Source organism: Pinus tabuliformis, chromosome X, assembly GCF_031772625.1.
Source record: "Pinus tabuliformis cultivar Carrire ecotype Pingquan chromosome X, CPIR1, whole genome shotgun sequence".
Classification (NCBI taxonomy): domain Eukaryota; kingdom Viridiplantae; phylum Streptophyta; class Pinopsida; order Pinales; family Pinaceae; genus Pinus; species Pinus tabuliformis.
The window spans coordinates 526,931,666-527,003,754 of NC_142308.1; the positions used below are offsets into that span (position 1 = coordinate 526,931,666).

General features: G+C 37.4%; 1 protein-coding gene across 1 annotated transcript; it reads left to right on the top strand.

Moving 5' to 3' along the window:
• Nucleotides 1–13,624: 13,624 nt before the first annotated feature.
• LOC149141023 (putative phospholipid hydroperoxide glutathione peroxidase) lies at nucleotides 13,625–56,687 on the top strand. Its single transcript, XM_089446599.1, has 6 exons — nucleotides 13,625–13,991; nucleotides 14,161–14,237; nucleotides 54,317–54,378; nucleotides 55,661–55,779; nucleotides 55,884–56,054; nucleotides 56,198–56,687. Exons 1-6 carry the CDS (start codon nucleotides 13,710–13,712, stop codon nucleotides 56,225–56,227), a joined length of 741 nt encoding a protein of 246 aa, XP_089302725.1. The 5' UTR covers nucleotides 13,625–13,709; the 3' UTR covers nucleotides 56,228–56,687.
• The last annotated feature ends 15,402 nt before the right edge of the window (nucleotides 56,688–72,089 follow it).

Below are 72,089 nucleotides of genomic sequence, written 5' to 3' on the forward strand. Positions count from 1 at the left end.
ACTTGTTATTTTGGAGTACAAACCTCAAGCACATTTTTGTATTCTAATGAGGATCTTAGCATAGAAAACTAATATTCAAAATTCAGATTGCTAATGCATCCTATCTTACTTAGATTGCACCCTATCCATACTTTACAAGTGAAAAGTACCTTCTTGAGAAGAAGATCATCTCAGTCATAGTAGAGATTTTTTACTTCTTCATTCTTAGGCTTCCATGACTCAGGTTCTTTCACTTGTTCAGTGGTACGTGCTTCTTCTCTATTCCTCTTGTCCTTACCACGATTAGGAAAATACCTTCTATAGTGTCCAAGTTCATAACATCCATAACACCTTAACTTATCCATGTTCTTCCTTTTCTTTGGAGGATTGAACTTTCCAAATTTCTTCTTGTCATTGCAGCATATGCTTGATTCTGCTCACTTGGTCTGACATCAATCTTTGCCTTCAGTCTGGTTTCTTCGATCTTACCGAGTGACCATAGATCTTGAAATGGAGTAGTCTCTTTCTTCCCATACAGACTTGAAGTAAAGTTACCCCATTCTCCCGGTAGTGCATTTAGTACCACTGTGGTCATCTCTCTATCATACATAGCTTCTCCTAGTTCTTGTAGTTGATCTCAAATTTCTGATATCCTCATGAAGTATGAGGCTATTCCATCTCCATTGGATATCTTCAGTTTGTAGAGTTCTTGCCTTAAGGAGATTACTTCTCCTACGGTACTTACAGAAAATAACTCTACCAGTTTGTCATATATAGCTTTTTCAGTCTCTAATTTTGATACATATGGGATTAGAGAGTCTTTTATATATCTTATAAGAATCCTTTGGGCTCTCACTTCTCCCTTCATGTATTTAGCATGATCTTGAGTATCTTCTTTTGGAGGCTGGGTTAATGATCCCTTAATGTGATCGATGACCTCATTCTCAATATGATTTAGGTAAGTCCTTTTTTTCCATGCAAGGAAATTTACAGCCCTAACCAATTTATTGCTTTCCTTGCAAAAATACATTTTGATATTATCATATAAGTCATATAATTACATGTAAGACTATTGCTTGCTTCCTCCTTAATATCAATGATGATAGAGGGCCTTATTATTGAGTGATTGATAAGAGAGAGCTTGATTAACGATCCTTCTTGAGTTGAAGAGATTTCACTCCTTTGACGATGTGATGATATCTGAAGTGTTTCTAGGGTTCTGGTCTTTCTTCCTACTTCCTTCTTTGATCTAGGGTTTCTATGATATAGACCTCGACCTTGATGATAACCTTCAACTTGCTTCGATGCCTTCTTTGAAGATCGATTCTTGTGTGTCAACTTGCTTTGAATGCCCCTTCTTGTCTTCATCACCTAAGCTTTGATACCATGTCGCGAAATCTAGGGAATTCAAAGTTAACAATTTCTCTGCTTGATAATTGCTTGTGATGTACTTTTATTTGTTTATCTTATAATATTTTCTTCGTTAACTTATTAATATGTTATTTTATCAGGATAATTACCATAATGCATAAAAGACAAGTGACACAGTATGTAGGCTACTCCAGTCAGGGCCAAAACCTCTCACCTATTGAGAGGAAAACTCAATAAAAAATTCGTCTTCTAGATCTTCAATTGATAAGTACCAAGACCATGACATAGACTCTTGACTCTCGTATCCTCTCAGGAACCTTGTCACTAACCTTAATTCTCTACCTCTTTTCTTTCCTCACCTTTCTTCTTGACCTTGAACTGCTTAACCTCGGCTCTTTCTAGAGCAACTCGATCTCTATCTTTTCTACTCCACCTTCACAACTTCCCTAAAGAATCTCAATCTCTAGGTCTTCTATAGAGAAGCTCGGTATCTACTTTGATCACCCAGAAGATACCTTCCTTCGGTATCCCAGAATAAAATTCACTTCGTGGGTCCCAGAAGAATCCTTATTCGTATGCCCAGAAGAATCCTATCTACTACCTCCTTCACTGATCCAGAAGATTCCTTTTTCCCTGCCCCAAAAGATCACTCCTTTGCTGCCCCATAAGAGTGACTTTCGTAACCCTAGAGGAAATCCTTTAACTGCCTTTACTTCACACTTTCTTCTGCACTTTTCATCATACTTCTCTTAGACCGCAATCAGATCAAATTTCTTTCCTTGAATGGAGGTCGAGTTCTCCTATATATACACCTCCTCACTAGGTCTTTAGGCTAACTTGTTCTAGCAGTTTCTTCATTGTTTGTAGGCCAACTTGAAGAGGTTAAGCGACAAGTTATTTGAGGATACTTTGCATATACAATATTGACCTTTTACAAAGTGTATTGTGTCTTCATTTACATGACCATGACTCTAATATTTTATGTCTAAATGATAAATAAATCCTAAAGACTCTTAATGGGAGTCTTGACTTAAAAACAAAATCCCTTGCTCATGAAACCCATGAAGCAAGTCAATATAATAATTTTTCTTATTTACATCTCATTACATAAAATCATAATTACATGTCATTATGAAGACCGAACCTAATTACACTTTTTAACAATAACATCTTTCCACTCTTGATGTCTGACAACATCTTTAAAGGTGGATGGTTATGCTTCAATTAACTTTGTCATATAGGTTGCATATCTTGAATATCTTTTGGGATTATTACTTTCCCTAAGCTTGCCCTTGGTTGCTCCCTGTCCCTCTGCATCCAGAAGAGTAGACTTTAACCAATTAGGTCTCTTTCTACTCTCAAGTATGATGATTTTTTGCACAGGTTCACTGGGACCTTCTTCTTCATTATTTGAATCCTCTTCCCCCCTAGTGCATTCTTGTCTGAATATCAAAATTTATTCATCATTAGATTCAATCAAGGGTTCCTTTGATTTCTTGAATGCAATACTTTCATCAAATATCACATCTCCACTTACTTCTATTCGGTCTACATTTGGTTTCTTCCCAATGAATGCTTCTTCGGGAGTCACGTTGTCTAGAGATCTATGAGGACTTCGATTTTGAATATAGACAACAATTTTTGTTGCTTCTCCCCACAAAAACTTCGACAAGTCTTGATCATGTAACATAAATCTTACACTTTTCTCAATTGATCGATGCTTTTGTTCAACAACTCCATTTTGCTCCAGATTATATGGGATTAGCAGCTCCCTCTTAATCCCAACCTCCTTATAAAAAGCTATGAGTTACTTAGATGTGTATTCCCCTCCATTGTATATCTTAGTACTGTTATCCTTCTTTTTGTAAGGTTCTCTACTTCAGCCTTGCATTCTTGAAATTCGTCAAATACTTCATTCTTGGACTTCAACAAATAGATCCAAGTTTTCCTTGAGTGGTCATCAATGAATGTTACATAGTATATATGGTCTTCTAGAGACTTTGTAGACATAGGACCACAAAAATCAAAATGAATGAGATCCAAGATTTCTTTTGACCTTGAAGCACTGCTTCCAAACGATCTCTTTACATTTTTCCCTAATGCACATCCCTTGCACACTCCTTCATGATCTTCTTTGAGTTTAGGGATGCCATTCACCATTGAGTTCAAAGTTGGTAGGATTTTGTAGTGGAGGTGTCCAGACCTTCGATGCCAAATTTCACATGGACTTACTTCAATGTGAACCAATGCTTGAGAGAGAGGAGTCAGCAACCTGTAAAGTCCTCCTTCACAAATCCCAATGACTTTTACATTGTTGATGCTAGAGTCTTTGTCCCATACTACAACATTTCCATCTGTGGAAGTGAATCTATCTCCCTTATATTATAAACATGAAATATAAAGTAGATTCTTTTGAAAACCTGGTACACACAATATGTTGTTGAGATGAATATTTCGTCCATTATCTAGCTCTAGTGAGGTTGATTTGATTCCTCTTATAGGATAGCTCTTCTTGTCACCAATTTCAACTAAGTAGGAAGATTTTCCGCTTGATAAGGTATTTAGTTTCTTGTGCTTACCTGTCATATGTTTGGATGCTCCACTATCAATTACCCATATGTTTTCATCTTCAAACGTACTTGTAAGTGCCAAGAATAACCCTTCGTGTTTTGTAGTGGAAGTCTTGGTCATATGATTCTTCATAGATAATAGGAGATTCCAAAAAGCTTTGATGCCTTGCCATCATAGAGAACTGCTTTAATTTCTTCTTCAATGATGTAGTGATCTTTAACATGCCCTTAATCAACCTTAGCTCTGATACCATGTTGAGAAATCTAAAGGCCTGCAACTAAGATGATTTCTCTTCAACTTTATATTTGCTTGTGATGTATTTTTATTTTTCTTACTTGTTAGCTTCTTATCTTATTATTATGTTGTTCTTATCACCAAACAACTACCAAAACAAGAAGATCAACAATACACAAGAACACAAGATATAGGTTGCAAGCAAGGGCCAAAACCTCTCCACTTGAGAGGAAAACCCATAAATCTTTTCTCTTCTTATAGATTATTCAAATGATGAATTCTAATACCTTTAGACTAAAACCAATACCCTTCCAATTTCAAGTTTGACCTCCTTGATAATGTGCTTCCTTTGCCCAAATCAAACCCAGTCAAATCTCTTCCACCTACACAACTTCGACCCCCAACTATAAAATTTCGGCCGCCACTGTAGGTCTGAAATTTTTGGCCCCTACAATACTTGCTTCCTCCACATGTGTGAGCAGTTCCAGGGCTTCCAAGGCTTCCTCTGACCTTCGTTTGAGTTTCTACTTCTTTTTTTGCTTGTAGGTGACCTAATAGACCTTCCTTCGACCTTCTTTTTGCAATTTCCTCAACTTCGATCTTGCAACATCAAAACCCTAGCCTTCCTTCTTCACACATATGAGAGAGAGAGAAACAACCCAAACCTTCGTCCTTTGTCCTTCTTCCTTATTCGCTAGCCTTCTTCTGCTTCTCCTTTGCTTAGATGATGAGATGATGAGATGATGAGAGTGTCTGTAGGAGGCCAAGTTCCCTCATATATATAGGCTCCCAAGGAGGATGACATGCCTTAATGAGGTCGACTTCTTAGCTACCAGGCCGAATTGGCCATGGAGGGTCTTTTGACTCTTTTAAATACAAAAATAATTATTTTTACATGTTATAATGTGACCAATGGGGTCTTCGTCATATGACAATGACTCTATTGACTTGTTGACCCTAGGACAAACCCTAGAAGCACTCAACGAGTGCTTGACCTCTAAATAAAATGACCTTGAGCATGAAACCCATCCTACGAAAATAACAATAATATTTTTTTCTTTCATTTTACAATATACATGAATCAATAATACATTTCATATTTATGAATATCAAACCTAGTTACACATTTCATATTTATGAAGATCGAACCTAGTTACACATTTCATGTTTATGAAGATTGAACCTAGTTACACATTTCAACAATAAAGGTAATCTCCATAAGGCATAAGTCTGTTTTTGTTGTGTCTAATGTAGTGGGTTTGAGTTTTAGGGGAAACTTTAACAACTAAAACGAATGCTTGCTCACTTCATTTGTATGAGCTAGAAGGTGCACACTAACAAAGTCTTGTGGATGAGTGCTAAGTGACAAACTATAGTCCCTTACCCTAGCCCTTCCCTTTGACTCCACCCTTGGAGGAAATGAAACAACTAGATTTGCTACTTGATCTTGAACCTCTAACCAATTGATTTGTTGATGAACCATTTTCATACTAAGCTATTCTAGGGAGTGTGTTCCAAATCCAATTCGAGATTGAGTTGGATGGTGAAAGTATCCATTGAATAAAAAATTTCTTTTGGACAAAAACCTATGAATTCAATTTTACTATGCTCAATATCGATCACATAGGAGTAGTTAGTCACTATATATCCAACACTTTTGTTGTAGCTCATAAGGAAGGATGCTAGACGCATTGACTTACAAGAAAGTCTTAGTTCAATGGATGATTGCCACATAGATCTAAATGCAATTTACTTCGATTGAAACCATTGGAAGGCTAACTAGGTTGACATGAGAGCCCATCCTTGTTTTTGGGTTTAGTAGTCGCATTTGCAACTGAATAGTATACTGTAATAATATTCTGTTATGTAAAAAATAGTTAATTTTAGGTTTATTATTTAATTTAGGTTTAGTTAGGTGAAAGGGCACGATCATAAGATCATGCCCTTTCCCAAAGGGTGTCCATGGCAGTATTTAAGCCAGGAGCCCCATTGTAATCAGACATCATCTGTCTATTCATTTATTAATAAAGTATTTTTATATATATTTTTGTTATCCGGAAGTTTTACACTTCATTTGGTATCAGAGCCATCGAATCCTCCTTGTGCTGGGTTCACCCACGTGGGAAACTCCAACAGTTCATTTGTTGTCCACTTCATTCTCTATTATTCTCCCTACTCGTTGAACCATACACCACGCCACCCTGCTGGCTGTCAGCCTGTCGACCTTCCAATACCATCATCCCCCGTTCCACTACATCGTGCCACTGCGTCAAAACTCCCTGCCGTTTTTCTTGCCGCTGTACCTGCTATTCCTTCGCTGTGTTAACCCCTGTGCCCATCCCTGCTGCATTACCTGTGGCCCCCCATCGCTTCCACTTCTGTCCACAGCCCCGCACCGGTTTTCCGCCGCTCTCCGCCATCGAATCTTTTCTGGACCCATTATCATCGTTCCACTCATCGTTCTGCTTGTCGGCCATCCACTGTATGCCATCCTCTGCACGCCGTCCGCAACCATTCCCTAACCCGCGATTCCCGTCTTCTGTTATTAAAATCGTGCTGCTCGTCCTCCTGGCCACCGCTTCACATATTCGCTCGTTCTAGCCGCAGGCCAAACAATACAATCGCCAATCCATCGATCTGTAGCCAAGGTTAAAGGCTGCGGTAATATTCGATATTTTTTGAATAGTCAAGGGGTCACGTCGATTCAGTTCAAAAGTTAATGATATATATAAAAAAAAAAAATTTATAACGTGATTTAGTTATATATATCATATTTTAATTATATATATTATATATATAATTTAATTAAAAGTTATATAATTTATAACTTTAATTTATATATATATATATATATATATATATAATAATAATTATAAATTATAAATTATAATTATTATAATTAAAAAAAAAATAAAATTATTAATTAAATTAAATTATTAAATTAATTTAATTTAATTTAATAACAAAAAATTTATTATTAATTAAATTAAATTAAATTATTAAATTAATTTAATTTAATTATTAAAAAAAAAAGGAAGGAAAAATATTTTAGCTGGCAAATAAATACACGCCTCCGCAAACCCGCTCAATTTCGACAATGACAATGGCGGATTTCCAGAAAAGGTTGTTGGATGCAGAGCAAAAGATAAATAACAACCACGACGAGGTCAGTAAAAGATTAAATGAAGTCGAGAGCAAGCTTGGGGAGCAAGCGGACAAAATCAAAAATCTTGAAGATATGACAAATCGAATAGAGATAAAGATGGAAAGTCAACATGTCCAAACAGGAGTAAACTTCAGAGAAGTCTTAACAATGCTGAAAAGTCTGTGTAAAAAGTCGAATTGTACACCTGAAGAGCTATTAAAAGAAGGTGAAGAGAATCAAGAACACATCTCGTCAGAGTCAACTAAGTCCACAGACTCTCATGACAAGGTTGAATCCCCAAAAAAATCAGCGACACACCACCAAGAAGCAAGTAACACTGCCTTTACAAACAAGCAACTTTGGGATACCCTTACTAATCAACACCCTCTTTTTGCTCAACCATTAGCCACATACCAGAAGAGGGTAAAGGTTGAGATGCCTAAATTCGATGGGAACGAAAAAAACAATGTTGCATGGATAAATAAAGCAGAAGAATACTTTGAGATATATGACATCACTGACGATGACGAAAAGCTCAGACATGCATCCATGAAAATGGAGGGAGAAGCATATAACTGGTATATGTGGTGGAAAAAGACAACACACGTCATTAGCTGGAGGAGATTTAAAGATGCATTCTTCAAAAGATTCCAAGGTATGAAGGAAGAAGAGTTCTTTTCAAAACTCATCAAATTACGACAAAAAGGAAGTGTGGATGAATACACTCAAGAATGGGAGACCTTAGTAACTCAAGTGCCTGGGTTATCGGAATCTCGTTTAATTCAGTCATACATCTCGGGACTTAAAACCCATTTACAAGTAGAACTTGAGATGCATGACATTTCATCAATAGAAGTAGCAAGACGAAAAGCAAAAACAGCCGAAAAGAAATTCGAACAAATATTTTGGTCAAAAGCCGAAAAAACATATGCAAGACGAAGAACACCTCAGTATGCAGACACAAAAAATACAAGATATGTTCCACCACATCGTCGTGAAGATGAAAAATCTAATTTGGAAGCGCAAAGGATAAAGGAGGGTAAATGCAAGCGCTGTGGTGAAAAGTGGGATCCCAAACATAGGTGTGTTAAAGGAAAGGAACCAAAGAACCTATATAATTGTGAAGCAACCAATGATTCAAACAGTGAAGAGTCTGATATTGAAGAAACAGAAGATGCGCCAGAATTCTCACCAGAACTAGATGACGAAAGTATGCCGCAAGTGTCATTATCAGATATGACAGGTATATCACAACCTCAGACTCTAAAATTAAAAGGACACATAAAGAAGAACAACGTGGTGGTTCTCATTGACTCTGGTAGCACACACAATTTTTTGGATGCAACCATGGCCAAGAGACTCAATATTTTTTCATTTCCTTTACCAAACATGAAGGTAATGGTAGCGGACGGTAAGAGGATTGAAAAGGTGGGGAAATGCCATAAGGTTAAATTACAAATTCAAGACTTCAGTTTAGAGTCTTCATTTTTCACAGTACCATTAGGAGGAGTAGATGTAGTTTTAGGTGTCCAATGGTTGCGAACTTTAGGTACTTATGCCGCTAACCACCAAGTACAATTTATAAAATTCAAATGGGGAGGTCAAAAGTACAAATTACATGGGTTCCAAGCACCAGAAAATCAAATTGTATCATCATCTCAGATGATGAAGATGATTCGAAAGGGAGCACCTGCTTATGTAGTACAATGTCATCAGTTAGAAATGCTATCTGCAAATATGACTAGTGAAGAGTCACCAGAGATACAAGATTTAATTAAGAAACATGAAGAAGTATTTCAAGATCTACCTCTAAAGATGCCGCCTAATAGGGAAATTGAGCATACAATAGAAGTCAAGGCAGGATCAGACCCGGTTAACATCAAGCCATACCGATATCCACATCACCAAAAAACAGAAATCGAGAGATTAATCCAAGACCTCTTAAGGTGTGGAATCATCTCGAAAAGTAAAAGTCCTTACGCTGCTCCAGTGGTGTTGGTAAGGAAGAAAGATGGGTCATTCAGGCTATGTATTGACTATAGGGGATTAAACAAAATAACAATTAAAAATAAGTTTCCAATTCCCTTTATCGACGAAATGTTGGATGAGTTACATGGCGCAAGGTATTTCTCAAAATTGGATCTAAGATCAGGTTACTATCAAATTAGAATAAGATTAGAAGACATACCAAAAACCGCATTCCGAACACACGAAGGTCATTATGAATTTAAAGTAATGCCATTTGGATTAACCAATGCACCAACAACGTTTCAAGCAACTATGAATGAATTATTTCGCCCACATCTCAGAAAGTTTGTATTAGTATTCTTTGATGATATTCTAATTTACAGTAAAACTTGGAAGGAGCACTTGCAACATTTGGATAAGGTTCTTACACTACTTAAAGAACACCAATTTTACGCAAAAAAGTCCAAATGTACCTTCGGAAAGGAAGAAGTAGAATACCTTGGACACATTATATCCCATGAAGGTGTAAAGGTGGACCCTAACAAAATAAAAGCCATAAAAGAATGGACCAAACCCGTTAATATATCCAAGCTAAGAGGGTTCTTAGGTTTGACAGGATATTACCGAAGGTTTATTAAAAACTATGCACATATAACTGCACCTCTAACAAATCTTTTAAAGAAGAATTCGTTTCTATGGGATGAGGAAGCAGGAAGGTGTTTTGAAAAATTAAAAGAAATTATGTCTAATGCTCCCGTATTAGCAACACCAGATTTTTCTAAACCATTTATCATTGAGTGTGATGCTTCTGGATTCGGTATAGGTGCAGTACTAATGCAACAAGGACATCCCATAGCTTTTGAAAGTAGGAAGCTCAATAAAAGAGAGCGCCTCAAATCCACATACAACAAAGAAATGCTCGCTATCATGCACGCACTAGCTAAGTGGAGGCAATATCTTTTGGGAAGTAAGTTTTCTATTCGAACAGACCATAACAGTCTCCAACATCTCCTTCAACAAAAAACGCTTTCCGAAGAACAACAAAAATGGATTGAAAAAATTGCCGCTTTTGACTTGGAAATACTACATAAAAGAGGTAAAGACAATGCAGTAGCCGATGCCTTATCCAGGAAAGATGAAGAACCAACACTACTTGCAATGTCGGTTGTTGTTCCTGAGTGGCTTAACGAAATTCGAAGTGAGTATGCCAAGGATCCAGAAGTAACAGCAATAATCAATAACCTTCCCAATAACTCAAAATTTGAGTGGAAGAATGATATCCTATGGTATAAAGGGAGAATATATCTAAGTACAAATTCCAAGTTTAAGTTTAAAATACTCAAAGAATTACATGACTCACCATCAGCTGGACACGTAGGATTCTTTAAGACTTACTACAATGCACGTCAATCCTTCTTTTGGAAGGGAATGAATCGTGATATTCAGAAGTATGTAGCAGAATGTGATACATGTCAAAGGAATAAAAGCGAAAATATTACGACACCAGGATTAATTCACCCCTTAAACATTCCAAATCAGAAGTGGGAGGAAATCTCGATGGACTTTATTGAAGGATTACCAGTATCTGAAGGCAAGGACAAGATTTTCGTAGTAGTCGACAGACTCACCAAATATGCTCACTTTATGGCAATAAAGAAGTCATACTCAGCAAAAGAAATCGCTGAAATATTTTGCAAAAATATATATAAGTTGCACGGTTTTCCAAAAGTCATTGTAAGTGATAGAGATGCCAAGTTCAAAGGTAATTTCTGGAAGGAATTGTTCAACCATGTAGGAACTTACTTAAATATGAGTTCCGCTTATCACCCGCAAACAGATGGACAAACAAAAGTTGTCAATAAATGTTTGGAGGCCTACCTACGTTGCTACGCTACAGAAAAACAAAATAAATGGGCTCAATGGTTACACCTTGCTGAATGGTGGTATAACTCCACCTATCATACATCAGCGAAAATGACGCCATTTCAAGCCCTATATGGATATGAACCCCCGAAATGGAAAGATCTAGCTATGGTCCAAACAAATCTACCTGCTGTTAAAGATCAACTAGAAGAAACCCAGAAAATCGTCCAAATATTAAAAGAAAATCTAAATAATGCAAGGAATCATATGAAACAATAAGCAGACCGTAACAGAACCGAAAGAGAGTTTGAAGTTGGAGAATGGGTATTTGTTAAGCTCCAACCATACAAACAATTATCCTTAAAACAGAAAGGAAAAAACAAATTGGCACCAAAGTTTTATGGACCTTATCAGATCAACAAAAAGATTAGCCAAGTTGCATATGGTTTAAGCCTTCCAGAGACAAGTCGTGTTCACAACGTCTTCCACGTATCTTGCCTTAAAAGGGCCCTAGGTAACAATCAAACAGCGCAAACAACACTTCCATCCCTAGATGATGAGGGAAGAGTCATTTTAGAACCAGAAGGTATTTTGTCTACTAGAGAAAGAAAGCTTCGTTATCGTACTATCAAGGAATATCTGATCAAGTGGAAGGACTTGCCCGAAGAAGAAGCTTCTTGGGAGAATGAAGCATTTTGTCAACAACATCCGTCGTTACGTATGCTTTGAGGACAAAGCATTCTTTCGAGAGGAAGGCAATGTTATGTAAAAAATAGTTAATTTTAGGTTTATTATTTAATTTAGGTTTAGTTAGGTGAAAGGGCACGATCATAAGATCATGCCCTTTCCCAAAGGGTGTCCATGGCAGTATTTAAGCCAGGAGCCCCATTGTAATCAGACATCATCTGTCTATTCATTTATTAATAAAGTATTTTTATATATATTTCTGTTATCCGGAAGTTTTACACTTCATATTCACAACGAAGTGCAACCCTGAGCAACTATTTTATAGGAGGGTTTCAAGGGCAACATAGTTTTGTATTCACAACTCAATGGAAGAGGTTGCCTAGTGAATTTTCCAATAAAGCATCAAGGGATCTTACTCGTGGACAAAAGCATTTTCCAAAGGTTAATATCCTTAGGAAACAACATGTACTCAATCTCTAAATCCCTAATGATGTTCACTATCTCATGTACTAGGTGAGAGTTCTTCATCTTATGCTTATTAAAAGTGAAATTGATACAAGAATGGATTATTGCAATAATATAACAATGACTTTGAAATGAAGAATTTTTGTAGCAAGGAACATTACCTACATGCCCTCCACTAAGCGTCAACCACTAACATCAAAAGGATGCCTTTTATGCGGTCTCACTTAAACACACAAGTGAGATCTCTTCATCCTATGTCTACTAAAATTGAAATTGAATATGGAATGAATTATTGCAACAACGAAGCCATGACACTGAAATGAAGAATTATTGCAACATGGAAAATTACCTGCATGCCCTCTATTAAGTGTTGGTTGCCAACATGAAAAGGATGCATCACGAATAATAAAGAAGAAGAAAATCCCACTCCTACTGGGTTGTTAATGTTCGAATGAAGTTGCTTCTTATTGCTACTAGGTCATTGATGTTTGGAATTCAATAAACAAAGTGAGCAAGATCACAAAGCTCTCATGTTTAGTCAGTGCATCGACCTTCTATGTGGTATCACTTGAAACCCACCATTGCAATTGATGATATAGTATATAAACTAAAGTTTGAAAAACACAAAGATAATAGAGAGAAAGCATTGAGGTGGTGATAATGGGGCCAAGAAAATAAAGTTAAGAGCTTATACTACAATGTGGAAACTGACCTATACCAAAACATACAAACTAGTAGGTACAATGTTAGAGTTTGTAAAAATAATTACTTAATTACTTAATTTATAAAATTAAGATAGCTATAATGTATGCAACTTAAACCATCAAAACTAAAAAATTATTATTATATTAAATTATAATAAATATATTAACACTTGCTCCATATCAAATCAAAATGATTTTAAGCTTAAAAAAATCCAAAATGTGTTTTAATTATTTATTATTTTAAATAAACAATGTTATTGGTTAATTGAATGAAAAGTTCGAGAAAATACTAATGAATTAATATCGAGTCAATGCCGTTTAAGTCAACCAAACACTATGCTACCGGAGGTGGGGAGGGGACTGATAACAAATGACACTACTGGACCCTTGCATGTGAAACAGTGTTGCATTTTAAAAATGAAGGTAGACTTTTACGGTTGAAATTTTTGGAAGAAAATTGTGATTTTTTTTTTTAAGCTTTCACTCCACCCACTAAAAAAGCTTGATGGGATGGCTTAAACCAAATTTACTTACACGATCTTTATCGTTTTAAAATTTTATAATTTGGGTGGTCTCTCTATTTTGTTACAAGACATCTGGAAATTTCGTCGATTGTATATCCATGCCATTTTTCGGCTAATGTGGCTTACTTTGAACCTGTTACTGTGTATACTAAGTCATATTCATCTCACACTCGGTTTGCCAAATCCACACTAGAACTCATGGCATCCCCTTTCGCAGCATCTATAGCCTGCAACTCGTCAATTGCCTCGTTTTTCAACACCAATCCCATTAGATCAAACTCCCCGTCTTATGGATTCCCCGTCCAGGCACGCCTCGTGGTTCAAACCGCCCATGGGTTGCGAAAATCCGAACTGTTTGGCGATGTTTTTTCACTTAAATCACTGAATGTTGCAAGGATTCAGTTGGAGCCTGTCAGAGCGCCAGGCCATGCGTTTGCGGCAGCAGTGACGGAGAAAAGCATCCATGATTTTACCGTCAAGGTCCGTATTTTTCCAATTGCGAATCTTTCATTGCTGTTTTTTTCTTATTGAAAATGGAGATTTAGTGTCACTGCACAAACATTGTTATCATAAGATAAGTTAAACACTTTACTTTCAACGAATTTCTGCTGGAAATGGCGCTGGACTTACATGAGGAGGGTTAGTGCAGGATATTGACGAGAAAGAGGTGCCTCTTAGCAAGTACAAGGGGAAGGTTCTGTTGGTAGTCAACGTTGCTTCTAAATGGTATCCCTTCCAACATTAAATTAGGGGCCACTTTGCCCTGTAGATTGTTTTTTTTAGTTAATGAGTTTGTTAGTCAAATTGTTATTTTTGGACAAGATGTCTCCTATTCTCACTGTGCAAAGCTGCCCTTCTCCTCCCCATTTAAGGAATATTACATTGCAATGTAGCACGCTGACAACACACTACACAATAGAAAGATCGCTGCACGTAATGGTATTCTAGCAAAGTCGATGGACACTTGTACCAAATGGTAGAATAGTATGTATTCTTGCAAAGTAGTTTTTGAGTGTGACTTTTTGGAGTGTTTTGGTGGTTTTTTGTTGGAATCCGGCCAAAATTTTTGTGGCTAAATCTTGATTTGTGTAGTTTAAACTTGTTTTTTGATTCCATATATGGATTTAGCACCCTCAAAAACCCTGGGACACTTCCATTGTGAAGAGTTCACCTCTCAAACTTGTCTTTTCAATGAATCCCGCCGGATTTTAGACAAATTATAGACAAATTATATTGGTTGACAAATTAGATCAGAAAATGAACTGTAAAACTTTCTAAAAAATCGCACATAAAACCACTCTCTTGAGAAATCCAGTTTGCATGTAATCCTGCCAGATTTTAGACAAATTATATAGGTTGACAAATTAGATCGAAAAATAAACCTGAAAACTTTCTAAAAAGTCGCACTTCAAGACCACTCGCTTGAGAAATCCCGTTTGCATGGGTGAGGTGGACCAGGAGGGGTGAAATATGTTTCTGGGTATTTGAACCTTAGTAGAGGTACAAAACGCCCTCATTTACTATCTAACCTAGCGTCCAGTGACAGCACTGGTAGATGGTTTAAACTTAAATAAGGAGAAACCTCAGCATTCGCATATTTTCATCGCCATCCGTTAATTGAATCTGTTACGGTTTTCATTTTTCTTTGAGAAAACATGAATAGTTTGTAGATCCAAGGAGAATAGCCCACCGACAGAGCTAAGAAACAAACATATCTGCAAGAAGGCTTTAAATTCAGTTCTAGACCTCTGCGAATGGGTACGTCCAACATCTTCTGTTTACCCACGATAACTGCATGTTTATGTGTAAAGGTTTTCATATAAAGAGATTGATTTAGTTAACATGCCTAAGTGGATGCATGATTTCTGTCGTCCTTGCATGCATTCCTTCAATTTTGCTTCCACTACTCATATTTAATGATTCTATAATTGTAAAAGCTTCTAGGTCTTCCCGACAAGTCCAGATACTTCTTGATGGTTCCAAAAAGAATCACGCAACAATGCTAAAAGGCAGACTGTGTTGTGCAGTGAATCCTGTACCCAGCTGATGGAAATCTTGTCCAGCACCCAACAGAATTGACCTCTCCCTTTCCCTCATTTTTTGGACAAGCACAAAAACGGTCTTGCAGGATCTGGAATGTCCAAGGTCTTAAGTTCCAACTTTACTTGAACAATCCTTGTTAAATTTTCATGACATGGTAAACGGGGCTGCACTCCTAAAACAAAACCCTAATCTAGGAAGTTGAAAAATTGATTAGCTTATGAAAACAACACATATGGAATACTAGATCTGCAAACAGATAAGTCTGAGAATATTAACAGCGAATTCAATTTGCAGCTTTCATTCACACACCACCTTATGTTAGCCTGAAGGAAGAAATTACAATGCAAGTCACTCAAGTCTCTATCTGTCTAGCCATTCCAGTGAACTACCCATTTTCTCCTTTATAGACTAGGAGAACTAGGGTTACAATGAAGGTGGTTGCCTCCAACGGTGCGCCTCCCTAAATTGTTGATTTTTGGTAGCTTGGGAGGTACTCCTAGCCCTAGGGCTCGGGGTTTGGAGGTTGGAACACCGCAAAAGTGCTTTGTGGGCTTGGAACCCAAGGTGTGGGCTTTCAACCCAAATTGGTGGGTGTGGAACCACAAAGTATCTCAATTATTTGACACATGGAAGTGTTAGAGGACCTTTAGAGGAGAAAGGGGCAGCGAAAATCATCGAAATCCGAGCACTAGAACCTGAGATATTAATTTTTCTTTGTTGCTGTTGGGTTTGCACGAGGAAAGATGAGGTTGGCTAGCCTTAGAGAGGCCTTATGACAGGTTGGCAAGCCCATAGAAGGCCGTTCGTTGGAGCCTTATGTTTTGTATAAATATAAGGTGAGTTGGGAGGCATTTCTCAAAATCCCAAGTGCAACATTTCATTGCAAATCAACTTCTGAGGCAGCGACAGTTCTAGAAGAAGGAGGTCGAGTGAGTTTGGAGGACTGTTTGTGGTCTTTTTGTGTGTCTTGGCAGGTCCGAATGGGAACAGAGGAAGGCCACAACCTGAAGTGACAAACCTGGGTGTGTCTTGTGAAGTGTTAAGGGCTGGTTTTCCCTATGTTGAAGAGCTGCAGGGTAGCTGTAGGAGTACAGTACAAGTGTCCGCAACCTTGTTTGGGCAGCTCAAAGGAGGGCTGAGACCCTGTTTTGTGAAGCAGTGCAACTCAGACATGAGAAGAGGGAAGGACACAGCTGTTAGGAGACAATTTGTAGGGGTTAGAAAGGGTTGATGTGGACTATTATCATGCCCTAACTAATCAGCCTAACCTACAACATAGTGACACCAAATTTGAGGTTTGTTGTTGTTGGTTTTATGTTGAATTGTTGCTAGGTGGATGGGAGTCCATTTGGATAGTGGTATTGGGCACCTTAAGGTTGGTGGAGGGCAACAAGTAGGTGCTCAAGAGTAGCCCTAGATCAACTTGCCAAGAAGGAGTTTGACAACTAAAGAAGGGTGAAGTTTGAAAGCCTAAGTGGCAACTTGATGGACTAAGGTGACTACAAGAAGAGGCAGATTAGAGCTCAAGGTTTGGCCAGCCAGAGTAGCTTTTTGTAGCCTGAGTTCATTGTTGGAGAAGTGACATGGGATGATGATAGGTGGCAACTCTCCTGCCCTATGTTAGTCTTCGTTGGAGCAATGCAGGTAGACTATAGTGGGAGGACAAGTCCCAAAAGAGCTGAGGAGCAGCAGTGGGCATAAGTCTCAAAGTGTTGTTGCCTTGAAGGACGAAGGAGCAACTAGTGAGCGTGAAGACCCTGTGTGTTGATGATAGATGGACTTATGATCAGCTAGAGGGCAAATTGTGGAGACCGAGTTCAGTGGCCTAAAGGAGTTGGTGCATTGATAGAGGCAGTGTTGCAGAATGGAAGCGAAGGACCTGCAGTGTACAGGATACGACAAAGAAGAAGCTTTGATCGCGCCCTACATCAGCTATACCATCAGTCTATCTTGTATCTTGTATTCTTGTACTAGTGGATATTTGAGGGTCATTATCCCTGGTGCGGGAGCCCTAGACTGCTAGAATGTTGTATTATTCAGTTGGATTTATATAACAAAGATTGGGTTATTGTACTTATCGTGTAAAAAGTTGTGTATATTTTGTGCACTTGTAGATTTACTGCTGTTTATATTTTGCCGTGCAAAGTAAACTTGTTGTGATACTTTGTTTGGTAGCTTTAGTGATTTAAGATTCTATCCTAGACCTAGTATCGTGGAAAAACAACATAAATGAGGTAAAAGCTTAAGCCTAGGTGTCCAGGATAATATGCCTGACCCGTGTGGATAAGATTGCCACATGCACAAGCAGTGTGCCTAACCCCCTACTGTATCTGGAAAAGCACCCATCTTCCTAAATCTGGAACTTCTTCTAAGTTGAAGAAAAACAAATCTAAATACGATGTTGATTCGAAAGATAACAAAGACTGCTGAAGATGGTCCATGCATGTGCCTTAACCACAAAAACTTTATTAACTGCTGCACCTCCATTAACTACACTTCCACACAAACAACAATTAATCTAGCACTGATTTCAGGGTTGGAAATCAAATCTGCTGAAGACTGTTATGCTAAATTTGCTCCTCACTGCTGAAGGAGAATATATTTTGAGCAATGGGTAAAACTAGCACTCTCTCTTGCAATGAAGGTGTTCTCCACCAGACCAATCCTTTTCCTCAACTTCTCAAACTTCCCCTTAGCTAGGGGCTTGGTCAAAATGTTTGCCTCCTGAAAATCTGAAGGAATGTAATCAAGGGTTGTTGCTGTCTTGTGCTCTTATTGTCTGAGGAAATGGTACTGGAAATCGATGTGCTTGGAGCAATTACGAAACACTGGATTGTTAGAGATTTTGTTGCAACTTTGATTGTCATAGTAAACAAATATAGGCTCCAACATCCAATTGGTCAACTCTCTGATTAGCTTGCAAAGCCATGTGGCCTCACAACTAGTAGAAGAGGCTGCAATATACTCTACCTCTACTGAACTGAGTGCAATTGATGCCTGCTTCCTACTGTTGGAAATTGCACTTGTGCCCAAATTGAAACAAGAACTTGCATTATGCACTTAGTTAGAATCAGAAAAAGCATGCAACACCAACTCATCATCTCCCACATACTTCAAGCCACAATTAACTGTGCCCTTCAAGTATCCACATGGTTAGCAATTTTCCAATGAGTCTGCTTGAGTTCAACCATGAACATGTTCCAAGTATTCACTGCAAAACATATGTTAGGCCTGTTATTCACAAGATATATCAGGGAACCAATCAACTACCAATACAAAGAAGGATCTACCAAATATGAAGCTAAATCAACATAAAAATTCAGATTTGGAACCATACGAGTCGCCAAGGGTTTGCAATCCAACATTCAAAATCTCTTCAGTATCTCTACTATGTATTTCTCATGTTCAAGGAAGACCTAACTTATACCTTGACAAACCACTAGACATAGAAATTAATGCATAAGGCATATGTTCTTCATATCAAATTCACTATCTAGTTTGTTCTTGCACTGTTTCACCATACATGAACTTCTCAAAGTTGCCTGTAAGGATCATATCATCTACACACAGGACCAAGACAAGCAAATTAGATTTATTGTATAAATAATGAAGGTTATGATGTACAACACTCTTGGTGAAACCCAAACTCAGTAGGTAATCATCAACCCTTGAGTACTATGCATGTGTTGCTTGCTTCAACCCAAAAGGACCTTTTCAATCTCTTAGTTGATTAAGGTATGCTTCGCCTTCAATACTTTTACCTTTCTTTTGGTTGCATCAACCTTTGGGGCAAAGCTTTTTGGCCCAACCTCAAGGATGAGGATGAGAAGGTGCCATTCTCCATGAATAATGACCACCAATGCAAAGAATGGAGATGGAATAATGGTAAAGATGGAAAGTGGTAAGTATGGAATAGAGTCATGGGCATGCTATTATGATTAGAGCCTCCCCAATAATGTCCTTCCTAAAACCTTAAGGCCTTAGAGAAGTTCCCACTAGACTAGAGTCAAAGACTAACCTCCCATGTGAAGTAAGGGAACAAGAATACAATCAAAGATCGGTCAATCTTCAAGTTCACCCCTTGATCCATATTATTATGCCTGAAACATTAAGTGAAAGCACATGATTACAAAATGGTTAAAGAACATGTTGATGGATGACCCACCTTCAAGAAGAAATGTCAGGTGGGAGATAGAAATCTGACCAAAGCGAGAAGGGAGCATCCTGACATTGTGTCATGTGCTAATCATATAGGGTTGCTGGGTAGTTGGTTGTCCAAGGAGGAGAAAAGTTTTTTCCTGTGGGTTACCCAATTTTTGGTGGGTAACATTTGGCTCCAACTCGTAGACATGTGCTCATCGTAGAGCGCATGATCTATGTGCTTGAATGAGGAGTGCGTGAGAACTCCAACAATCCCCGGGGCTTTGTATAGATGTTATCTCTGCACTCACAACAACTTGCTGATAGCAACTGAGCAGGGTGATGATCGTCTCCCTTGTGATATAGGATAAAATGGCACTACAACAAAATGTTAGCTAAAATAATGCATCCAACTACTATTCATACGCATCAACATGAACGATATGAAATATAGGATGTACACAAAATAACACAAGACACACAAATGCAATGCAATTATCGAATCATCAATGCATCAGGTTCCACTAAAAGAGGTAAGGCACTTTTCTTGTACGAGGGATGATAAGGGCTCACCAAGGTTGGCTATGTAAAAGTAACCTAGCCCTAATTTACTATGGACCTTAAAAGGAAAAGGGTTACCATCCACAAGTACTAGCTCTCCAACTAGGAAATCTTTTCTTTGCTGTTGGACCCATTGCTTTTTTATTATTATTTTGGTATGTTTGTCTTTACTTTTGGAGGAAGGTATTGACTTTACTTGACAAACATTTCCTTCTACTTCCTCAAATGGCTTAGGGCTTTCAAGGATCTTTGGTTCAAAGTATTTCCAACCCACTTGCAGGTTTAAAGGAGTTGTGTTATGTCGGGTCTTGCTAGGATACTTAGGGAAAGGGAAAGGATCAATGTCCTCCACATGCTCAACGATATGTGGTTCTCGATATAGAATAAATGGTTTCCCATAAGTGGTGGGCATTGTAGCATATGATTGATCCATTTGTAACTGCTCACCAATGGATGCAAACCATTTTCTTGACAAGAGCATGGCCCATCTTTGATTAAACCATGCATCAGTATGGACTTTGAATCAAAGGCACACACATTCCTGTAAGGCCCAATAATTTGCATTTCCAATTGATTCATGACTCTTAAAGGCATAACATTTGCAAAGGCACCATACTATTGTGCAATATATGGTTATTGATTACTAGGTACAATAGGAAAGGTTCATGCCCCTCCACTTCTTCGACCACTATACATGTTTTGTAATATAATGGGAGGGTCCTCAAACTCTCTATCCAAGTTGAGGATTTTCTTGACTTGACCCCTTTGGGGTTCAAGCTTGGCAAGTTCCAAGAGTGGGATAGGCATATTCACTTTTAACAAGACATTCACCAAGTCTAGACTCTACATCTAATGATACTCTATTATTTGCATTGGAAGAGTTTGGCTTAGGATTAGTCTTAGGTGGGAAAGGTGGTTTAACAAGGTTATTACTACTACCTACTTTATGGTGGTTGGGCTCACTATTCTTTGAATCCACCCCCAACTTCAGAAACATTAATAGGCTCATCACGTTCTTTATCTGGTTCTTCAATGGACCCTTCATGTCGTTTTTGAGAAAGGGATAGGGGATTCATCATGCAGAGTAGTGAAAGGCGCAGGATCATCAATCATATTTAAGTGCTCTGGACTATCCTCCTCTTGAACTTGATTATAGGGACACTCCGCACTATGAGATTCATTACAAGTTTGGCACCAATGAAATCCCTCTTGATTAACCATGCTTGTAGGGGCAAGGGTGTTAGGCACATTTAGATGTAAAGGGCTATTTCCACTATTGGCATTTCTTCTAGGGAGCCCTATCATTGTTGAATTGGGGCTTGGGAGAGTACCCAATTGTTCTGATAGGACCCTCTTTTCCTATCTAAGATTTTCAATTTGTTCATCATGGCCATCTGCCATTGTATTAGTTCATTGGTGATCTTATCAAACTTTTGAGCAAAAGCTTGCAAGGTGGAGTCAATTTGGACACTTGGCTTAGATGGGACATCTACTTTGGCCTTGGGATATGAAGGAATGTCAATCTTAGATGTGCTTAAATTGGGTTCAATGGTACCAATGAAAGCTTTGGCTTGAGCAAGGTTTCGAGGGCCCTTATCCTTTAAGGCATAAGACATATGTCTAGGGAAGGCTTCTATATGTAGGTCAAGGACAGTTTGATCCATAGGTTGTACAGATTAGGAACTTCTTTGAGCAATTTGTCAAATATTTGTTTGAAATCCTTGACGCATTCATTTCCAATTTTCTTAGCACCTTGTAATTTAGCTAAGAGTTGCATGCCTTCCTTCACGGTGGTTGATCTCTTGTTGAATGCTTCATGGAGTTGGTCCTAGTTCTTAAGGCTCCCTATAGTCTAATTTAGGTACCTATCCCTAGCAATTCCTTCCCAGGAAAGGCAAACAACATCATGACAATATCCTCTTCTTCAATTAGTCTTCCACTAACAACCCAATAAAATCTATGCATATGTTTTTCAGCTGTGATTACATCAATCCCATTGAATTTAGGCAACCAATCTAAATACTTCTCAGGTAGCTTGTGAGGACAGGGAAGCCACTCACATCCAAGGGTTTGAATGCAACATTAAGCCACGACTTGGCCATTGTATTTGAGGTGAAAGAACTACCAAAGAGATTGCTAACTATAAGGGAAAGGGAAATTACGGGGAAAGATCAAGAGGCAATGGTCTTACGATCAATTCTTTTCTTTTTAGGAGGAGTGGATCCTGTTGATCAATTCCGAGGGGATAGGAAAGGGGATTCGATTGTAGGAGTTGCAAGATGAGAGTTTCTATCATAGACTTTGAGATACTCTCATCAAAATCTTATTGAAGGAGGAGGTGGACTCAACCCCTCCTCGACAATGACGCCAAACATGTTCCTGCAAAATCTAGCAATCTTGATGCAAAGCCTCACTACGCGAGGCCAGACATTATGGCATCAAAAGAAAGGGTTTCCATTGTTGCCTCAACAACCTTTCTCTTGCTTTTTAGTGGAATTAGACCACAAGGGAGGCTTTTCTAAATCACCTAGAAAAGACATTCTAATGTTATGGCTCACGATGAATAAATGGTCTATCATTGGGCAGAGTATCGACAAGGCCTAAGATAACCTAGATTGTCTATACTAGGGTTTAAAGACTCTATGCCTAGCCCACTAAATAGGCTGCTATATTTAAGGGATTGGAAGATATGCAATGATGAGGCATTCAATGTCATATAGCAGCCGAAGAAAAGATCTTAGAATGGTGTTCAACAACAAAGGATCAATATCTTCCAATAGAGATTAGTATTAGACTTGGGAAATTATTTCTGTGGTTGTTAGCTATGCATAAACAACAAGAAAGGGATTGATGTCAAACCTATTTAGGAGGTATAGACTTTGCTATATTTTGCCTTCAAACAATTTATAGATGCACTTCCTAAATTATGAGCCATAAATATCCACTCAAACTTCACTTTTATGCATAAATCTGCCCTTGAAACCCTAGCAGCTGCCCTAGCCATCTAGGAGAGAGAAAAAGGACTGTTGGTTGGCTGGTTGTCCAAGGAGGAGAAAAGTTTTTTCATATGGGTTACCCACTTTTTGATAGGTAACAAAGACCTACCCTCTTTTAGTAGGCACTGCAGCTTCCAGTCTTCTATCACCTAGTTTGTTTGCAATTACACTTGATATAAGCATAACATTGGCCTTAGTTGCCTGATTGTTTCTCTCCTAGCCCAACTAAATAGGATTCTAGTTCTTGGCTATTGTGGTTTCTTATTATTTCCTCCCTCAACAAACACCTGCTAGATTTACCTTTAGCAGCCCCATCAAAATCTTGGGGTACAATTGCCAAAGTTTTGTCTTTCAAAAGAGAAGTGATTGTGTTAAAGTTAGGTCAAAATGAGCTTGAATATATGTGTTGATATAGATTGTCATTGATGTCAATATGGCAATATTCGAGGATACTAAATGATGATATGAAGCCAAGGAGAAGCAGAGTAGATCCGTGAAGAAATAGGAGCAAGAAGCCAAGGAGCAAAGCCATCAGGGAAGTCATTGGAAAGACATTGGAAGCCAATGGAAGTCAAGAACAAGAGCAGTCAAAGAAGAGCTATCGGAAGAGGTCATTGGAAGCCACGAGAAGCAAAGAGGAACACATCGGCGGAGGTGCATAAACAGTGTTAATGGAGGAGTTAACAGTAATATCGCATGAAATACTGGAGAAATATCAAAGGAGTTAACATATTGGAGGAGTATTGCAGAGTATCAGAGGAGTTAACATATCGGAAGAGCGGGGGTAGGAAAGTATGGACTTCCTTGATCATGGCTGAAGTCCCGCACTCAATCCTAGCCGTTGATCTCATAGTCAACCCTTAGATCACGGTCAACTGTGGGGGTTAAGGCCGGTTTTTAATCCATGTGCCAGTCGAAGTCCCGCAAACCATCGATTGAGATAACATTGTGGACCTGCTGCACCATTATAATACATCTTAAAGAAATATCGCATCTGCCATACCACAAGTGTTTAAAACCTTGTCACGTTAAAACCTCCAATCGCGATATTATTACGGACCCGATTGCTCCATTATAACATGCCCTATTGTAATATCGCATCCGCTGTATCAGAACTTTCATATCGCAATTCATAAATGGATGTCACAGTAAAAACTGCGATTGCGATATTATGGTGGACCCGACTGCACCACTATGACATAACTTAATGTAATATCGCATCCGTTGAATTGCAAAGTTCAAAAGGGATGACATGTTAAAACCATCGTTTGTGATAAAGTTGTGGACCCGATTGAGTTATCAAAAGAAGCTTATTGGAATATCGCATCCGTCGCATATCGCAAGTCTTGAAGAAATGTAACGATGGTAAACCGCCGATTGCGATAAGGTTGTGGACCCGACAAGTTTATTAACAACTGCTTAAGATCATATTACATCCGCTCCGTCGGCAGTAGGGGGATCGACTATGTTATGAGAAGACCTCCGGAAGTTGCGATTGCGATTAAGGTGATGATGTGGCAGGTGGGACCACCCATTATATGGTTTTAACTATGTTGATATGTGAAGATCGATGATGTTGATATCGGAGGACAGAGTATGTTATGGGCACGACTTGTAAAAGACCTTCAGAAGTTGTGATTGCGATTAAAGGAATGACGTGGCACATTGGATCTCCATATGGGTAACGTATCTCGGGCATCTATCACAGAGAAGAGGTAACAGTTCATGAACTTGAAGGAACGGAGGAAGCCGAAAGGTCAAGCGAATGAAAGAAGTCGAAAGGTCGAGAAGCTAAAGGTTTGGTAGACGATGAAGGTACAAAAGAAGCCGAAGATCGAGTGAGAGAAAAGTAAGCAGGAGGACAGAAGTAAGTCATAGGTCTAGCAGGGTTAGGAGCAGAGAATTACTACCAAACATATCCAGACAATATATAGCAGAGGGTTGGAGCCCTTAGGGTTGGTGCCTCAGAATTGGAAGGATTGGTGTCCTGGGAGTTGGTGCTCCTAAATCCAAGGTTGGTGCCTTGGAGGTTGGAGCCTCACAAAAAGTCCAAGTTGGTGCTTGGCAACTGGTTGAAGCCCTATATACATTGTACTTGATTTATTGTAAAGATTATATTAATAAAAACATTTATTCCTGTTGCTCATTTTGTGTTCTAAATATAAAGGATTTAATTGATAAAAATAACAATTGAAAATGAATACTGATTCAACCCCCCCCTCTCAGTATTTCTAACAATTGGTATCAGAGCCAGCTTCTTCATATTAGCCTAACAACGAGAAGAAGGATTCTTAGTCACAATGAGAAATCAAGAAGTGTCAGGAAGACCTCCTTTGTTCGATGGGACAAATTTTGGTTTTTGGAAAAAAAGAATGTCCTACTACTTAATGTCCCTTGGACTTAAAGTTTGGCATTCGGTTTTAAATGAGTACACAACTCCTTCCACTCTTCCAACAGATCAAGACGAAAGGAAAGCTTACATTGCAAATGCAAAAGCATTAAATTCCATCACTAGTGGAATCACTGATTCTGAATTTACAAAGTCGTGAATTGTGACTCAGCGAAAGAAGTATGGGATAAATTAGTTAGCTTATACGATGGGGACTCCAAAGTTAAGAAGGCAAAGCTTCAAACTCATAGAAGGCAATTTGAAAGTCTGAAAATGGATGATGAAGAAGATATTGCATCATACTTTCTCCGAGTAGCTGAAGTGGTCAATTCTCTTAAAGGATTGGAAGAAAACATTGAAGAAAGCACTATTGTTCAAAAGGTCTTAAGATCTCTCCCAGACAGATTTGACTCCAAAGTAAGTGCTATAGAAGAAATGAAGGACCTAGATACTCTCAAGATGGATGAACTTCATGGAATCATCATTGCCTATGAGATGAGAAAAGAAAGCCCAAGTTCCAAAGATGCAGCATTCAAGGCCTCAAAGTCAAAAAACGGGAAAGAATGGAATATCAGTAGTGATGACTCTGATGTTGAATCTGAATTGGTGCAATTTGTACGAAGACTAAAGAAAGGATTTAAGCTAAAAGGTAAGTACCCTCTTATTTTTTTCAAATGTGGAAGAATAGGTCATTATGTTGCAAAATGTCCTCTTAAGCATGATAGTGATGGTGAGGAAAATCCTAAAAGGATGGTATACAAAAAGAAAGGGTTCAATAAGAAGAATTTCTTCTCTAAGCAAGATGAGTCTGATGAAGGTGAATTTGTAGTCATCAAAAAGAAATCAACTAATCAGTTCCCTCACTGCAAAGGAGGTAATGATGAATCAGATGAAGAAAATGATCATGCTGGAAGCCAAGAAGTATTATTCATGGCATTCACAAATGATGATGGTTCATGTCTAGAAGGAAATGTAGATGAATTGTTAATGAGTGCCATTGAAGAAAATGAGAAATTACGAAATAAAATCATCTCTCTCAAGGTAGAAAACGAGGAAACAAAAAGAAGGGAAGACCTCTTGAAAAATAAACTAAAAGAAAAAGAAGAAATTTGTGAAGAACGTGAAGTGGAAATAGTATCTTTGAGGAAGGAATTGGAGCAAGCCAAAAAGGGTTGGGAAAGCTCTCAAAAACTTGACATTATCCCAAATAATCAAAAACCTCAACATGACAAAACTGGGATAGGTTTTAAAGGAGAATCACCAAGTACTAAGAATAATGCGAAAAGCTATGCCGATGTACTTTCTAGCAACCCAAAAGAAGAAAGATTATTTCATCAAAGGCCCATCTCAAATCCAAAGAATGAAGAGAGAGTAACTCCAAGGAAGAATGTTGATTCAAATCATGGCTATTACAATAGGTACAAAACTATCTTTTTTGGGCATTGTTTTTATTGTAAAAATTTTGGTCATCAAGCTAGACATTGCATGGCCTGTAAGAATGAAACACCAAAATTGAAGGATCAAACAAACAAACCATATGGTCTCAAAGGGCAAGGACAAATCAAGACCTACAACTCTTTTGATCCCTTGGCCAAATTTGATCCAATTTGCTCATTATGTAATGATAATGGACATAATGAACAAAATTTCCCCCTCAAAAGAAGAAAAGAAAAAAAGGAGAATCCCAACACGGATAATTGTGGCCTAGCTCTATGTGCTCACAATGATGAAAATCACTGGTTTGTGGATAGTGGGCGCTCCAGACATATGATAGGGGACAAAAGGAAATTTGTCTCATTGAACAAAAAGGAAGGAAATGTATCCTTTGGAAGTGGATCTGCCAAAATTGCTAGAAAAGGAACTATTACCCTTATTAGTGGAAAAGGAAAGACTCAAAATGCTTTGCTAGTAAACGGGCTCAAACACAATCTCCCGAGTGTTAGCCAAATCTGCGATCAAGGACATAATGTTGTCTTTAGCTCTAAAGATTGTGAAATAAGAAACTCTTCCTCAGGGGAATTTGTGTCGAAAGGGGTTAGAACGTCAGATAACGTCTACATTCTGAACAAAATTCAAGAAGATAAATGTTACCTAAGTCAAACAGATGAAAGTTGGTTGTGGCACAAGCGACTTGGACATACAAGTTTTGATAACTTGATCAATATCAGCAAGATTAATGCAGTACGAGACATCCCAAAGTTATTCAAGCCAAATCAAGGAGTATGTGGTCCATGTCAACATGGAAAACAAACTAGAACTAGCCACAAGACCAAGGAGTTTTCTACATCAAAACCGTTGGAGATCATCCATGCTGATTTATGTGGACCAACTAGAACTTCGGCACTCCAAGGAGAAAGGTACTTTGCTTTATTTGTTGATGACTATATTAGAATGATGTGGGTATATTTCATAAAATATAAATCCGAAGCATTTGAGTGTTTTAAGAATCTTAAAGCTCTTGTAGAAAATGAAAAGGATTATAAGATTAAATGTCTTAGAACAAATAGAGGGGGAGAATTCACATCAAAAGAATTTAAGATTCTGTAAAGTACATGGAATCGAAAGAGAACTCTCTGCTGCCAGAACACCCAAGCAAAATGTGGTAGTTGAAAGAAGAAATCGAACAGTTCAAGAAATGGCAAGAACAATGTTAATAGCAGCTGACTTGCAGCGAAAATTCTAGAGAGAAGCAGTCGGAACAACTGTTTATACCTTGAATCGAACTCAACTAAGACCAAATAATGAGAAGACTCCTTATGAATAATGGAAAGGAAGACCTGCTTCAGTAAAATGCTTCAAGATTTTTGGAAGCAATTGCTTCATAAAAATCAATGATGGCTCATTAGGAAAATTTGATTCTCGGGTTGACGAAGGGATATTCCTTAGATATTCTACAAGGAGCAAAGCCTACAAGTGCTACAATAATCGACTACGGAAAATAGTGGAAAGCATTGATGTGAAGATTGATGAAGACCTTCCAAGAAAAAAATTGAAGATCATGAAGTTGACCCTCTCATTGAAGAAGAACCCGAAAAAGAGGAAAAAGATCAAGAAAACACAAGGAAAAAAACCATCTCAAACCCCTTCAAAGATGAAGTTTCTCCAAAAACACCACCCGGAAGAGCAGATTATTGGCAATATAGATGAAGGGATGCAAACCCGAAGAAGGATGACAAGTACACCAAAGAAAAATAATGTTGCTCTTCTATCCATGATAGAACCAGAAACATTTACTCAAGCAAGGATCCTCATTGGGTAAAAGCCATGGAAGAAGAAATGTCTCGGATCGAGAAGAATGAGACATGGGAGCTAGTACCTCGTCCAAAGGATAAAAATATAATTGGAACCAAGTGGGTGTTCAAAAACAAAATGAATGAAGATGGACAAATCATCAGAAGTAAGGCAAGGCTTGTTTGTAAAGGTTATTCACAAATTGAAGGAATTGACTTTGAAGAAACCTTTGCATCAGTGGCTCGTGTGTAAGCTATAAGGATGTTCTTGGCATTTTCTTGCTCAAAAGAATTTAAAATCTATCAAATGGACATAAAATCAGCTTTTTTGAATGGGGAACTCAAGGAAGAAGTCTACATGGAGCAATCAGAAGGGTTTAATCTAGCAGAAGGAAAAGACTTTGTTTGTAAGTTGAAAAAGGCATTATATGGGTTGAAACAAGCTCCTAGAGCTTGGTACGCAAGATTGGATCACTATCTACAACAACAAGGCTTCAAGAAGGGGGTGGTAGGAAGTAATCTCTACATAAAGATGGATGAGGATAAGTTACTAGTCACACTTGTCTATGTTGATGATTTGATTTTTGCTAGTAATAATGATGAGATGAGCCATGAGTTTGCTCAAAATATGTCAAAAGAGTTCGAGATGTCGATGATAGGAGAGTTATCTTACTTCCTTGGACTACAAGTATCTCAAACCACGGCAAACATGTTCATATCTCAAGCCAAATATCTTAAAGACATGCTTAAAAGATATGGAATGGAAGACTGTGCACCCATGAGCACACCTATGACCACAAATTGCAAATTAAGCAAAGATGATGACTCTCCTCCGGTAGATGCAACTCAGTATAGGTCAATAATTGGAGCCCTTCTATACTTAACTGCTATGAGACCCGACATTATGCAAGCAGTAGGAATGGTGGGACGATTTCAATTAGCTCCTAAACAATCCCATTTGTTCGTTGTAACAAGAATTCTCAAATACTTGAAAGGAACTCCTGATTTCGGTCTTTGGTACCCTAAGAGCTCAACTCTTACTGTGACTGCATACACCGATGTTGATTGGGCTGGAACTGTCGATGATCGAAAAAGTACTAGTGGAAATGCATTCTTCCTGGGAGATTGTCTAGTATCTTGGCTCAGCAAAAACCAAACATCCATATCACGATCTATAGCTGAAGCCAAGTATATCGCTGCCGCAGATTGTTGTACTCAAATATTATGGATGAAGGAAGCTCTGAAAGATGTCAGCATAGGTACAAATCAACCAATCACCATCTATTGTATTAACACAAGTGCTATTAGCCTCAACAAAAATCTAGTGATGCACTCAAAGACCAAACATATACCAATCATGTATCATTTCCTTCGTGAACAAGTAGCTGAACAAAACATCATCTTGGAATATATCAGTACTAAGGAGCAGATAGCTGATATTTTCACAAAACCTCTTCCTCGAGAAGCATTTGAACATCTCGTCAAAAGATGGGGGTTATTTCTTTAGCATCACATTAAGTTGATTCATAAAGATGTTGCACGACAGGGGGGAGCAGTTCGACAGGGGGAGTCCTTGTGCACTCCTTTGCCATTGATGTTAAAGGGGGAGAAGAAGAATATTGCCATCAATGACAAAGGGGGAGATTGTTGATCTAGATTGTCATTGATGTCAATATGGCAATATTCTAGGATACTAAATGTTGATAGGAAGCCAAGGAGAAGCATAGTAGATTTGTGAAGAAACAAGAGCAAGAAGCCAAGCAGCAAAGCCATCAGGGAAGTCATTGGAAAGACAGTGGAAGCCATTGGAAGTCAAGAACAGGAGCAGTCAAAGAAGAGCTATCAGAAGAGGTCATTGGAAGCCATGAGAAGCAAAGAGGAACACATTGGCAGAGGTGCATAAAGAGTGTTAACAGAGGAGTGTTGCTGAGTATCAAAGGAGTTAACATATCGGAAGAGCGGGGGTAGGAAAGTACGAACTTCCTTGATTGTGGCTGAAGTCCCTCACTCAATCCTAGCCATCGATCTCATAGTCAACCCTTAGATCACAGTCAACTATAGGGGTTAAGGCCAGTTTTTAATCCATGTGCCAGTCAAAGTCCTGCAAACCGTCGATTGAGATAACATTGTGGACCCGCTACACCATTATAATACATCTTAAAGAAATATCGCATCTGCCATACCGCAAGTGTTTAAAGCCTTGTCACGTTAAAACCTCCGATCGCGATATTATTACAGACCCGATTGCTCCATTATAACACGCCCTATTGTAATATCGCATCCGTTGTATCAGAAATTTCATATTGCAATTCATAAATTGATGTCACAGTAAAAACTGCGATTGTGATATTATGGTGGACCCAACTGCATCACTATGACATAACTTAACGTAATATCACATCCATTGAATCGCAAAGTTCAAAAGGGATGACATGTTAAAATCGTCGTTTGTGATAAAGTTGTGGACCCAATTGAGTTATCAAAAGAAACTTATTGGAATATCTCATCTGTCGCATCGCAAGTCTTGAAGAAATGTAACGATGGTAAACTGCCAATTGCGATAAGGTTGTGGAACAGAGGGGTTTATTAACAACTGCTTAAGATCGTATCGCATCCGCTTCGTCGGCAGTAGGGGGATCGACTATGTTATGAGAAGACCTCTGGAAGTTGCGATTGTGATCAAGGTGATGATGTGGCAAGTGGGACCACCCATTATATGGTTTTAACTATGTTGATATGTGAAGATCGATGATTTTGATATCGGAGGACAGAGTATGTTATGGGCATGACTTGTAAAAGACCTCCGGAAGTTGCGATAGCGATTAAAGGAATGATGTGGCACGTGGGATCTCCATATGGGTAACGTATCTCGGGCATCTATCATAGAGAAGAGGTAACAGTTCGTGAACTTGAAGGAACGAGGAAGACGGAAGGTCAAGCGAACAAAAGAAGAAGTCGAAAGGTCGAGAAGCCAAAGGTCTAGTAGACGATGAAGGTACAAAAGAAGCCGAAGATCGAGTGAGAGAAAAGTAAGCAGGAGGGCAGAAGTAAGTCATAGGTCTAGTAGGGTTGGGAGCAAAGAATTACTACCAAACATATCTAGACAATATATAGCCGAAGATCGAGTGAGATAAAAGTAAGCAGGAGGGCAGAAGTAAGTCATAGGTCTAGTAGGGTTGGGAGCAAAGAATTACTACCAAACATATCTAGACAATATATAGCAGAGGGTTGGAGCCCTTGGGGTTGGTGCCTCAGAATTGGAAGGATTGGTGTCCTGGGAGTTGGTACTCCTAAATCCAAGGTTGGTGCCTTGACAAGATAGGGTTGGTGCCCTGGAGGTTGGAGCCTCACAAAAAGTCCAAGTTGGTGCTTGGCAACTGGTTGAAGCCCTATATACATTGTACTTGATTTATTGTAAAGATTATATTAATAAAAGCATTTATTCCTGTTGTTCATTTTGTTTTCTAAATATAAATGATTTAACTGATAAAAATAACAATTGAAAAGGAATACTGATTCACCTCCCCCCCCGCCCCCCAAGTATTTCCAACAATATGAAATATTCTTGTCGAGGTAAAATGTAGTTCTTTCACCTACTTCAAGTCAGTGATGTTAGGAAGTGCTTTTGGGGGTTCCATTTCCACTCTTGAACTTCATCCTAGGTGGGAGTGCTCTCTTGAGGGTGCCCTCGAAACACTCTTGATTGGGAGCATGATCTTCACTCGCTATTGGAACATTTTGGGAACGTGTTTGGGAATTTTCTTCAGACTGCTCTCTAAAACAGAAAATTTTGCCCTTTTTATACTCTTTTTTTTTTAAAATAATTTTTGGGACGTGGAAGGCCCCCATAGGGCCCACACCATCAATGAAGAGGGTTTAGAGCTTGTGAAAGTCTTGATTCCTCTTCCTTTCACTTTGCATTTTCATTCACATGTTTAGGGCTTTGAGAGGTTAAAAGGAAAGTTTGCAGAAAACAGATTATTGAGAGCTTGGAGGTGAGGTTGAATTTTGTAGTAGCGATTCTATTGCTGTAAGATAGTTGAAAACATGAGCTCTAATCCTAAACTCTGTTTATTTTTTATTTTTTTTATTTTGCCTTTTGTTGTTTATTTCTTTTCCTTGTACATCTTTCTTGTTCATTATATTCCAGGTTTTACTTCAAACAATTGATAAAACTGTTTCTCATGGGGTGTGGTGTTGTGGCATAGTTGAACTATTCTACATTTTTTTTATTTGTTTTGTTGGAATCCGACAATACAATTTTTGGCCAGATTACGATTTTTCCAATGTTACATCGAGTTTCTGGGACGGGGAAACGCGAGAGTGGGGATACGCACAAGGGGGACATATATAAGCAACCCCAAAATTTAGGGAATTTTCGGGGAAACGGGGGGACGTCATAGTCATAAAAATTATAAAATTAAAAATTATTAAAAATTTAATATATAAAAATAAAATATAAAATCCCAAAAATATGTCAATAACTAAATAGAAAATCTTAATAATTATGAAATGTACATCTAAAGACTAAATATGATCATCATTACTTATTAGACTATTATCATTTATGAATTATCATTTGACATTTCTGCATTGTAAATCTAAAAGTAAATTACTAAATTGAATCCATCATTTGACATTATGTAATGTTCCTTCTAAATTCATCATTTGGCATGATGCAAGGTACATCTAAATTAAATTAATAAATTCATCATTTGACAATTGAAATTATGCATTGTGCATCAAATTTTCAAAAACGACAAAAAGTAAATTCATCATATGACAATGACATTGACATTATGTTGAAGTCTAAAATAGCCATAAAATACTAAACTAAAAGTAAACATAGAAAGCATTGAGCAGTGAAATACTAATAAATTTCTCAAAAAGTACTAAATAATATTAATAAATGCTAAGTCTTAAGTTTTAATATACTTTAAGTTTTTAATTTTTGTTATTGTTTTTATTTTATTTTTTAAGTTTTAAATTTTAATATAATTTAATTAATTAATTTTTATTTTATTTTATTTATTTATTTTTTAAAGTTTTAACAAGTTTTAAGTTTCAATATAGTTTCATTTTTTGTTTTTAAATTTTTTTCATATATTTAAATTTGTATTATTATTATTATTACTATTTTTTAATGTTTTATAAAAATTATTAGACAAAAAATATATGCGTCCCCCCTGCATACCCCCGAGGTCTGCCCATCCCCCTTGCAAAGGAGTCACGTTTTGTCGCCAGAAAAACGCCCCCATTAGATGCTGTCCCCATGGAACACTGGATTTTTTTTGTTCGTTGTTTGAAATGCGTTTTTGAATGCATAAATGGATTCAAGGCTCTGAGAAACCCATGGTGCACTTGGATTGTGCAAACTACATAGTTGAAACTCGTGATTCCGACAAATCTTTGTTGGATTTAGTGCAAAATTGACTAGAAAGGGCCAAAATGTTGACTACACGTGACGTTTTTGATGCTAATGGTGTCAGTAGAAAATAGGAATTGTGAGGATAAAGATAATAGTATGACTTCTAATGATTTACTGATTAAAGGGAAGCAAGAAATAAAAGGGAGTGAACATAGAGATACAAAAGAAGATGGAAAATACTTGTAGAATTAGATATGGTCCTTCTGCACCATTGATAAAACTCGAGGGGAAGGGGTTAGAACAACTACATTTTTATGCAACTTTGGATGTAATCCCAATGAAACTTACACCATATTATATGCTGGTTTGATGCAACATCTCTATGGGTCATGGCCCTTAAAAAAGGAAGTAGGGAATATAATTGTGCCCGAAAGTAACAAAAACATAAAATATTGGATTCATTAAAGAATAAGCAACAAAAAGAGTAAAGACTTTATGGGAAGGATGCTCAAAATAGATAGATTTCAAAATTAAAATTGATGCTAATGGCATTTTTGCATTTAGATGCCTCTTCAATTCATAGTTGCTTTGTGTCTAGTTGGAACATCTTTTGATGGTTGTAGTGCCTCAAATGCCTTGTGTAGAACAATTTAGATTTCCTTGTTGTTGAGAGTAGGTACAAGGTGGATGCCATTTAAATGTTGTGATATCCTAGGGTAAATTTTTTTGTCCTAGGGTTTCAATTCAAGTTAGGGCTCTCAACAAGATAGCAATTTATGCATTCATACTAGTGTTGCGGGGGAGCCCCCCCCGATCCTGCTCCCAATCCGTGCTCCGGGCGAGAGTGACTAGGGAGCGGGTTGAGAGCGTGCTCTCGAAATCGCTCCCAGAAAAAAATTTCCGCTCCTTGCCTATTGCCGGAGCGAAGTAGGGAGTGATTGCTCCCGTCGCTCCGGGAGCGTTTTTTATAGCTTGAGAGCGGTCGAGGGGCGATCGCTCTCGGGATATAAAAGACGCTCTTGGCCGGTGAGCGACGAAAAAAATCGCACAAGGAAAAAAAGTCACCGGAGAAGGATAAAACGTCACCGGTTTTGGAGGAAAAAGGGAGGGAAGGGAGGAAAGGGAGGGATGGAGGGAATATAAATAAACCCTCCCTCCAATCAATTTCATTATTTTAGAAGAGAGTGAGAGCAAGAGGAGAGTAAGAGAGGGTGAGGAGCAAGAGAGAGTGGGGCAAGAGAGAGCAAGTGTGAGTGAGAGCAAGGTGCAAGGAGAGAGCAAGTGCCAAGGAGCAAGGAGCAAGGAGCAAGAGAAAGCAAGGAGGGGAGATTGGAGGCCAAAGAGGTAGGCTCTATTCTAGCAATTTTTTTTTAATGTTCATGAATCATTACTAAATAAATAAATAATTTTTTTTCTCCCATTCCCATTCCATTTTTTTGCAGATTCAAACATCTATTTCTTGGCATTTTCTTCTTCTTGGTTCCTTTTTTGGTTATTATGGTGTTGGAGAATAGAAAAAGGAGGGTTGAAAATGAAGAAGGGGGTCATAGTGGATTTGATGAAAACCCTGGTGAGGAGAAGTTGGAAGAGAGTGAACATGAGTCAGCTCAAAAAACTAAACAAGACCAAACTCCATTGTGGAAATATGTTAATAGGCCTGAAGCAGGGAAAGGGGGTGGAACCACTAAATTTTATTGCTCCTATTGCAACAATAATTACACAGGTTCATACACTCGTGCCAGAAAGCACCTCTGCGGGAAAAGGCCATGCGATGGAGATAAACAAATAGGAATCAAAACTTGTTCAGGTGTGTCAGCAGCAGATTGAGCCAAATACATAAGGGAAGAGGAAGAAGCCCAATACAAATCTAAAAATCCAAAGGGTTTCTTTGAACCAAGTTCACAATCACATCCACAAAGAACTCCTTCAACATCGTCCCAAGGCAGTGGATGGAGGCACAGGGTCACCAAGTTTGAGGCGTAGAAGCATATCAGATTTCCTTGATGAAGGGTGTAGGAATGATGTGGATTCAAAAGTTTACAGGTTTCTCTATGCATGTGGGATACCATTCAATGTTCTTTGCTCACCTTATTGGCACGAAATGGTTTCTGCCATAAATGATGCCCCTAAAGGATACACGAGCCCTGGGTATGACAAGGCAAGAACCGTTGGACTTGATCATGAAAAAGCAAAAATATCACATTCTTTGAATAGAATGACAAGTTCTTGGACTGACCATGGGGTGTCCATTGTATCTGATGGATGGACAAATGTAAAAGGCAAGCCATTGATAAATGTTCTTGCTATGTCTGTTAGTGGTGCCATCTTTTTTTCAGCATATGATTACTTAGACAAGTTCAAGATTAGCATCAACATTGCAGAACCATTACTTGAAACAATTGAGTGTATTGGGCCATACAATGTCATCCAAGTCATCACTGATAATGCTCCTAATTGTAAGGCAGCGGGAGCAATTATTGAGGATAAATACCCCAACATATTTTAATCTGGGTGTTTGGTTCACACAATGAACCTTTTGATGCATGATATTGTTAAGAACAAAAACGAACAATACAAATGGATTGGTTATTTGTACAAGAGAGGCAAAGAAATGATAAAATTTATTACAGATCATAGCAATACCCATGGCCTTTTTCGTAGTCACTCGAGATTGGAGTTGTTGAAGATTGCGAGGACTAGATTTGGTAGCTATTACCTCACCATCAGGCGCCTTTTGAAGGTAAGAGAGTCATTGGCTAGCCTGGTATCAAGTCCACACTGGCAGGTATTAAAGGAAAGGGCTACAAATGCAGTTGACAGGCAAGGTTTTGAACAGGTGGAGGAGGCCGCTCTTGATGGTATGTTTTGGGCACATGTGGGGCAAGTATTGGATTGCACCAAGCCCGTTTATTACATGATTCGGTTTGCAGATACAGATAAACCAGTGATTGGCGAGGTGTATGAGCAGATGGATACCATGTTGGGGCAAATAAAAGATATTGATCAGAACAATGATCCCAACTTGTATAAACTGATTCACGATTGTGTGTGTATACGGTGGGATAAACTTAATGTTCCACTACATTGCTTGGCGTATATCCTTACGCCAAAATACTACTCTGCATCTTGGTTGGGCCAACCTGCACCAGGGGGTGGGGTTAGGGTCAAACCCCATGGCCGATATAGATGAAGAGGTATCTATAGGATATTTGCAAGCATTAGAAAAGTTGATACCTGACAGGGAGGAATGTGCTAGTCTGCGTCTTGAATTAGGCAGATACTTCAGTTGCACTAGTTTTTTTGGTACCTTTCATGCAATGGAAGATAGAGACAGATTTGATGCTCTCACATGGTGGGAATCATATGGCGGCCAGGGACTTTTGCCAAAATTGGCAAAAAAAGTTCTCTTGCAGGTTGTAAATACTTCTTCTGCAGAGAGGTGTTGGAGCACCTACAACTTCATACATAATGTGAAAAGAAACAGACTCAATGAAAACCAGGCAGAAAGCTTGGTTTATGTGCACTACAACTTGAGGTTGTTGAGCCATTACTGTGATCGGGCTTATGAGGATCCAACATATAAAATTTGGGACAACCACCTAGAGGATGATAATTTGGAGGATGGCACTATACATCTTGAAGAACTGGAAGCGGAACTTATGAAAGAGGAAGATGAAGCAATAACCATGCCACCTCCACCATCCAGTAGCAGTGCTTGAGTTTCGAGTCTTGTTCCTTCGCTGTCGCCGCCTCCATCTACACACTCATGTGGAGAGCATGTGTCTTCTGGTTCTGGTCATTGGTCTGTGCGGGAGGAGACTCCTAGAAGACCACCACGACGTGCTCATACATCAGACGCTTCTCGTGGCAAGGGCCACATGAAGTAGTAGATAATAGATTTACAGTTTACTTGTCTTTTCTAGTTTCTATTAGTTTTCATAACTGTTGAGTCTTGACTCTTTCATATTTATTATGACATTTTTTTTAAACAATATATGACAATTTAAGTTTGAAGTTTGAAGTTGGCAATTATAACTCATTGGTAATGATTATGAATTATGAATATGATGCTTCGTGAAAGTTGTTTCATTTCATTTCATAATTCATTTTATAACATTGCATTTCATGTTAGATATTATTTTTTGTAATGGTTAAACTTAGCTTACAAGTACAACTTTGGTGATCAATGATGATAAATGTTATATATTGAATTTTCAATTTTGAAAGCTTGAAGTTGAAACTTTAAGATTGATGAATCATGATTCACGAGATTCAATATGTTGTATGTTACTAACTTGTGGACGTGGTTGATGAAGATTATAACTTCTAGATGATTGATGTTATATGGTTCAATGATCAATCTATATTTTTTTATGTTTTTTATATTTAATTCATTATTCTACATGTTTTTGTTGACATATATGTATCAAAATATAAAAAATATAAAAATATATATATATATTATATAAAAACGCTTCGGGATTCGCTCCCAAACCGGGAGCTTTTGAAAATGTCGCTCCCACACCCGTTTTCGCTCCTGCTCCCAAGTAACACTGATTCATACAGTAGCAGTTGTGTCTACACATAAGGCTAGTTAACAATAGACATAAAATTGATAGCAATTAGTACTACTCAATTCCACCACAAAATGGTATTGATTGTCCAATTACCAGGGCTGTTTACAGCCAATACTTCAACACAACACAGTAATAAGTGTAATTGATCCAATTCCAACAAATTAATTAAATTCAACTAATAGCTTATTCTATCCTCTACAGACACTGACTGTCTGTAACTTGGAAAGATCCTTGTAACAGTTCGTGGCTAGATGTCAGTGATTTTGCAGATCAAACTTCCTATTGCCTTTGCTGTCTTGAAAGAACCAAGTCTCCTTATGGTAGGCCACAGGTCTAGAAGTGGAGAATTGAATCTCCTACACAGAAAAGAGTCAATTTGCTGTCTCAAAAGTCATAAGATCACTGAAACTGTCCTCAAGTTACCTCTGAACTCTGCCTCAGGATGCCACCGAAATTCAGCCTTAGGAGGTCATTGAAAGTCTGTCTCAGAACTAAGCCGCAGGGCCAAACTATGCCCTAGAAAACTGGCCATAGATAGGAACAAACTGGCCTCAGACTAGGTTGAACTTGCCTAAGAAATGATGCCTCAGGATTACACCGAAATACGGGCTCAGGAGGGCACCAAAAATTATGCCTCAGAATTAAGTTGCAGAGCCAAACTATGCCTCAGAAAACTGGTTGTAGATAGGAACGAACTAGCCCCAGACTAGGCTGAACTTGCCTCAGAAATGATGCCTCAAGATTCCACTGAATTTTTGTTGTTATTCCATATAGATGAGTCCCACGATTTCTAGACCAGGACAGACGATAAATGACAAATATACTAATTAGGGTGGAATCCTTCACCACCAAAATTAGTAGAGGAAATGGGGTCTTAAAACCATCAGAGCAACAACTCAAGAAAACAGATGTATTTGATCCAAATTGATGATGACCATTTGATTCCAACTTTCCTCTATTTATATACATCATTATGGGCTTCCAAATGTGAGGGGTTGTAAATGCAACCCCCAATTTTGGGTTTTTTGCCCCAACTGACCCAACATTTACACCATGTTACCCCAACATTGGAAAAATTGGGTTTTACCCCTTTATCAAGACTATAGCCTATGGGGTTGGATAAGCTATTTCGTCCTTTTTTAGCCAATCGATCGGGAGAGGACATTACAAATGTCTCTATGCATGTGGTATGTCATTCAATGTTCTTGTTTCTCCCTATTAACATGAGATGGTTGGTGCCTGTTACCCACCACCTGTGGGTAGTATAGGAGAATTTTTTTGTCCTAGGGGGTCCTTAGTCGGTAGCCAACAACCCCTTGCAGCCTCCAGATAGCTCAATGTGCCACTATCTCCGCCACTTGAGCCAACCATGTGGTCCCTCGACCATCTGTTATGATCGTATGTTTGAAGGTGGGCCTCCCGACCCCAAAGTTATGACTTTTCATTGGTATAGTTGAGTAATTTTGTTTACTTTTCATGGACACCTTTGGGCATGGATTGGTGGGGGGATTCGACGGAAAGAGTAGCCTAGGTCTACATTCTTGTCTCCTTTGCTCAGTTTGGTTGTTACCTTTGTATCCTAGTGTCGTGGGATCTCCTTTACTGACCATTGGCTTTAGGGTTGGCACTACATGGGAAATCTTGATTTTGGTTGCGTAGTCCCGCTTCCTGACGCCATAGACATCACTCCCCTCCGCTCATTTTAGCTCCATTCATCATTTTTCCCATCTGGTTCCACATGTGCTCACAAGGTCCACATAGGGTCATCTCCCTCCCCTCCCCTTGTCCACACCTTAGGTCAGGCTTGGAACGATGCCCTAGAGGTTGATGCAGCTAAAAAGAAAAGAAAAAGCATAATTTGGTCACTTACAACAGGAAATATACCACAACATGCAAAAGATGGTCGGGACACAAATTTAGCATGTGGGCAAAAGCCAAACACGAGCTCTAGCCCTTATCATGGCCATCACCCTGGTTTCTATGGGCCTTAGATGAACCTCCTCCATCATTAAGAAACCCATGATTGTCCCAACCCTTGGTGGGTGAAAAACTACCCCACTTTAAGGGGATATTCATTGCTATATACTACACATCATGCTCTTATCCCTTAGAGCCCCAAACAGTTATGAAGAAAAACCAATCAAAGGCAAAAGACATATGAAGAAGGGTGGAAAAACAAAGGTCGGGGTAACTCATGTACCACGATTTGCTCCCTCTTAAACTCATATATCGAAATGTGGGTTTCCCTCATCATAGCTACCCTTGTCTCATGACATGTGGCCTTGAGCCACCCCCCCTGATTCCCACTCCATTCCAGGACTATATCACTTGCCACCTACCATTTGATGGACTACCATGGACATGTCACCCATTTTAAAGACTGAAACCACCTAATAGGATCCTTGGTTAACCCTTTTATTAAGCTTGGAGACACTTGTACATGCCAAAGCCCATTGTGGAAGGGCATGCCACCATGAAGTGCCCCATTGATTCCATGATTTGTAAACTCTTTTACTTGATTATTCTAATGATTTGTTGTATTGGAGGGAAAGGGGATGCATTGGATTTTATGCAGGATTGCAGATGGGTCTCCATTTGGGGCTTGGTCTCCCTATACAATGTCCTATCCCTCTAGAGGGCCACATGGGCATTTTTAGGGTGAGTGTTGAGAGCCATGGGCCTTCACCATATCAAATATTACTTCATGGATCCATGTCACCACTCATTGATTGCTCGTGTTCCACCTTTTGGATGAGGATGATGCACCTGGTTCACCATGCTCAGCTGGCTCCACAATTGCACCATACACTTGGCAGATGTTCGAGGGTCCAAATGAGGACGTGTCTCACTATAGGAGACAAAGGGAGGGCTTATGTCATCATCCTAGCCCTTACAGATGGATTTCAAACATTTTCGATCCACTTGGAGACCCATGAGGATGTCCTTGTGCCCCCACACCCATTTGGGAGCACCAAAGTGACCTACTTGGAAAACAAGGGGCCAACCCCTTGTCCACTATGTTTGGAGGTCCATTTTCTCACCATGGCACATTTGGGACTTCATTAGGCCTCCTCAAAGGCCCAACGACTCATTTTATTGACCATTCCACCCTCTTGAGAGGCTTATTTTTATGTTATTGAGCTATCTTGGTGGGCTTGTCACTAAGGGATGTTATTGTTGCATATTGTTTTATTATTTGGGGCTCAATTAGGCCAAATTAAGAAAATCAAAGTCATTAGAGATTGTATAAATAGATGAGAGGTGATTCATTCTCTCATCATCACTTGGATTTGGGTTTAGTAGCTACTTGAGAATTTCGCATTCCCTTTTGGAGGACGATTTGGATTGCATGGATGAATTTTGATGTTTGGATCTATTTCTCGTCTTGGACCTTCATCATTGGCATACTTTGATGATTGGATATACTCATTTGTACATGTAAGTGATCTATTTCATGCTTATACTTGTTATTTACTTTGTCACATGAAATGTTGTTGGGATTTTTGCTATATAAGTCTGAAATTTACTGCTTTCTATACAAAATTGTGGAAATTTTGATCTTTTGTAGCGTTGCATCATTGCATGGGCCATGTATGAATGGGTGAATGTTCCTAGAGAATATTGTTGAATACATATTGATAAATCATCAATTATTGCATATCTAAGTATAAAGACCTTAAGTAGCTACCTTCATGTCCTAATGCCATGCGAAGTTGCTTGAAGGCCTCCTTGACTGGGTAAATCCTTTCCAAACAATGAATTCTTGTTGACTCCATCTCTCCCAAAGAACAAGGCACTGATCCTTCCATAGATGTTCACTTTTAAAGAATATTTCTTTCACCTCTCCTTCTCTTTCTAGGCCTAGCCTCCATAGGTCACCTAGGGCATCATTTTTTTCACATTGTAGCCATAAAAAAACTTTGATCTCTTGTCCATAATTGTGCTAGGGTTTCTTCTAAAGGCCCTCCAAATTTGAAGTAATTTCGATGATAGCAGCCCGAGATATTGCAAGCCCTAGCTCAAGGATTGTTGCTTGCCCTAGGTTTCCCTTGGTTAGTGTCCTCATTTGGACCTTTAAATTTAATTCTCAAAAGAAGATTTGCCCTTTGGTCCTCCTCTTCCATAATTAGGTCAAGCCTCTCCTTAGCTGATCAACTCCACATCCTTGACCTAATTTTGGGTCCACTTGGTCCTGTGTCGTCCCACAACTTTACAACTCTAATTCCACAAAAACCACACAAAGGCCAATTCTCCACAAGGATTTTCGGGTCTAGGAACTTCCTTGACAAGACTCATTCCCAAACCCCAGCCCCAAATATCCTCTTTGCCCTTCCTAGAGAGCCTACAACCTTGTCCTTGAGCAAGAAAACCATATAATTGAGTCTCTCTTGTGAATAGGCCTTGGGAATCACCCCTCATCCTTTCATTGACATATTCATTATTGTGATTCCACTTATACCGGGTCTCCTCCCATTGGTGAAAGTCCGTAAAGGGTAGGGAGCCTTAGTTGAGGTGACAATGGGCTATCACTCCATTGTTTCCCTTGACTTAGTAGTTGCTCTATAGGATCTCCTCCTAGGACCCCTGCTAGTTTGAGCGGTATATCATTCTTGGCGATTCCATTGGAAGAACGAGGCCCTAGTTCTTCATTGAAATTTAAAGTCAATGCTTGTAGGGTGGAGCAACCATTTCTCTAGGCATCTTTAAATTCACTGCTACATAATTTACATGTATATCTCAATAGGATGTCTTTCTTTGATGATTATCTCACTTTGGACATCAGTAGCATCCTTGGGCACCCTAAACATGTCACAGGAAGGATGGTACGTGGGGTGCCGGTGTTTGATAGTGATCCACTCTCTGGAATAGAAAGATTTAATGCGCATGCTTCAAAGGAGAAAGTGGTCTACCAAGACGTCCTTATCTTGTTGTTCATGAGATCTCTCTATGGTCATAACTCATGGTTGCATAATCACAAACCTAGGGGCATTTCTTAGACACTTTCAAGTATGCCTCGCATTAAACATTCAAGAGGAAGCCTTCATTAAGCATCATCACGAACTTGGGGATCTAGATGATGAGCAAGAAAGGGGTCCTCCCTGGGTCTGCATGGTAAAAGATGGAACGATGATAATTCCAAAAGCATGTGTGATAGGGAGGATGAGTTTGTAGAGAGCGAAGATAGGGTTAACCCTACCTTTTCCAAGGATACTATCTCTGATGATATACCCTTTGAAAACCTCGAAGAAGTGGATCTCGTAGCCCCTTCAAACAACAATATCAATGATTACATACTGAAGAAGGAAAATGGGAAGTCCATGGAAATCGTTTCGACAAGGACCCTATCTATAACACTGACGACGATGATATTGATAGTACCCTTGTCTTTCCTCACAATCCTAGGGTTGTAGTTGAGTCTCGTGTGGACCCTTTCCTCAACCCTTCTTACATGATCACTAACAATTAGGAATCCTCCATCCCTCCTAAGTGTGATCATCGTGGGCAACTTACTCATGTTTCTCCATCTCATTAGTGTCCCTTTCATACTGATCATAACCCTATGGAGGCCACAAAGCATGACATAAATAGTAAGGACCATGATGGAAGTGATATGCCTGAGGTTGCCATCCATAAAAAAATTATGAGCCTAATTGTTGACATCTCTATCTTTTGGTTAGAGGAGAGGATCTCATGGACTAGATTACATCCCTTTGTTCCCTCTTCTCCCATGATCCTCCATGTATGGGCATTCTATTTTCCCACCTCCTGCCCTGGTGACCCTCCATATGATTGTTTTTGTCCTTACTCTTGGATTTGCTACATAAGTAATCATTGGGCAAAATGTTTTTATAATGATCTAATGATGTCCTGGTTGCATTGGCTCTATGATTACACTTAGTGCTTCTACGATGTAATATGCATGTTAGGGTAGGATGCATTGCACGCTGATTTTCCTCATTAGAACCAACATCATATGATATTATCATGCTAGATTAGCTACATTTAGATTAAGATTGCATTTGAAATTTTATTTACTAGTTGATTTTTAGTGGCCTAATATAAGCATGGGTGATCATAAGACACCACAAAAATATGCTGCCCCATGTGCTTGTTCTTTGATATGTACAGGTAAAAAGTTTGTGGTACCAAGAGATTGTTGGTGTTCTCATGACCTCCCGTTCGAGTAGCTTTGCACACCTTTCCTAGAGCTCATGTCCAAGTTGGAGCCAGATGTTACCCACCGCTTGTGGGTAGTATGTATAGGAGAATTTTTTTCTTAGATGGTCCTCAACCGACTGCCAACAACCTCTTGCAACCACCAGATGGTTCGATATGCCACTATCTCTACCAACTAAGTTGGCCATGTGGTTCCTCATCCATCTGTTATGATTGTATGTTTGAAGGTGGGCCTCCTGACCCCAAAGGTATGGCTTTTCATTGGTATACTTGATTAATTTTGTTTATTTTTCATGGACGCATTTGGGCATGGATTGGTGGGGGGTTTCGGTGGAAAGAGTAGGCTAGGTATGCACTCTTGTCTCCTCCGCTTGGTTTGGGTAACCTAGTCCTGTGGGATTTCCTTTACTGACCATTGGCTTTAGGGTTGGCACTCCATGGGAAATCTTGATTTTGGTTGCCTGGTCTCGCTCATTCTAGCTCCATTCATCATTTACCCCATCTGGGTCCACATGTGCCCACTAGGTCTACATAGGGTTAGCCTCCCCCCAACCCTTGTCCACACCTTGGGTTGGGCATGGAACGATGCCCCGGAGGTTGATGCAGCTAAAAAGAAAAGAAAAAGCATAATTTGGCCACTTACAATAGGAAACATACCACAAAATGCAAAAGATGGTCAGGACACACAAATTTGGCGCGTGGGCAAAAGCCAAACATGAGCTCTACCCCTTACCATGGCCATCACCTTGGTTCCTATGGGCCCTAGATGAGCCCCCTCCATCATTAAGGAACCCTAGTGGACGATGAACTGCCCCACCTTAAGGCGGTATTCACTGCTGTATACTACACATCATGCTCTCATCCCTTGGAGCCCCTAGCAATTATGGAGAAAAATCAATTAAAGGCAAAAGGCATATGAAGAAGGGTGGAAAAACAAAGGCCGGGGTAACGTACCATGATTTTCTCCTTTTTACACTCATATACCCAAGTATGGGTTTCCTTCATCATAACTACCCTTGTCCCATGACATGTGGTCTGGAGCGCCCCCCTTGATTCTTACTCCATTCCAGGACTATATCACTTGCCACCTACCATTTGATGGACTACAATGGACATGTCATCCCCTTTAAAGACTGAAACCACCTTATAGGGTCCTTGGTTAACCCTCTTATTAAGCTTGGAGACACTTGTACATGCCAAAGCCCACTATGGAAGGGCTTGCCACCATGAAGTGCCCCATTGATACCATGATTCGTAAACTCTTTTATTTGATTACTCTAGTGATTTGTTTTATTAGAGGGCAAGGGAATGCATTAGATCTTATGCAGGATTGTAGATGGGTCTCCATTTGGGGTTTGGTCTCCCTATACGAGGTCCTATCCCTCTAGAGGGCCACATGGGCACTTGTAGGGTGAGTGTTGAGAGCCATGGGTCTCCACCATAGCAGAGATTACTTGATGGATCCCCGACACCACTCATGGATTGCTCGTGTTCCACCTTTTGGATGAGGATGATGCACCTGGTTCACCATACCCAGCCAACTCCACACTTGCACCATGCACTTGGCAGATGTTTCGAGGGTCCAGATGAGGATGTGTCTCACTACAGGAGACAAAGGGAGGGCTTATGTCATCATCCTAGCCCTTATAGATGGATTACAGGCATTTTCGATCCACTTGGAGACCCATGAGGATGTCCTTGTGCCCCCGCACCCACTTGGGAGCACCAAAGTGACCTGCTTAGAAAACAAGGGGCCAACCCCTTGTCCACTATGTCTGGAGTCCATTTTCTCACCATGGCACACTTGGGACGCTAGGGTTTCTTCTAAAGGCCCTCCAAATTTGTAGCAATTCCGATGGTGGGATCCCCAGATATAGCAACCCTAGCTCAAGGATTATTGCTTGCCCTAGGTTTCCCTTGGCTAGTGTTCTCATTTGGACCATTGAATTTAATTCTCAAAAGAGAAGATTTTCCCTTTGGTCCTCCTCTCTTCCATAATTAGGTCAAGCCCCTCCTTGGCTGATCATCTCCACATCCTTGACCTAATTCTAGGACCACTTGGTCTTGTGTGGTCCCACAACCTTACAACTCTATTTCCACATAAACCACACAAAGGCCAATTCTCCACAAGGATTTTCAAGTCTAGAAACTCCCTTGACAAGATTTATTCCCAAACCCTAGCCACAAAAATCCTCTTAGCCCTTCCTAGAGAGTTTATCACCTTGACTTGAGCAAGAAAGCCATATAATTGAGTCTCTTTTGTGAATAGGCCTTGGGAATCACCCCTCATCTTTTCATTGACATATTCATTATTGTGATTCCACTTATATCGGATCTCCTCCCATCGATGAAAGTCCGTAAAGAGCAGGAGCCTTAGTTGAGGTGATAGTGGGCTATCGCTCCACTGTTTCCCTTGACCTAGTAGTTGCTCTATAGGATCCCCTCGTAGGACCCCTGCTAGTTTGAGCAGTAACAGTGCCATCAACAATGCCCCTAAACAATACAAGAGCAATGGGTATGCGAAAGCTAGAACCATGTTAAAATCTTAAAAAAAGATAAACAAGGAAAAATCTTAAAAAAATCTAGAATTTGGGGAGCCCTAGGATGGTTTTCATATTCTCGAGCTTTATTTAGGATATCCATTGGAGTTGATGGTTGGACAAATGTAAAAAGCTAACAATTGATAAATGTTCTTGGAGTTTCAACTATTGGTACAATCTTCCTTGCATTCTTAGACTTCTCAACAATGGAGAAGAGTGGCACTAATATTGCAAACTTGTTATTGAAAACCATTTCTAGATATTGGCCCTTTGATTGCCGTTTAAGTAATGACTGATAATGTAGCTAGTTCTAAGGCAATACGACAACATATTAAGTAGGTGCATGCCCATAGTTTTTGGTATGGTTAATTGATGCACATGGTAAACCTTTTGATGATATTGTCAGGCATGAAGCATGTAAATGTCTGTGATTTCAAAATTGTGTAGTAAGCAATGTTTGATAATATTGTTTCATGAATATATGCATTTGATAATAATATTTCAAGAATATCTGCATTAGATTTCTTCATATTGATGTTTCAAACCTCACTTAGGTTCACCTCCAGGATTGAAGGATCACGAGTAAAAATGGCATCTTGACCAAGTTATTAATATAGGTTATTTTGAGGAAAAATAACATGAAAATGAGTTGGCTTAATAAACATAGTTAGTGCTTAATTACCCCTAACTCTATTCTATAATTAAACCACACTTTAACCAAAGATTGAAAACTAAAATGGATTTAATAAAGAAACCTCCTAAAGTTACTACACAATATTTTTCCATGGAACCTTGTGGGGAAACCCAAGGGATGCTTCACCTTGGATGACATCCCTAGTAAACATGTTGATGTAAATTAGTGTGACTAACCTAGAGGAATTCGAAATGGTCACATATTGGCATTGAACTAGTTAAATGCCCAACAACATCCACGGGCTTAATGTTGCTAAAAACTACTACACAATTGCTATTAAAAAGGTTAATATTCAAGAAGTTTTTAATATATAAAGTAAAATTTTTATTCACAGATCAACCATATTTTAATTTTAGTTACAAAAATGTGCCTAATTTATTGCGTTGAGATGCACTTTCTACAACCCAATATGAGGGAGATGTGTAATTCCATGCTGAATTAGGCGTTGACATGTAGCATTTAAAAGAAATATTAATAATAATTCAATGTTGGCCCAAACCTAAAGTAAAAAACCAAAGATATTTATTTATTTATTTAATTTTTCCAAGGAACAACTTTGTGGAAAACCCTCCAAGAACTTCCCCATGATCAGTGGATGGCAAACAAGGTAAATTGTTGACTTTGATTACAGAGTTTAATCACGAGGGGATCAAGAGAGTCAAACCTCTGGCCTCGGGATCAAGAGAGTCAAACCTCTGGCCTCCACAGCTTTGGGGGAGAGATCTCACATCTAGCTCATGCCCACTTGAGGTAACCCTTGGGGCTATATATAAATTCAAAGTAAAGTAATTTAGCAAAGGTTAGTACATATATGTTATCCCTAATTCACATATTAGTGAAGGGTCATAGTCATTGGTAAGTATAAAGCTTATTTATTTTGGTTTTTGGTTTCTCTTAGTGTGGATAAACAAAGGAGAGAGAAAAACAACTGGCAATTCAGCGAAAAAAGGTAGTTATTCTCCCCAAAAAAATTCGCTTACTTTGTTATAGTTTCAATTATTATTTAGTTTAGTGATTTAATTATGAGAATTACAAATCCATTTGCTCACATATATACTAAGGAAGGTATTTTCTAAATCTATATGAAATTAACTACTATTCTCTTCATGATATATTGTGTGGAGAACCCATTTGTAAGATTTAATACTTTTAGAAGTCTAAATTGTTAATAAGTAACCTTGATCCATCTTAACTTGGGATCAAGTGTTGAGAAGGATCAAATCTATTAAGGTGAAAACCTTTTTGAGGGCGTAAAACTTATGGAAGCTTTTATCCTCGACAAATTTGATCCTTCTTAGTGCTGGATAAATCTAGAGTCAAGATGAATCTATGTTGGTTATAATCCAATATTGTTTATGTTTTGGGGTTTCTGCAAAAGTGTTTTCACCTTGTTAGGATAACACTATGTTTCCTAGCCCTTTGGCTACTCCATGGACATATGGATTGTTCAATATGGGTGGATGCTTGATATTAGTTAGAGAATTGACACGGTGCTCGCTCTTAGGTGGTTGTTACCTTGATCAACATGATGAATAAACCATTGGCCATATAGAATGGGGGAGTCAGTTGCTTGATTAGGGGAGGTATTCACCTAGGTGGAGGAGCATTGTGTACTTAGCGCATGGAGCTTGGGACCATGTGATATATATCTTGGAGGTTGGACATTTGACTTGAGGATGCTTGGCATACTTCATGGAGGTTTGTGATGAACTCGGGCACATATGTTGTGGAGGAACATTAAAGCTTTGTGAACACCTTGGCATCGTCTTTCATTCAAATAGTGTGTGCTTGTTTCCTTGATGGTTATCTCTAATAGGTTTTCTTTTCCTCCCTCTTTAATCACCCATCAAAGGTGCAATCATTCCCTTAAGCTCTTTTCTTTAGGTCTACAAGTTTATCCTCCCCGAGAGTCTAATCTCTTGACATAATCCATCTAATTAAGGTAAGCTTAGATTTGGAGAAGAGATTAGCATTAGGCACATGAGAGGACATGTGGCACATAGTTAGAGGAGTGCCTTACATGAGGACAGTTGGTCCTTGTGTAGCGAGATATCGAGGAATAAGGAGTGTTGAACTAACAACTTATTGCAAAATGCACCATCTTGGAGGAGGGGTGTTGAGCCCAAGGAGGATCATGCTTAGAGGGAATTTCACTTTGGGGGTTGGATAAACCCTAGTTTGACATATGTGCATCCTTGTACTGTAGAGTGGTCCATGTAGGGTTGCCTTGTTGGTTACTTATATGGACATGTCCTTATTTTATGTTACCCTCCCTCACCTATCTTTCACATAGGGGAGAAGATTGCTCTTGTATTCAAAACCATCATTGTACTCTATTCTTTATATTGTCTTGGAGGAGTCTTATAGGGAGTAAGATGCTAGGTTCATGAGGAAACCCTAGGAGTATGACGTTAGGGTTCATGAGAAAACCTTATGAGAAGACAATCTTGAATGTTCCTGGAGAGATTGTTCTTGTGTGATGCTAGGGTTTTCTCTTGTGAAGCTAGGTTTTATGCTATGCATGTAAACCCTAGAGAACATGAAGTCGGAGATGATGATGGTCATGGCTCTATTTAGTGTTAGGGTTTCCACCCTAGTAAGAGATGGAGAGTTGAGGTAGTTCCTTGCGTGATTTTGAAGCCTTGCTCTTGTGGGATGTGAGGCTAGGGCTAGATCATGGAGAGATAAGACTAATGAGTCTTGCGCTTGGTGTGATGCCTTTTGCTTTGAAGAAGACTTGATTATTATACCCTTGATGTTCCACAAAGGTCTTGGTGTTTGTGTTGATGTAAGAGTTGAAGGCCTAGGGTTTGAAGGCTGAAGCCCTAAGATGCACATGTAGATATGGAGGCTAGTGCTAGAGTTCTCTTGCCCTATATTTGTGTGACAAAACATGGCTAGGGTTTGTAACCCTTAAGGAAGACCATAGTGCTAGTGTGGAGAGCTTTATGATACAAGCTTGTTGTTGAAGCGAAGGGAAAATTGGCAGTATTGATGCTAGTTTGCTTTGGATCTTTGGTGGTGGCTAGGGTTTTCATGGTTTTTCCTCACCAGGGTTTGGATAGCTAGAGTTATACCAAATTTGTGTTAAAGCTGTGATGTGTACATGAACTTCATTTCTTCTTTAGATATATGAAGTTTCCGGTTGTCCAAAATTTTGTAATTGCATATTTGATTTTCAGCTTGCATTATCTTCAAGTTTGGGTAATTCCTAGCACTTGTTCATGCTGATTTGACTTTACATATGGCTGAAAGTGTTAAGTAATTTAACATATAATTTAAAGATTAGAGTAGATTTTCTGTTGTAAAATCTGCTGCACTAAAGTGATTTTGAGATGTAGTACATCCTTGGAAAAGCATGCCCCAAGGGCTGTAACCTGTTGGCATTTGTTGGGTTTGGTATCTTTTTTCTTGAGCTGCCTAGTGTGTTGAGTTGAAGTGAAGTGAAATATTGTCTGTTGTTTGCTGCTGATCAAGCCAAGGCTGAAAGGTTACATGGATTAGATTTGGGAAACTTTTGGTGCGAGGTGAAATTTCAGATTTGTGTTAATTCCCCCATTCTTAAAATTTCAACATGGAACCAGAGCTGATTTGAATGAGATTGCCTTTACTAATTTGAAGGCTGGATATTTCAATTATTGTTGTACTTGGGAGTGGTTGGGTGGTGAAGGGTGCTTGAGATGAGCACGTGCACCCCTAAAGGGTTTGATGGGTTGAAAGTTGAAACCCTCATTGCTCTTGTGATGAGTGTGGTTTCAGCTATGATAGATGGTAGATCTACTAGATGGATAGTTGCTATGTAATTATTTTTAGTGGGTGAGATGCCCAAAAGGACCTACGATAGGTGGTTGATTTGTTCATATATATGCTAGTGTGTTCTACTTCATTTATGGATGTCATGGACTTATTTTCAAAGGACTTGCAGTAGGTGGCTGATTTGTTCTAGTAGATGTCATTGTGCTTCCACTCGTGATAGGTGGAGGATCTACTTCATTGATGGTAGGTATGTGATCTCTATTTTAGTGGGTGTGATGCGAAGAAGAACCTGTGATGGGTGGCTGACTTGTTTAGTAAATACTAGTGCTTGGGGTGAATTGATACGTGTGATGGGCATGCTTGACTATTTAATTGTTTGCTGACTTTTGGAGACTGAGATGGGCTGATTCATTCTGTGATAGATTGAACACCATTGGTAGACATGTTTTCATGAGTTGTGTCACTAAGATTTCATGAATGGAAGCCTTGCTAGTGTTGGTGCTTGTTACAAATGAAGGGAGCTTCCAACCTCCCTTGGGGATAGTATTTGTTGTAGTATGTACATCTTGTACATTTATGGAGATATTGAACATGAATGTGTTAGCTGGTGTGACACTAATCTATTGGTGCTCCTGTGCATTTGTACTTTGTGCTTGATTTTGATGAGTGGATCTTTCATGTTGTATCCTTATATACGAACTTTTGTCCTGGAGTGTTGGCAATGGGCATTGAAGGATTATATAGAAGATCTAACTTGGAGATAGGTTCAAAACTTGGAAGCTGTTCTTACCATTGAAGATGATGGACATGTTTAGATGTCAACCCCATCTTCCAATGTTGGGAGCAATCTAGAAACTTTAGCTTCACCACCTACATAGCTGTGTGCAGGCCTTTTAGCATGTGGTGGTGCACTTGCCCTTGGTGGGGAAAATTGAATAGAAATTGCTTATGGAAGAGGACTCAGGAAACAATAATAGACAATAGAGTTGTTTCTCTTGTTTGACTTCTTTACTTGTCATATACTGCAGCTCTGTTTTGTGTTTCGGTTTCTATTCTGTAAATTAGGAACATAGTCTATTTTGTAAACATTATTCTATCCATGTAAACTCTTTGGTCATGATGGCCTGTTTCATTCATATTCTATTTCTTACCATCCGGTTTATAACTTTGTAACTGCTTGATGGTTGATGCCATCTAGTTCAACTTGATTTCCTATTCTGCTTCATGCTATCTGATTTTTAACTTCGTAACTACCAAATGATCTTGAGACTTGTACTAGATGGTTGATGCTTCAGTCTAGTATGAATTACATTTCTAACTTTTTAAGAATGTACTGTCTGTCTTACTTTTTAATAATGAATTTCATTTCTTTACTTGTCATATACTGCAGCTCAGTTTTGTGTTTCGGTTTCTATTCTGTAAATTAGGAACATAGTCTATTTTGTAAACATTATTCTATCCATGTCATAACTCTTTGGTCATGATGGTCATTTTCATTCATATTCTATTTCTTTACATCTGGTTTATAACTTTCTAACTGCTTGATGGTTGATGCCATCTAGTTCAACTTGATTTCCTATTCTGCTTCATGCTATCTGATTTATAACTTTGTAACTACCAAATGATCTTGAGACTTGTACTAGATGGTTGATGCTACAGTCTAGTATGAATTACATTTATAACTTTTTAATAATGTACTATTTGTCTTACTAGTAGCACTCAAAGCTATCCTGTTAGCAACTAATTTACATGCTGCATCTTTTTTTGAATAATATATGCATTGTAACTATAATTAATAAAAATATATATTAATATATGCGCATAGAATGTTTTTGGGACTGCTTCGCTCCCAGCATTTTTCTGGGGAGGGCCTCTTCCTGCTCCCATTTTGTTCCGAGCTGCCGACAACACTGCTTCAAGCAATTCACTACAATTCACTTCAGTTTATGTAGATGGAAAATACTTAATTGAACATACGTTGACAGAATTTACTTTTAGGCTTTAGTTTATTTCTGTAGAACCTTACCTAGATTTATCTGAAATTCAAAGTGGCCCTTCGGACCAGCTTGTGAGTGCTAATGCACTGAATGATTGAAATATTTTTTCTTAAGATGGTTTACATGGATTTCAGTGTATTGAGTTGATGTTACATAAAGTTTAGCAGATTGCAATGTGTGCTGAAGTACAGTTTCAAATGTCAGTTTTTTTGTGAAGTTAATCTAGTTTATTTACCAATGCAAAGTGACCATTTGTCTCTACTACTCAAATTTATGAAACAGTTTGTAGACAGTTTAACTATTTTTTCTGCTAACCAGGGTCTTTTTTATGATGCAGCGGTTTAACTACTGGCAATTACACGGAACTTTCAAATATATATGAGAAATACAAAACCCAAGGTCTGTTCAAACCTAACTTAGAATTTTGTGGTACATTATAAGCAAGATGTAAAGGGTTAACCATGGTTGACCAAGCTCTTCAAATTCCTGAGACCTGATCCCTGTTTGTTGTCAAGTCTATTGTTTATCATGCACTGTGGGCTTTGACAACCTGCACACTCAAATTGTCCACCTTGTTGGGTTTCAGATGACAGACCACTGGCAACTTAAGAAACATAACAATCTTACACTCATCTTGGGCTTCAAACAGTAATCAATGTGCATGCATGCCCTCTTATTTTTAACTTCTTCCAAACGAACGTTTTTAGAACCCTGCAGTTCAAAACAAATGGAAAATTTCTACTTAATAAAGGCTGATCAAGAGGTTAAATGTTTTGTGTAAAGCATGTCTAATCACTGGTATTAATTATTTTTTAATCACTGGTATTAGTTAAATTTCTTGCTTATAACTCCCGTATCAGAGCAAGTATATTATTTATATCGGGAGAAACCTCTTGATACCTCGTGAATGATACAGACAACAAATGTACATGCTACACATTGGGGCATTTGGATCAAACAAATGTATCTGGTCCTTTGTGCATCTGACAAGATTGGCAGATGCAGGAGTGACACAATCAACATTATTGCAAGTGGAAGTTACCTCAAGAACCGAATCAGGTTTTCTGAACATAACCCTTTATCCCATAAGAGGACAGTCTTATCCATTTTGCAAATATTTGGATACTTTTAAGCTTTTTTTCAGTGGAGATTTTCATGGTGGAAAGGGCTATCTTAAGCTAGGTATCAAGTATAGGTTCTTTTCAACATTAAGTAGGTTTTAGTATATCGTGGCCAAGTGTGTATGATAGATCAACAAAGTGTCCCTTTTCCTTCTTTTTGGAAGTTCCAGTTAAATTTTTGCTCCCAGTATCCGCCACAATTGGCTGAAAACTTGAAACCTTTATTTGTTATTATAAACGTGATGCCTTTCCTACATCAATTATAAATCTTGAAGGCTTGGTGACAAAAATAGAAAGATAATATTGTTTTGGATAAATGTGCTTGTCAGTGTCCAGTTTTGTGTCACCGTCACTCCTAATATGATGCTTATTTAGGACAACTTTAACTGAATCAGTTTTGTATGCATGGGACAACTTGCCTTAGCTGTGACATCTCTTGCTGTGACATCTACAAGCATTTATAAATGAAATATGTACATGATTGGCAATGTGCTCCAGAAAATTTATTTGGATGAAGGCAAAGATGGTGAAATTTATTGCTGGGGAATTATAATGTGCAGGGTTTGAGATTCTTGCATTCCCTTGCAACCAATTTGGAGGGCAGGAACCTGGAAATAATACACAGATAAAGGAATTTGCATGCACCAGATTCAAAGCTGAGTTTCCCATATTTGACAAGGTAGCAGAACTATGAACTTTGTAATGAATTGACCAGGGGCTTTGTGAAAGCCTCCCTTTAATGGCTGTCTTGTAGTTATGAACATGATCAAATCCTTCCTGCAGGTTGATGTGAATGGCCCAAATACAGCTCCAGTTTACAAGTTCTTAAAATCGAGTAAGGGTACAGGACTTTTTGGTGACGGTATAAAGTGGAACTTTGAGAAATTTTTGATAGATAGGGATGGGAAGGTTGTCGAGAGATATCTTCCAACAACATCCCCTCTTCAAATTGAGGTCAGTATATTCTCTAGCTGTTGCCTTGGTAGTTTGATATATGTAAAAGGGGATTGCAAAAAGGCATATAATTTGTAGTTTCTTTTTCAGGGCAGGATATTCCCCGTTTGATCAGTTATTAATAAGTAGCTTTTCTGTTGCAGAAGGATATACAGAATCTGCTTGCTGCATGACACACGTATTTACATCAGAAATCCGTGTTGAAGTTAATGAAGTTTGCCTGTGCCATCAATGTTATCCTTGCAGAAATGATATTGGTCTAGTAATAAGAACTTAATCTTCGACACTTAATATTTGGTCTTTCTAGTCTTTATGGTGATACAAGTACAAATGTTCAAAGCAAATGCATACATCACTGGTAGTAATTATCGACTGTATCATTAAAGTCATCGTGATAAACTTATTGTAATATTTAGCAGCATATCTGTACATTTGATGCCAATGCTGATAGAGAGATGTCGGAATTGTTTGTCAAGGTACTTTTCCACAATGAATTCTAACTTGTGGGGTAAAGGGAAGCATATTTTTACCATATACTGGTCAGGAACGGTTTTATATTGGTCACTTCACTCTCTGAATCCAAATAGACACTTGTAATTACATAGTTTCTGCAAGGATTTCAAACTTTAATCATTAGCATCTTAATGGTGATAAACTACAAATGTTCAAAGAAGATGCATACATCACTGGTAGTGATTATCGACTGTAGCATTAAAGTCATTGTGATAAACTATATTCTGATATTTAGCATCATATCTGAGAACATTTGATGCCAATAATAATAGTAACATGTCGGAATCTTTTGTCCAGATTCTGTTTCCCAATGAATTCTAACTTGTGGTATAATCTGAAGCATTTTTTTACCATATACTGATCAGGAACGGTTTTATATTGGTCACTTCATTCTGTGAATCCAAACAGACACTTGTAATTACATAGTTTCTGCAAGGATTCCAACTTTAGCCATTAACATAGTTTCTGCAAGGATTCCAACTTTAGCCATTAACACCTTTTCTACCAAAACAAATCATTTTTCAGATTAAGTCAGATGATTAGAACATTAAAACCTAGCTAACAGAAGAACAAACAAAATGTCAAACAGACCTAGTTCAAACCATTAGCAATAATCCTAAATTCTTTGAGCTGCTGTCACAAGCTTGATCAAGGGCAATAGACAGGGCATCATTAAGATCTAGCATCATTGATTTATGATTTATGTTGTCTTGTTGCAGCAGGTGAAGCAAGGTGGTCTACAGCAGGTTTGTAGGGGATATTTAGTACGTTGTGTGCATATAACCCAAAAGGACCTATATAAAATATTTGACTGTAAACACCAACATTAAAACAAAGGTGACTTGGTATGCATAGATCCATTTTAATGCCGGACACCTAAAGTTTTATCCCAGGTTAGGATGATTCTATGTTAAAGGGGAAAATACAATTCTAATCTAGGGTTAATCCATATGTAAAGTGTATTGAGTTATGTATAACAACAACAACAATTTAATTGCACCGAGATGTTAGAGGTTAGATGTACACTCGTTAAATTTTTGTTGTTGTTGTTAATATTGTATTTTTTTTTTGGTTTGTAAGCTTGGCAGGACCTTCTTCATTCATTCATCAAAAGGGCAGAATACATCCATAATCAGGTGGTGTGGCCTCAATATGCCTAGTGAGAAACCTGATCTGTTGACCACTGTACCGCATTATAAGCCAATCAAAAGAAAAATAGTTTAACACTGTCTTTTAAAGCTATATATGTCTGAATATCTTTATTCTATCTAATATCTAAATATCTACTGCAAATTATCAAACTCTGTCTGTTCTGCATTTGAATTTAACAAAAATATAAGAACATACTGGCCTAGCCATACTACTAATAATCAGAAGAGTCTACAGGGGCTGGATTTTTCGCATTCGAACCAGGTAATTCCATTTGAGGGAGACACGGAATATGCTTTTCAATACGACTGAGGCAGGCATTTTGTCACTGAATTTGAAACTGAATAAGCAGGAATTCTTTGTGAATTTCTAGAAGGACAGGGTCTGTTTTGGCCGGAACAGTTGCAGGATGTTGAAAAATGTAATTAGGTTCGGTTTTCATAATAACATGTGTAATTATGATCTTATGTAATTAATGTAAAGAAGAAAATAAAATTATTTTTGTAATTTTTGAATCATGGGTTTCACGATCAAGGAATTTTATTTTAGTTAGGATTCCCATTGTGAGCCTTTAGGTTTTGTCATCAAGTCATAAAAGTCTATTGAGTTAATGTCATGTATGGAAGACCCTTCTTAGGCATGTTACAAATGTATATGATTCATTGAAAGAGTCAAAGAGACCCTCCAAGACCAAGTTCAAGCACCTCCATCAAGTTGGCTTTAAATGAAATAATGAAGCTAGACGAAATGACATGTCGGCTCAGGCACCTATTCAAGTCGGCTTATTTTGGATGCACTGACCACTATAAATAGGCAACTCGACCTCCATTTGGAAGACATATTTTCGGTCAAGGAGAAGTCTGAAATAACAAGTGCGAAAATCACTAGGAAAGGAGCCTCAGCACTGACAAAGAGAAGGAAGGGAAGATCGAAGTTGTTTGGGTCTGTTTTAGGTCTGATATCTCACACGCGTGCGAAGGAAAGGAGGATCATCTGCTGTAGAAAAAGGGTTGAAGGTCTCACTGTTGTCCTGGAAGTTGAATCAAGGAGAAAGAGAAGTAAATCCTCGAGCCAAGTTGAGGAAGGTTAGTCTCCCTCTCAAGCGAAGAAGGTTGAAGGTGAAAGTTTCTCAAGGACCAAATTTAGGGATTTTAAAGTAGGGTCGAAAAGTTGTAGATCTGATTCAAGAAGTCGAGAAAAGGAAGCCGAGGTCTGAAGGGTTGTCGAGGAAGAAGGAAGAAGCAGGGAATTGACCATTGTTGATTGAAGTAAGAAGAAGAGGTCAAAATAAGAAGCTTGGTGACTTAGTCTTGGAGAGGTCAAATAGGTCAAGGGTCTTGGTCTTGTCATTTGTCAATTGAAGTCCATATAAGAAGAATAATTTGTTTGGGTTTTCCTCTGAAGTTGGAGAGGTTTTGGCCCTGGATGATCCCCTATATTCTGTCTCTTGTCTCTTTATTGTTTATGCTTTGGTAGTTGTTTGATGAAGAAGAACACTATAATAATCTAACTAAAGAGAAAATCATAATCTATTGAAAGTAAAAAAACATTCACAAGCAATTATCATTAGAAAAGAAATCACCTAATCTTGATGCCCTAGATTTCTCAACACAGGAGTGGACAAGGCTCTTGCTACTATGTTTTTCATGAGCTAATACAGATAAACAGTCTGTTTATACTGGGAGGATCGACCTCTGGTATGACCAGGGTCTGGGGCTAATTCCAACCATTTCTCAATATCCAAATTTTCTTGAGCTGCTTGATGGTTTAGATCTGCTTCCCATCCAAAGATGAGCTGATGAATCTGAGGCTGAGTGTTTGTTTGGTATGCTTGGGCCGCTTCGTGAATGAGCCCACAAGTCATTTTGCGACCTCGACCTCGAGAAGGGCGTGGTTGGCGTTGACTACCACCACACCGAGTCCCCACACGACGGCTTCGACCCTGTTCCTCACCCGACTTGGTGCTTCGGCTAGAGGAAGGACGGGTCATACTATCACTGCTCTTACCACTATAAGAAAATAGAGAACCTATATGGCAACCCTCAAACCTTGACATCGAGAAGGTTCCAAGGAGACGAACCTGGAAGAGGTACTTGGAAATAACACCTACAGGTATAACACAAAAGAAATTCACGAAAATGTAAGATTTAAGCAAATAAAACAAGTATTTACCATTGTTTATGATATGGGTGAACTAACAAATGCCAACATCAAGCCTTCGTAGAACCATACCTAGAATCCAATCAAACATAAAATTGTTTAGACAATCTCCTCTCAAGCTAACCGTCATGCGGAGCGAGAAGCCATGAAAGAAAACTTATGCCCCCATGCATAGAATTCAAAATGGATGCTAGAGCACAAACCCCTAGTACATACCCATCCGAGAGAGAAGGATACCATATATAACAGAGACAATCCAACCAAAATGAAGTTGCCAAACAGAGAAACCGACATATTCTTTCCACAATTTTTGGAGCGTAGACATTCTACTCCGAAATATAATTTCAGAGATCTGTTCCTTGTGAATAATCATACAAACATCAAACAAAGAAGGCAGAAGGGGAAGAGTCATAATATAGACATACCTACAGACAACAAACTCAGTGAAGAGGATAAGGGTTGTTGAGGCCAGTCGATCTGTGACAACAAGATCTTTCCTAAGCGCATTGGAGATAGCCTCAAGACCTGTGACCACAAACACTACCACTTCCTGTGACTAGCGTGCAATAGAGAAATCCAGACGGACAACACTAAACCTCTCACCCAAATCACAATAATTGCCGTGCATGCGACTCGCCACCTTGCAAAGGTTGGCGAGCGTGTGAGGGGAAATATTAATGCACTCACCGTCCTTATGCCTTGGTTTATTAGCTATATTCAAGATCCCGAGGAATCCATTCCATTGCCCTTACCCCGATCGAAAGATATTGTAAGTTTGTTTTTATTAATAAATTTACGAACAATTTTTTAGATAAAAGAAAATCATAATATACATATCATATATATATATATATATATATATATATATATATATATGTGTTAAGATCCATCTTACCAAATAAATTAAAATAATGATTTCATAATCAAATTTAAATTTAATTAACAAGAACATAAAATTTTATACTTACAATATAACAAGATTCTTAGCCAGGAATATTTACCACCATTTTAAGGTGGATATTATTAACTTCTAAATAGGCTTGGCTTTGTTACTACACCATGGGCCAATACCATGACTTATCAATACCACATGCTAAAAAATAATATCTCATTTCAAAATCAAATTATTTTATTTTAATTTATTTTTTGAACATTTTTAAGTTAAAACTTAATATTTACAATAAATTTACAATATAATAAGATTCTTAATTATGATATTCATTCCCATTTTACCATGGATATTATTAACTTGTAAATAGGTTTTGTTAGAATACCATGAGCGAGTACGATGGCTTATAAATGCGACTTGCTAAAAAACCATAACTCATTTCTAAATCAAAACATTTTATAAATATTTTATTTTAATTTAATTTTATAAAATTGCGATGATATTATTTTTAATTAATTTTTGTTGGGTAGTTAGTATAAACTTGACCTGGTCAAGTTACCAACTTTTTTGAGCTCCTTGTTTATGACAACCCATGGTATTGGGTATGATATTAATGTGGAATATAACCTATTTAAAGGGGGGAATTAAAGTAGCCTATACCCATCTTAAGTCAAGATCGAGATCAAATCTCTTGAGATGCAAAAAGATTTGATCCCTCAGTATGCTTGGTAGATCCAAAGTTAAGATGGGGAGATGTAGTGGTGTAAAGGGCTCAATTAAAAAAAATAAAAAATTAAAAGTAATTGCCTAGAGATGTCTTCTATAGCTCAGTGTATGGAGATGTAATGTCATGCAAACATTTTGACTAGTTAAAATAAAATAAAATAATAATACAATTAAAAGTAAAATAAAATTAAAAAATTAATAGTGATAATTATCAATAAAATATTTTGACTTGGTCAAATTCTATAAAACTAAAAAAAAATAAAAAATAAAAATAATAATTATAATTTGTTGAGAAATCGATGCTTATAGGAATTAGGGTTTGATTCCTCTTTTTTAATAATTACTTGTGAATTATGTTGGCATCTTTTACTTAATTTGTTTATCTTTCATCAAGCAATTACCAAATTATATGTATATGAAGATCATAAGAACAAGAGACACAAGATGTAGGCGGCAAAACTCTTATAAGGGGAAAACCTAGTCAAAGCTCTTACTTCAGTAGATTCAAATCAAGATGAGACACTTCCAATCTTCTTAGACCTAAACAAAGACCTCCTCCAACCACCAAGTCAACCCTTCCCTTCTGTAGATGATCCTTGTTAAAGTCTTCCAATAACAACTCCCCATCGACAACTGTAGTCTAGAATTTCGACCTCCCAGTAGCAGAACTTCGACCCCCAACAAAAAAAATTCAGGCCTGAAGTAGACACAAAATTTCGGCCCCAACAACTTCCCAGAACTTTGCATGTGTGAGAGAGAGATAGCCTAGAAACTTCGAATTAGGTCTTCTCAGCGAACTTCATCCTTCTTCAGCAACTTCACACTTTTTCGGCCCCAACAACTTCCTAGAACTTTGCACGTGTGAGAGAGAGATAGCCTAGAAACTTCGAATTAGGTCTTCTCAGCAAACTTCGTCCTTCTTCAACGACTTCACACTTTTTCTGCCTCTCTTCATTGAAGATCGAACTTGTTGAGTGAATGTGACAAATGGATTGATCTGCCTCTCTATATATAGCCTTTGTGTTAGGTCAAATTTCCCTAATGTAGATCAACTTCATGGGGACAGGGCTGACTCGCTGTGGAGGTGACATTTAACTCTTTTGACTAAAATATTATTCTTTTTACATGATACAAAAGCCCAAGAAGGGTCTAATAAGAATGACAATGACTCTATTAACTCAATACAAAACCTAGAAGCTTTCAATGGAGGTTTTGACCTATGAAATGATGACCCAAGCATGAAACCCATGCTTTAATAAGTCATTTTCTTTAATAATAAAATTTCTTTTTAAAAGTACAATTATGAAGACCGATACTAGTTACATTTTTCAACACTCCCTCTTAACTAAAGAGGTATTCATAATTACATATATATACAAGTACATGGAATATTTAAAAATGATATGAACTACGAAGATTTATAGCACACTTAGTGCTGCTGACTAGATACTTGACCAGGGTATTCTATCTGGGTGGGACTAAAGGGTCGCAAACTTTAGCCAAGTCTAGGTACTATTAGGCTTTTAAGCTCAACCACCAACCCAGGGATCTAGATGCGTATCCAAGGTCGGAGCTCCATGACCAACACCACTCTCTCTCTTCGGGATATAAACATCAACACATAGGCCGGTCAGATGTCCACCCAAGCATCTTGCCATTAGATGCTTCATCTCTACTTATCAACTAAATCTGTAACATCAACCAACCCAATCATGCTTCTAAAATATTCAAATTTCTTATTCGGAAGAGATTTCGTCAATACATCAGCTACTTGTTCATTTGTCAGAATGTATTGTAGCTTCATGACCCCATCTTGTGCCAAACTCCTAATGTAGTGGTACTTGTTGTTGATATGCTCTGTCCTTGCATGAACTACAAGGTCCTCAGACATCTTGATTGTACTTTGATTATCTCAATTTATCACTGTAGGATCCAGAGACTTTCCAAACAAATATGACAAAAGTTTTCTTAACCAAACAACTTCCTTTCCTACTTCACATGCAACAATGTATTCTGCTTCAACACCACCTCACGCAACAAGACCATGTTTTCTACTCATCCATAAAATCATTGTAGATCCCAAACTAAAACAACCATCAATAATGCTTCTTCCATCAGTCTCACCACCACCCCAATCGGAATCGGTAAAACCTATTAACTTGGCTTCCTTTCCATCATACTTCAAGTAGTGATGTATAGTGCCACATAGGTATTTCAAGATATGATTGGCAGTTATCCAATGGTTATGATAAGGCTCCAACTAAAATTGACTTAGTACATTTACAATAAAACATATATCAGGGCTTGTATTTACCAAGTACATCGGAGAACCCACCAAGCTACGATGGCTAGTAGGATTGACAAGACTAGAGTAAGAGCTTCTAAACTTCTTGAGATTAGTGATCATGGGAGTAGTCATAGGTTTGGAATCCATCATACCGAATTTCTGCAACATCTTGATTATGTATTTACCTTGACCCAGATATATCTCACCGGGTTTTTGCAAGACTTCCAAGCCCAAGTAATAGTGCATGAGTCCCATATCTTTCATTTCGAATTCAACTGCCAACGTTTTCTTGCATTTTATTATTCTGTGCTCCACACTTGTAATAAACAAATCATCCACATACAGTAATATAATTATTGGTTCATTCTTCTCCAGCTTGATGTAGAGGTTTGCATTTGTAGAACTTTTGACGAGCCCAATCCTTAAGGGATATGCATCCATCTTTGCATACCATGCCCTAGGAGCTTGTTTCAAGCCATACAGGGCTTTCTTGAGTCTGTAAACATGTGTATCTTTGCTATTTATTTCGAAGCATTTCGATTGTTCATTGTATACTTCTTCATTAATGGTTCCATTTAGAAATGCTGTTTTGAGATCCATTTGATGGATATTCCATCCCATAGTAGCAGCGAGTGAAACCAAAGATCTTATAGTAGTATACCTGACAGTAAGAGAGAATATTTCTTCATAGTCTATACCTTCCTTTTGTGAGAAACCCCTTGCAACGAATCTATGCTTTTATCAACAACATGTTTGATTTTGTAGATCCATTTTGAGGTGACAACCAATTTGTCACTTGGTTTAGGAACAATTTCTCAGACTCCATTATTCATGATGTATTGATATTCTTCTTGCATTTCCTTCTTCCATTCTTATTGATGAACAACTTCTTCAAATGTAGATGGTTTAACTTCTATCAATTTTGTCATGTATGCTGCATAATTTGAATACCTTTTTAGTCTTTTGCTTTCTCTAAAAGTTCCTTTAGTATCTCCATGTCCTTCGACATCTTCAAGTGTATACTTTAACCAATTTGGCCTCTTCTTTGTTTCAGGAATGATTACACGTTTAATAGGCTCACTTGGTCCTTCTACTTCTTCTTCTTGGTTTGTAGTTTCCTTGTCATGTTGCTCTTCTTCTTCAAATTGTGGTGCATCTTCATCATCAGATTTGATAGGTATATCCTTGGATATTTTTAGGCATGGTTTACATCAAATATAACATCCCCGCTAACTTCAATTTGTCTTCCTTCCTTGATATCGATTCCTATAGGACTTTGATGAAAGGTTATAGCCAACAAATATTCCTTTTATGCTTGTAGAGTCCAACATATTTCTTTTGTCTTTCAGAACATGGATGTATGTGGGACACCCAAAGATTTGAAGATGATCTACACATGGCTTCTTTCTTATGAACGCTTCTTCTGGTGTCATGTTATCAAGGATTCTATGAGGATTTCTATTTTGTATATATACTGCTATCATTGCTACTTCTCCCCATAGAAATTTTTGTATATCTTGATCGAATATCATAGTTCTTACACATTCTTCAATGGTTCTATTCTTTCTTTCCACAACTCCATTCTGCTCGGGATTGTAGGGAATAATGAGCTCCCTCTTAATACCTACTTTACAACAAGCATTCAATTCTTTTGAAGTATATTCTCCTCCATTGTCGGATCTAAAAGTATTTATCTTTCTTTTGGTTAAGGTCTCTACTTCGGATTATAATTCTTTGAACTTTTCAAATACTTCATCCTTAGTTTTGAGAACGTAGAGCCATGTATTTCTAGAGTAGTCATCAATGAAGGTCACATAATAAACATGGAATCCAAGAAATTTGTTAGACATTTTCCCACACACATTAGAATGAATGAGGTCTAATATTCCTTAGACCTAGTATCATTGCTTGTAAAAAGTTTCCTTATATTATTTTCTAAAGCACATCCCTTGCATACTCCTTCATGATCTCCCTTAATGTTGGGGATGCCTTTTACCATTTGATTAAGAGAGGGTATTATATTGTAATGAATATGCCCATATCTTCTATGCCAAAGTTTGATAGTATTGATTTCCACGTGGACTAGGGATTGAGAAGATGAAGTTATAACTCTATATAACCTTCCTTCACAAACTCCAATGATATTTGCTTTTTCAATACTTGAATATTTACCGCAAACCAAAAATTTTCCATCTACAAAAGAAATCCTATCTCCTTTATCTTCTAAACAAGAAATTGAAAGTAAGTTCTTTTTCAAACTTGGAACATAGAGTATGTTGTTGAGATGTAACTTTGATCCATTTTCCAACTTCAATGATGTTGATCCAAGGTCCTTCATTGCATAAATATTGTTGTATCATAGCTCCACTGTATGTGATGATGGTTCCCTTAGTAGAGTAAGAATTTGTCTACTTTCTCTCGTCATATGTCTTGATGCTCCACTATCAATGATCCATGCATTGTCATCATCAAGAGTATCTATAAGTGCAACCAAGAATCCTTCACTCTTTACTTTCCTAGATAAGTTGTAGATGATCATTTTAATCCAGCTTCCTACATTTTTTACGATATTGAATCCCATATTCAAATAACTTGCCATAGTGGGAGTAACCTTTTCTTTCAAGCCAACAAAGTGATCTTTAACCTTCTTTGACCTTAGCTCTGATACCATGTTGAGAAATCAATGCTTATAGAAGTTAGGGTTTGATTCTTTTTTCTTGATAATTACTTGTGAACTATGTTGGCCTCTTTTACTTCTTAATTTGTTTATCTTTCATCAAGAAACTACCAAATTATATGAATATGAATATCACAATAACAAGAGACACAAGATGTAGGCACCCAGCTAGGGCAAAACTTCTAAACCTTGTAGCTCTTCTTTCATTAGATTCAAACCAAGAACATAGTTACCGATCAAACATGAGCTATTACTTCAAAATGGGTACTCGAGCCCAAAAATCCAAAAAAAACATGAAAAAACAACCCAAAAATAAGAAGTGTTGATTCTGCATCACCATTACTTATTTATTATTTATATTTTTGTCAGAGTAAAATTTCAATATTTTTTAAAAATAATAGTAAAAAGCAATAAAAACCATTTTGTTTGGTGCAAAAAACACCTTGAAATCGAAAAGTGTTGATGTTGGAATAATGTTTTTTTTTTAGAATACATTTTCAACATTTTTTAATAATGATGTTAAAAATAAAATATCGTGACTCTGAAAAACTTTAAATTTCCAATGATTTTCAAGCATGACATTAACGATAAAATATGACGTCTTTGAAAAATCTTAAAATTCCAACGATTTTTAAGCACGCCATTAAATTTAAAATATCAATTCTTTGAAAAACATTAAAATTCCAACAGTTTTCAAGCATAGTGCTAAGAAAGAATATTTATCATTGTTTTCAACCATAACATTAAAGATAAAATATCACGACTTAGAAAAACATTAAAATTTTGACAAATTTTCAACCATGGAATTAAAACCAAAGATTATGACTACAAAACAATTTTAAATTTTCAAAATATTTCAAGCATGACATTATGGAAAAATTTTATGACGAAAAAAAATGAACCTCTGAATGAAAGAGGTATTATACCAAGAGTATTTTTTTAAATGCTAAATGTATAGCGCTTTTGAAATCTTAGCTTAAGACAACTTGATACATTGCAAAAAAAATTTAAAAATCAACTATCAAATTGACACGCAGTGTAGGTGAGCTCAACACATTGTAATGAAAACTTAAAGACCAATTATGAAATTTACACATTGTGGGGCAGACTCTATTCATTATAACAAAAAATTGAAAATCAACTATTAAATTACACATAATGGGATCAGGTTGCTAGATAAGCATCCTACAATCAATATCTATATATATATATATATATAAGAAAGATACATAAAAAAACAAAAAATTCAAATATTGAAAAAAAATAATAAAGAAAACAAAAAAATACAAAAGAAAACAAAAATTCAAATATTGATTTTTTTTTTAAAACATAAAAAACATGACAAAAAAATCAAATATAAAAAATATATAGAAATGTAAAAATTCAAATATTGAGAAAAAAAACAATAAAAAAAACACAAAAATACAAAATAAAACAAAAATTTATATATTGAAAATAAAAATAAAAAATAATAATAAGTAATAAAACATAAAAAAAACATAACGAAAAAAATTAAATATAGAAAATATATTGTAATGACATAAAAAAAACTAAAAAATGTAAAAAAAAATAATCATACCATTAAAAGAAAAAAGAAAAAAGAAAAAAGAAAAAAGAAAAAAGAAACCAAATAAAAAAATAAAAATGAAAAACTGATATATATATATATATATATATATATTATTTACAAAAATAAAATACAACATATTAAAAAAAAATTAAAAACTTGAAAAAAAAATTTTTCCGGCCACCTTGAGGCTCAACTGACTGGGGGAGACAAGGGGACGATTCATGACAAAAAATAAATTAAATTTCATAAAATATATATTAAAAAACCATAAAAATGTAAAATAAAAAAATAAGAATTAACTTGTAAAAATGAAAAACATATATATATATATATAAAACCATTTTTTGAGTTAAAAATAAAAAATAAAAATTAAAAACATCATTTAAAAAAAAGGTTAAATAATTACCAAAAAATAAAATAAAATAAAATGAAATAAAAAAAATTCAAAAAAAAAATTTAAGTTTAGAAAAAAAAAAATATATATATATATATTAGAAAATTTAAAATATAAAAAAATTAAAATAAAAAACAAAATAAAATAAAAAATTAAATTTAAAAACTAAAAAAATAAAAATAAAATAAAAAAAAACAAAATTAAAAAAAATTCAAAACAAATAAAAGCAAAACTTAATTTTTTTTTTTTTTAAAGAAACAATTAAAAATAATAATGAACCTTCCCTTGCCCTCCCACTCCGTCACCCCCTTGCGCTCCCCACCCTCGGCCCGGGTGGGGAAGATGGGGGAGCAGGGGGGGTGGGAGAGGGAGGGAAGAGAGGAGGGGAGCTGGGTGAGGGACGGGGGTAGCGGGGCGTGGCAAAGGGAGGAGGAGGGCTGAGAGTGGGCAGAGGAGTGGGGTGAGGGACGGGGGGCGTGGCAGAGTGAGGGGTAGCACCGAGGGTGAGGAGGGGTGAGGGGTGAGGGAGGTCGGGGGGAGTGGCGGAGGGCCGAGGGAAGGGGGTGACGGATAGGGGGTAGGAAGGTGGCGAAGGGAGGGGAAGCGGAGAGGGGAGGCCTGGAGACGGGATGGAAGGGTTAATCGTTTTTTTTTTTTTTTTTCTATAAATATGTTTTGATTTTTTGTTTTGTTTTGTCATTTTTTTTAATGTTATTTCTTTATTTTTATAATTTTATTTAAAAAAAATAATTCTTAATTTTTATTTTATTTTATTTTTTATTTTGTTTATTTAAATTATTTGTTTATTATTATTTATTTATTTTTTAATTTGTTTTTCTTAATTTTTTTTATTGGTAATTATTATTATTTTTTAATGAGGGGTTTTTTTATTTGTTTTTTGTTTTTGTTTTTTTTTTTTTTAATTAAAAAAATGTTTTTAGATTTTTTTTGTGGTTCAATTTGTTTTCTTTGAATTAATTATTGAAAAAATTTCATTTTTTTTGTTTTTTGTTAATTTTTTATTCATTTTTTTTTGGTTTAGAGTTAATTTTGTTTTTTTTTTTTTTTACATCTTTATAGATTTTTTGTTTTTTTATATATTCTTTTGTATTTGATTTTTTTTGTCATGTTTTTTATTTTTATTTTTATGTTTTATTACTAACATGTTTTATGTTTTTTATTTTTATTTTTTTGTCATGTTTTTTTATTTTTATTTTTATGTTTATGTTTTATTACTAACATTTATTTATTCATATATTTTTATGTTTTATTACTAACATGTTTTTATTATTTTCTTTTTGTCATGTTTTATGTTTTTTTTTACATTTTTATAGGTTTTTTTGTTTTTTTTTATATATTTTTTTGTATTTGATTTTTTTGTCACGTTTTTATTTTTATGTTTTATTACTAACATGAATATCATCAACATTTTAAAAAAATTATCCACACTTAATTCATTAGAAAATTTAAAATGTAAAAACTAAGCCCTTTAAACAAAAATGGTTGATGCTCATCAACACTTTTCAGAATCAAGATGAAAATCACTAACAAAAAAAAAAGGTTCACAATTGATACATAAAAAAATTTAAAGTGTCAAAAATAAGCCCTCTAAAAAAATGTGTTGATGCTGCATCAACACTTCTCAAAATTAGCATGAAAATCACACATTTAAAAAATTTGTTCATACATACATAAAAAGATTTAAAGTGGCAAAAATATGTTCCAAAAAAATAGGTGTATTCTGAATCACCATTCTTCAAAATCGAGTGATTTTTTGCTACCACAAAAAAATGGGTACTAGGTCATTTTCTCGTTTGATTGGTAACTATGTTTAAGATGAGACACTTTCAAGCATCCTAGACCTAAACAAAGTCCTCCTCCAACCACCAAGATAACCCTTCCCTTCTCTGGATGATCCTTGTCAAAGTCTCCCAGTAACATCTCCCCAACAACAACTCTAGTCCAGAATTTCAGCCTCCAGCAGTAGAACTTCGACCCCCAACAATAGAATTTAGGCCCTGCAATAGACACATGATTTTGGCCCCAGCAACTGTCAAGAACCTCGCATGTGTGAGAGATAGATAGCCCAAAAACTTCGAATTAGGTCTTCCCATCAAACTTCGTCCTTCTCCAACTACTTCACACTTTTTCTGTCTCTCTTTCTTGAATATTGAACTTGTTGAGTGAATGTGACAAATGGATCAAACTACCTCTCTCTATATAGCCTTTTTGCTAGGTTGAATTTCCCTAATGTAGGGCAACTTCATGGAGATAGGGCCGAATTGGTGTGGAGGTGGCATTTAACATTTTTGACTCGAAAATAATTCTTTTTACATCATACAAAAGCCCAAGAAGGGTTTAATAAGAATGACAATGACTCTATTTGCTCAATACAAAACCTAGAAGCCTTCAATGAAGGATTTGACCTATAAAATGATGACCCAAGCATGAAACCCATGCTTTAATAATAAAATTTATTTTTATACAAGACAATTATGAAGACTAATACTATTTACATTCTTCAACATGATTATAACTATAATTATAATTAATTACAATTAATGATAAAGCCAAGCTAGATTTGTCTTAACTCTGGATTTACCAAGCACTGAGGGAAATCAAATCTTTTGAGATGAAAACCTCTTTTAGAGTGAAAATATATTGATCCCTCTTGACATTTGGTAGATCTGGAGTTAAGATCGATATAGGTTGGTTTAAGTTAACAACCTAGTGGGGATTTTAACCTGTGAACTCGAAGGAGGAACACATGTTCTTACCCATTAGGTCCATATTGGTGGTCTATTTTGAGTTCAACCCTTGCCAAGGCTCTAGTTTTATATTGCATGATGCAATGACCATCCTCCAAATGGAGATGTAAATGTGTTTGTAGGTGGGATACAAAAACATTGTCGCTATGTGAGCATGTTGAATAGTTATTGAAAGGCATAGTATTACACTAGTGCATCCCTTTGGATTTGTGAAATTAAGGTCTTTAAAAAATAAAAAGTAAATAGTTGTATATATACACATTAGCATGCATGGATTCATCTTAAAGATGGAGAGGTTCTGCACTTAGAGTAAGACAAATCTATGCTATCAAGTGTGGAAACATGAAATTTTGCCGGAGAGACTATTCAGGTTAATCAATGTGTAGTGTGTATCAATTATTTATAGTTAGCACCATGAAAAAATAGTTTTTTCATTTGTGAATTGTCATGTAGTAGCTTATTGTAAAAAATAGTTTATCCTATTTAATAGTCCAAAATATCCTAAAAATTGAGATAGTTTTGTCATTTGTCAACCTGTAATCATATTTTCATATAGTAGCTTATTGCAAAAAATGGTTTATCCTGTTTAATGGTCTAAGATATCCTAAAGATTGCATATTTTTTTGTTGATCTCAAAGTTGTGTTTTTATTGTGTTGATTTGAATAATGAGGGTTGCTTTAGTGGCCACAAGGGAAAGGGTGCACAAGGTTCCCTACCAATTCTAAGCACATCTCAAGGGTTGGTGTTCTTATAATCCTAATTTTGAAGCTCTTATTAATACCTATTAGGAAACTAAGGGATGGAAACTACGAGGAAAGAGATAATAATTGCACATATCAATATAGAATTAAGAACCTAGAGTTAAGCTAAATTTGAAATTGAACAAATATGACAATATGAA

Bases quoted from the DNA above. Each gene is read 5' to 3' on its own strand.
- LOC149141023 (XM_089446599.1), top strand. From the start codon at position 13,710: ATGGCATCCCCTTTCGCAGCATCTATAGCCTGCAACTCGTCAATTGCC. The intron at 54,379-55,660 runs GTCTGTTCAAAC...TATAATGTGCAG, and splicing joins TGAGAAATACAAAACCCAAG to GGTTTGAGATTCTTGCATTC. The intron at 55,780-55,883 runs GTAGCAGAACTA...TCCTTCCTGCAG, and splicing joins AGTTTCCCATATTTGACAAG to GTTGATGTGAATGGCCCAAA.